Genomic DNA, 62,360 nt, shown 5'->3' with positions numbered 1-62,360 from the left:
TGAAAGTCATAAAGTGCATAGTTTATATTTATATTAATTCAATCTCAACCATAAATGTTAGAAAGCCAGCATTCCGATGTAGCCACCTTGAGCTGTAGTGTAGTCTACGCTTGTGTATTTCCGTTTATACAGATGTGTATTTCCGGTTATCGCTAAATTCCTAGAAAATATTATGTCCAATCTATAGGTAATCTGTCTTTCCCTCAACACCTCATGGGATGGTATGTTAATTTATCTCGCTGTATACAGATCTAAATGTTTTTAGCCAATCACAGACTGTGTTGTTACCAGTTCCCAGTAAGTAGCCTACTTCAGACAACCAATAAGAGTTGTGTCCGTGGTTTTCAGTTGAATAGAGGAGTTAATAAGCATTCCCAGAGGGTCCATGCTATTTGGAATTCTTGGGATGTCAGTACCTCAATCAAGTAGAAATGTAAAATGGTTAAGGTAAGGGTTGAGTTTAGTGTTAGCTAAAGGTTATAGTTTAGGTTTCAGGGTAGGGACGTCCCAAGGAATCTGGATAGCAGTGACTGTTCATAGAGGGAGAGATGGGCACGGTTTTTTGAGAGCTCGGCAGCAACACAGACTTTCATTTGTTTGTTTTTTACAAGCGGCAGACAAACTTGGGTGCGTGCGTGTATGGATGGAGTTTCAAGAAAATACATGCGTGTGATGTGCCCCTCTGTGTCAATGTTGAAATGTTCTGCTAGTCCATGGTGAGTAATCGCAGTCCTGATGTCTAGAAGTTATTTTCGGTCATTAGAGATGGTAGCGGCAACATTATGTACAAAAATAGTAAAAAAATAAGTTACAAACAACGCAGATAAACAAACAAAAAAACACAATCGGTTGGGTGCACGTAAAACATCTGCATTCTGCTCCGGAGCCATCTCCAGCCACTCTACTCATAGACTGTTTTCTCTGCTACCACACGGCAAGCGGTACCAGAGCGCCAAGTCTTGGTCCAAGAGGCTTCTAAACAGCTTCTACTCCCAAGCCATAAGACTCCTGAACATCTAGTCAAATGGCTACCCAGACTATTTGCATTGCCCCCCTCCCCCCCATTCCTCCCCACTCCACAACACTGCCACTCTCTGTTGTCGTCTATGCATAGTCACTTTAATTAACTCTACCTACATGTACATACTACCTCAACTAACTGGTGCCCCCGCACATTAACTATGTACGGGCACCCCCCTGTAGATATTGTTATTTTTTTTTATTGCTGCTCTTTAATTACTTGTTACTTTTATCTCTTATTCTTATCCGTATTTTTTTAAACTGCACTGTCGATTAGGGGCTCGTAAGTAAGCATTTCACTGTAAGGTCTACCTGCACCTGTTGTATTCGGGCGCATGTGACTAATACAATTTGATTTGATTTGGAATGTCATAAATGGAAGATGTCAAAGGAGATAGTGATGGGAGTGAGAGCGTGCAGTATGAAAATAAAGACTCCTGGGGATTTAAAATTAGTATGGGGTGCCCTCTTGTGTCTCATTTTTATTAGTTTTAGGATACTACAGTCTACAGTCACCCCTGGTGGAGGTTCTTGGAACACTGCTAGTCTGAGAAGAGGTTGACAAAAACCTTCATAGAATGTGGTGCTATGTTGCGTGTTATCTTGAATAACAGGAAGATGATTGAGTACAGAATGAAATGGTGTAAACTTAACAGGTTGAACTTGTTGAGTACACTCTTTGAAAAAGGGGTACCAATGGGTTTCTTTGGCTGTCACCAGGTAGAAGTTCCAGGTAAAAATATTTTTGGTTCCATGTAGAACCCGCTGTGGAATGGAGCCCAAAAGGGTTCTACCTACTGTAGACACAGAAGGGGCTATACCTGTAACCAAATAGGGTTCTCCTATGGTTGCAGCAGAAGAATCCTTTTAGGTTTTAGTCACCACTTTTTCGCGAGTTTAGGCCTATATTGCAGTGGTGGCTCCATGGTTCTCTGTAAAAAAAAAAAAAAAAGTGGTTAATTGGTGGTGGGTAGATAACATAATCAGAAATACTATGAAACATCCCCACTTTTAGCACACATTTGCAAGCAGGCAAAGTAACCTTCTATGCGTACTGAGGCATTTGTGATCACTCAACATTGGCAGGACAGACAAAAAAAGACATGCTCACATGCAAACAAAATATAACGTGTCGAACTTGCACCGTTATGCAATTATTAAGAGACTAAATACAAATATCTAACAATGTGTGGAAGCGTTAATGAGATCGTGAGGTCTGGCAGGTTTCTTCTTCAATCTTGGAGAATGAATACTGAAAACGACTAACTTTTCTCTGTTTCGTCATTTTACCCTATTAATTCAGGTATGTAATGTGCAAAAGTGCAATTAAGCTGGTGCCGCTCCGGGCTGCAATAGGGACAGAGCCCCAAATAGGGTTATCTTCTGTATACCACCCTACCTTGTCACAACACAACTAATTGACTAAAACGCATTAAGAGGGAAAGAAATTCCACAAATTAACTTTTAACAAGACACACCACTTAATTGAGATGCATTTCAGGTGACTATCTCACGAAGCTGGTTGAGAGAATGCGAAGAGTGTGCAAAGCTGTCATCAAGGCAAAGGGTGGCTACTTTGAAGAATCTAAAATCTAAAATATATTTTGATTTGTTTGACACTTTTTGCGTTACTACATGATACCATATGTGTTATTTCATAGTTTTCATGTCTTCACTATTATTCTACAATGTAGAAAAGAGTACAAATAAAGAAAAACCCTGGAACTACAATGTGGCTATTCTTGACCTAAAACCCCACAATCCCACATAGGACCAAGTTGGGAAATCAAATTTCAGCAGTTGAAGGACTAATCAATATTTTTCATATAAATGCCATGTTATAGATGGGTGAAGACACTTAAAAATGTACATATATATCACTAGGTTGAGTAACTGACCTGAAGCAGCATTCATCTTCCTGAGCATCTTCTGGAAATTTGGTGCAAGTTGGCAACATGAGCAAGGTTAAAAAACTCACACATACAGTATGTCCTTTAACAAGCTGCAAAGATCTCATTATCATGGTACAGGTCTGTAGATGTTGTTGAAACAAAAATTGTGTCATTTGAAACTTCGCACGTTCATGCGCAAACATGGAAGTTTGGTCATGTATGTCAGATATTGTCTAAAGACGGCAAAACTTACCACCACAGATCAAATCAAAGTTTATTTGTTACGTGCCGAATACAACAACTGTAGACCTTACAGTGAAATGCTTACTTGCAAGCCCTTAACCAACAATGTAGTTAAGTAAAAAAAATACATAAGTAAAAAATCTAAAATGAAAGTAACAAATAATTAAAGAGCAGCAGTAAAATAACAATAGCGAGGCTATGTACAGGGGTACCGGTACAGAGTCAATGTGCGGGGGCACTGGTTGGTTGAGGTAATATGTACTGTAGGTAGAGTTAAAGTGACTATGCGTAGATAACAACAGAGAGTAGCAGCGGAGATAAAAAGAGGGGGGGGGGGGGCAATGAAAATAGTCTGGGTAGTCATTTGATTAGGTGTTCAGGAATCTTCTGGTTTGGGGGTAGAAGCTGTTTAGAAGCCTGTTGGACCTAGACTTGGCGCTCCGTTAATGCTTGCCGTGCGGTAGCAGAGAGAACAGTCTATGACTAGGGTGGCTGGAGTGTTTGACAATGTTTAGGGCCTTCCTCTGACATATGCCTGGTATAGAGGTCCGGGATGGCAGGAAGCTTGGCCCCAGTGATGTATGTACTGGGCCGTTCGCACTACCCTCTGTAGTGCCTTGTGTGTCGGAGGCCGAGCAGTTGCCATACCAGGCAGTGATGCAACCAGTCAGGATGATCTCAATCATGCAGCTGTAAAACCTTTGGAGGATCTGAGGACCCATGCCAAATCTTTTCAGTCTCCTTAGGGGGAATAGATTTTGTCGTGCCCTCTTCACGACTGTGTTTGTGTGCTTGGACCATGTTAGTTTGTTGGTGATGTGGACACCAAGGAACTTGAAGCTCTCAACCTGCTCCACTACAGCCCTGTCGATGAGAATGGGGGAGTGCTCGGTCCTCTTTTTTCTGTAGTCCACAATCATCTCCTTTGTCTTGTTCATGTTGAGGGAGAGGTTGTTATCCTGGCCAGGTCTCTGACCTCCTCCTTATAGGCTGTCTCTTCATTGTATGTGATCCGGCCTACCGGATCACATACAATGTCATCGGAGGCGTTCCAGACCTTGGCGGAACGCCATGAGCATGCATCGAACACATTGCTGGAGCAATTCCGCGGCTTGTCTAAAAGGCAGTACCCCGGCGGTAACCTCCCAGCCTCTTAGAAACTTGGCTATTAGCAGCACCGCCTCCCCGTCACCCCAGTGTCCCGAGAAACCTGCTTACCTCCTCCGGAGCGCTACAATGGAGTTTTCGTAAACTGCTGGGCTTTGCTCTCCCAGTTCTCCCTCATTTTTGAGCTGCAGCCTTCTTCGTTCCCCTCGGACCGCTCAAGGATAGCGTACATCATTACGCTGATGTCCGGGAGGGCACTCGCCTGGGCCACGGCGGTGTGGGAGCAACAATCCGCCACCTGACTCAGTCTGGAGTAGCTCGTGGAGGAAGTTTGGAAGGTGTTTGATTCTCCGTTGTCTGGGAGAGAGGCTGCTCGTAAGCTGCTCCAGGTACGCCAAGACTCCCATAGTGTGGCAGACTACACGGTGGATTTCTGTACATTGGCAGCTGAGAGTGCTTGGAACCCGGAAGCGCTATTCGACACATTTCTACACGTTCCTACACGGAGTACCGGAGAAAGTTAAGGACGAGCTTGCAGCCCGGGAACTACCGATGGATCTCGACTCGCTCATCGCCTTGACCATTCGAATCGATGGATGACTACGGAAATGAAGGAAGGAGAGGAGAGTTGATTCCACTTCACCTCTGAGATATCCCGGAAGTCCCAGACGGCTCTGTTGCCGAGAAAACCCGAGGCTACTAACTGAGTTCTCATGAGAGACTCCGAAGACTGGCGATTCACCTCTTCCTGAGCCCAATCAACTTGGCAGAGCTAGGCTTTCTCCAGCTGAATGGCTATACAGGCTTCACACTAAGAGTTGATATCGAGAACTTTCCTCTCCCCTTACTCGCATTCTTTTTCATGCCATGTTGCTGTGGGGAAACCAGTCAAAATCTCTCCTGGTACTCATCAACTCTGGGGCAGATGAGAGCTTTATGGACGCTACCCTGACTTCCGAGCTGGATATCCCCACTCAGCCCCTCTCCATTCCCATGGATGTTAGAGCACTTGACAGGCGCTCTATTGGCTGGGCCACCCACAATACCATCTCCATCAACCTACATGTGTCAGGAAACAAAGCGAGACAATCCAGTTCCTGCTCATTAAGTCTCCTGGCTCCAGCGACACAATCCCCTCACTGACTGGTCTGCCGGTGCGATCATGGGCTGGAGCCTATTCTGCCACGCCCATTGCCTGAAATCAGCTCAGCCTGCCCCGGGACATCTTCCTGGATGCTCGGAAGCTGCCCCGGACATCTCCACCATTCCAGCGGAGTACAGCTGGAACACCTCTGGGAGGTGTTCTGTAAGGCCCGGGACACGTCGTTGCCGCCGCACCGACCATATGACCGCGGGATTGATCTTCTCGCAGGCATCACTCTGCCCCGGGACGACTGTACTCTCTGTCGGGTCCGGAGACCAAGGCTATGGAGACCTACATTGAGGACTCCCTAGCTGCTGTGTTCATCCTTCCTTCTGCCTCCCCCGCCGGCACAGGGTTCTTCTTTGTGGAGAAGAAGGACAAAGGTCTCAACGACAAGGACGAGGACGAGGTCTCAACGACATCATGGTGAAGAACTGCTACCCTCTACCTGTCTTCTCCTCGGCCTTCAAGCCGCTTCAGGGGATAAACCGTGTTCTCCAAGCTGAACCTACGGAACACCTACCACCTGGTGCGGATACGGGACGGGGACGAGTGGAAAACTATCTTCAACACAGCCAGCGGTCACTACGAGTATCTGGTCATGCCTTTTGGCCTCACCAACGCCCCTGCTGTTTTCCAGGCTATAAAAATAAAATATGCTCACATGCACCCATAAACTAAGTTAGTAGCAACATAATTTTTCTGGGCTAAAGTAGGTATACTTACAAATAATATTACAGGGAATCGTCAGGGGGTTGAATCAAGTTCCAGTCCTAGGACTGAGTGCAAAGGAGGATAAACCACATGTCCGTTATATGGTGGCAACCGCACATATTTCTTCAGATGTTTTACCTGAAAGCAGTGAATTCTTGAGGACAGGTTAGAACCCACATAGATTTCTAACTCCCTGGAGTCAAGAGGATACTCAAAAAATGGTGCTTTCAGTCTGTATTCTTTACCCACAATATACTCTTTGCCTTCTGTAGAAATTACATGCAGAACAGAAACAACTTTGTTATCAATTATGATACAGCCTTCTCTCTCTGAGGTTCTGACAGCTAATCCATCAATCAACAGCTCCTTGAACTGATGCACTACTCCAACAAAACACTGTGGCACAGGCCCCATCCAGAAAGTGGACAAGGTTTTCTGGCAAACTCCATAGGGATGTACTCCCTTAAAGTTACAAGCCTTTCCGAGATAGAGGAAGCTTGACGGGAAGAAATATGACAACGCAGTGGACCACTACTTCCCATCCACACATCCAACGGGTGTTTCATGAGCACCAAACAAACTAAATGTATGTAGTCATGACGGAAGACTGTTACCATGTTAGAATCCAAAAGAGGAGACTGGTTATGGAAGTGTTCTTCGTCCACTGACTGTTTGAAGCACTCGTTGATTCTAGGCCTGGCATTAACCTCAGGAAATGCCACACGGTTGCCTGTGTAGACACCGCTTTGGTAGAACTTGTCACAGCTACTATATCCAGTGTGGGACTTCACTTTTTATATATGCTCTAGCTGGGGCATCATATATTACAGAAGACATATTTAAGAAATAAAAAAAACACATAAAAAGAAAACCCCCACTTATGCTTTTTAACTCAGTGACCAGATTATAAGTGAAATAATCTGTCTGTAAACAATTGTTGGAAAATGACTTGTGTCATGCACAAAGTACATGTCCTAACTGACTTGCCAAAACTATAGTTTATTAACAAGAAATTTGTGGAGTGATTGAAAAACGAGCTTTAATGACTCCAACCTCAGTGTATGTCAACTTCCGACTTCAACTGTAAGCAACGCATGTGTTAGATTTGACATGCTCATTTTAATGTGTATAAGAAAAGAGACACTGTTGACTCTTCTTTGGATGCTGATTTTACCATACATGAGATGCGGATATACAGCCCCAGGTCATGATCAGTTGTGCTATGTAATGTTTAAGCATCTACCTGATGAGGTCATATATGTTCTTCTGGGATTATTTAATAAGGTTTGGAGTGAGGGGGTTATATCTTCTGGATTGAAAAGTGCAGTAATATGACCTTTTTTTTAATAAAGCCTGGTAAAGATCCGTCATGTGCTGATAGTTACAGACCAATAGCAATGACCTCTAAATTGTGTAAACGGATGGAAAAGATGATAGTCAACAGACTCCTATTTCCTGGAACATAGAGGTTTATTGAGTCAATGTGGCTTCCGTAAAGGTAGCTCTACATTGGACTTATTTTACCTTTATTTAACTAGGCAAGTCAGTTAAGAACAAATTCTTATTTTCAATGATGGCCTAGGAACAGTGGATTAACAGCCTTGTTCAATGGCAGAACAACAGATTTTACCTTGCCAGCTCAGGGATTTGATCTTGCAAACTTTCGGTTACTAGTCCAACGTTCTAACCACAAGGTTACCTGCCGGTACCTGCTGCCCCTGCCGCCTCAGATGCATTAGTAAAGGTGAGCAATGAAGTTGAAAAAACTCTGGTTTGAAATAAGTAATGTCTACTGTCTTTTTTGACATTGAAAAGGCATTTGACACTACAGTACGTGACGAGAAGGCCTCCCGATTAAGATGGAAAGATTTGATATTGGTGGGACGTTATATAACCGGCTTTTGGCCTTCTTCTTTAATCACTCTTTTCTAGTTAAAATAGGATCCATTTTATCTGATGCCTATGGAGTTGACAATGGTATTCCTCAAGGTAGTGCTATCAGTCATATTTTGTTCAATGTTATGATTAAAATGTGTTTTCGAATGTGGGTAGGGGCATTGGGGCTTCCCTATAAGCTGATGATGGAGCTATTTGGTAGCAGGTAAGGAAATCTATTCAACAATCTATAGTGGATGTTGAAGGATGGTCAATTGACTGGAGGTTTTCATTTTTTAAATTGCTCCACAATGAGATAGGGTGCAGGCCAGGCAGTAGAATGTAAGCCAGCCTGCCAGCCTGCCACTAGCACAGTCAGTGTAGTCAGCTCAGCTATCCCCATTGAGACCGTGTCCGTGCCTCGACCTAGGTTGGGCAAAACTAAGCATGGCAGTGTTCGCCTTAGAAATCTCACTGGAATAAAGACCTCCTCCATTCCTGCCATTATTGAAAGAGATTGTGATACCTCACATCTCAAAAGTGGGTTACTTAATGTTAGATCCCTCACTTCCAAGGCAGATATAGTCAATGAACTAATCACTGATCATAATCTTGATGTCATTGGCCTGACTGAAACATGGCTTAAGCCTGATGAATTTACTGTGTTAAATGAGGCCTCACCTCCTGGTTACACTAGTGACCATATCCCCCACGCATACCGCAAAGGCGGAGGTGTTGCTAACATTATTGATATCAAATTTTAATTTACCAAAAAAAAGATAATTTCATTTTTTGAGCTTCTAGTCATGAAATCTATGCAGCCTACTCAATCACTTTTTATAGCTACTGTTTACAGGCCTCCTGGGCCATATACAGCGTTCCTCACTGAGTTCCCTGAATTCCTATCGGACCTTGTAGTCATGGCAGATAATATTCAAATTTTTGGTGATTTTAATATTCACATGGAAAAGTCCACAGACCCACTCCAAAAGGCTTTCGGAGCCATCATCGACTCAGTGGGTTTTGTCCAACATGTCTCCGGACCTACTCACTGCCACAGTCATACTCTGGAGCTAGTTTTGTCTTGTGGAATAAATGTTGTGGATCTTAATGTTTTTCCTCATAATCCTGGTCTATCGAACCACCATTTTATTACGTTTGCAATCGCAAATAATCTGTTCTGACCCCAACCAAGGATCATCAAAAGTTGTGCTATAAATTCTCGGACAGCCCAAAGATTCCTAGATGCCCTTCCAGACTCCCTCCGCCTACCCAAGGACGTCAGAGTACAAAAATCAGTTGACCACCTGACTGAGGAACTCAATTTAACCTTGATGCAGTCGCACCCCTAAAAACAAAAAACATTTGTCATAAGAAACTAGCTCCCAGGTATACAGAAAATACCCGAGCTCTGAAGCAAGCTTCCAGAAAATTCGAACGGAAATGGCGCCACACCAAACTGGAAGTCTTCCGACTAGCTTGGAAAGACAGTACCGTGCAGTATCGAAGAGCCCTTACTGCTGCTCGATCATCCTATTTTTCCAACTTAATTGAGGAAAAAAGAACAATCCAAAATAAAAAATAAATTATACTGTCGCAAAGCAAACTAAAAAGCAGCATTCCCCAAGATAGGATGGTTTTCACTTCAGCAGTGATAAATTCATGAACTTCTTTGAGGAAAAGATCATGATCATTAGAAAGCAAATTACGGACTCCTCTTTAAATCTGCGTATTCCTCCAAAGCTCAGTTGTCCTGAGTCTGCACAACTCTGCCAGGACCTAGGATCAAGGGAGACACTCAAGCGTTTTAGTACTATATCTCTTGACACAATGATGAAAATAATCATGGCCTCTAAACCTTCAAGCTGCATACTGGACCCTATTCCAACTAAACTACTGAAATAGCTGCTTCCGGTGCTTGGCCCTCCTATGTTGAACATAATAAACGGCTCTCTATCCACCGGATGTGTACCAAACTCACTAAAAGTGGCAGTAATAAAGCCTCTCTTGAAAAAGCCAAACCTTGAGCCAGAAAATATAAAAAACTATTGGCCTATATCGAATCTCCCATTCTTTTCAAAAAATTTAGAAAAAGCTGTTGCGCAGCAACTCCATGCCTTCCTGAAGACAAACAATGTATACGAAACACTTCAGTCTGGTTTTAGACCCCATCATAGCACTGAGACTGCAGTTGTAAAGGTGGTAAATTACCTTTTAATGGCGTTAGACCGAGGCTCTGCATCTGTCCTTGTGCTCCTAGACCTTAGTGCTGCTTTTGATGCCATAGATCACCACATTCTTTTGGAGAGATTGGAAACCCAAATTGGTCAACACGGACAAGTTCTGGCCTGGTTAAGATCTTAGCTGTCGAAAAGATATCAGTTTGTCTCTGTGGATGGTTGTCCTCTGACAAATCAACTGTACATTTCGGTGTTCCTCAAGGTTCTGTTTTAGGACCACTAATGTTTTCACTATATATTTTACCTCTTGGTGATGTCATTCGGAAACATAATGTTAACTGTCACTGCTATGCGGATGACACACAGCTGTACATTTCGATGAAACATGGTGAAGGCCCAAAATTGCCCTCACAGAAAGCCTGTGTTTCAGACATAAGGAAGTGGATGGCTGCAAATGTTCTACTTTTAAACTCGGACAAAACAGAGATGCTTGTTCTAGGTCCCAAAAAACAAAGAGATCTTCTGTTGAATCTGACAATTAATCTTGATGACAATTAATCTACAGTCGTCTCAAATAAAACTGTGGACCTGGACCCTGATCTCTCTTTTGACGAACATATCAAGACTGTTTCATGGACAGCTTTTTTCCATCTACGTAACATTGCAAAATCAGATATTTTCTGTCCAAAAATGATGCAGAAAAGTTAATCCATGCTTTTGTCACTTCTAGGTTAGACTACAGCAATGCTATACATTCCAGCTACCTGGATAAAGCACTAAATAAACTTCAGCTAGTGCTAAACACGACTGCTAGAATCTTGACTAGAATCAAAACATTTGATCATATTACTCCAGTGCTAGCCTCTCTACACTGGTTTCTTGTTAACGCAAGGGCTGATTTCAAGGTGTTACTGCTAACCTACAAAGCATTACATGGGCTTGGTCCTACCTATCTTTCCGATTTGGTCCTGCCATACATACCTACACGTACGCTACGGTCACAAGACGCAGGCCTCCTAACTGTGCCTGGAATTTCTAAGCAAACAGCTGGAGGCAGGGCTTTCTCCTATAGAGCTCCATTGTTTTGGAATGGTCTGCCTACCCATGTGAGAGACACAGACTCGGTCTCAACCTATACGTCTTTATTGAAGACTCATCTCTTCAGTAGGTCCTATGATTGAGTGTAGTCTGGCCCAGGAGTGTGAAGGTGAACGGAAAGGCACTGGAGCAACGAACCGCCCTTGTTGTCTCTGCCTGGCCAGTTCCCCTCTCTCCACTGGGATTCTCTGCCTCTAACCATATTACAGGGGCTGAGTTACTGGTGCTCTTCCATGCCGTCCCTGGGAGGGGTGCGTCACTTGAGTGGGTTGAGTCACTGACGTGATCTTCCTGTCTGGGTTGGCGCCCCCCTTGGGTTGTGCCGTGGTGGGGATCTTTGTGGGCTATACTCGGCCTTGTCTCAGGATGGTAAGTTGGTGGTTGAAAGATATCCCTCTAGTGGTGTGGGGGCTGTGCTTTGGCAAAGTGGGTGGGGTTATATCCTGCCTGTTTGCCGATGCCCGGGGATATCGTCGGATGGGGCCACAGTGTCTCCCGACCCCTCCTGTCTTAGCCTCCAGTAATTATGCTGCAGTAGTTTATGTGTCAGGGGGGCTACGGTCAGTCTGTTATATCTGGAGTATTTCTCCTGTCTTATCCGGTGTCCTGTGTGAATTTAAGTATGCTCTCTCTAATTCTCTCTCTCTTTCTCTCTTTCTTAATTTTTTTCTTTCTCTCAGAGGACCTGAGCCCTAGGACCATGCCTCAGGACTACCTGGCCTGATGACTCCTTGCTGTCCCCAGTCCACCTGACCTTGTTGCTGATCCAGTTTCAACTGTTCTGCCTGCGGCTATGGTCCCTGACCTGCTCAGCGGACGTGCTACCTGTCCGGACCTGCTGTTTTAAACTCTCTAGAGACAGCAGGAGCGGTAGAGATACTCTGAATGATCGGCCATGAAAAGCCAACTGACATTTACTCCTGAGGTGCTGACCTGTTGCACCCCCGACAATCACTGTGATTATTATTATTTGACCCTGCTGGTCATCTATGAACATTTGAACAACTTGGCCATGTTCTGTTATAATCTCCACCCGGCACAGCCAGAAGAGGACTGGCCACCCCTCATAGCCTGGTTCCTCTCTAGGTTTCTCCCTTGGTTCTGGCTTTTCTAGGGAGTTTTTCCTAGCCACCGTGCTTCTACACCTGCATTGCTTGCTGTTTGGGGTTTTAGGCTGGGTTTCTGTACATCACTTTGAGATATCAGCTGAAAAATATATAAATAATTTATAAAATGTATAAATAAATGTGATTTGAGCTGTCAGTGGCAAAGTCTTGCTGTATGTTCTTCTCGAAGAAGAAAGTTGCTGATTAATGTACTGTTGTTTCTGTATGGACAGCCTATGGGGAAGGTTTGTTAGGTCAAATATTTGGTTTAATGAGCGATTTGCATGGAAGATCATGTCATACATTTTGAAACAAAGTGTAAGAAGATGGTGAATCTTATGCCCTCGGTCTCTGGTTATGAATTGGGTGCTGACAGACAATCGTTGATGGATATTTATAGAGCTCTGATCAGGATGGCAATCAGGGCCGGCTGAGTTGCGGCTGTCAGTGAAAAGCATCTAAAATAAGTGTGACGATAACATGTCTTGAGTATAATATAAAATGTTGCAACAAGAAGAAGGGGAGGAGTGTGTGGCGAAGATATGTTGTGTCTCTCTCCATAATGCAGGCACTAAGTTTTGGTTTATTTCATAACCATTAAGAGTTTTGTCAATCTTTTAATTGTATTTTGTTTGGAGTGCTCTATGAGCATGTGTCTGGTTTCTCTGTCCTGATAACTTAGAGGTAGCACGCGCGCCTGAGCTCGCATAGAAGTAGACCTACCTGGCCTGCTGCATGCAAATGTAGGAAAGTGTCCATTTGGCAATGTCTAATTTCTGACTGTCTTAACTCACTATGTCCACCACTAATACGCTTCTCAGTAATTTTTTCCTTAACTCACACATTGCAAGCAAAATCTGTTTTTTTACATCCATTGCAAATGATAGTTCCTCAGTATTTGACAAATACTGTCTATCCCGAGCTCACTTGCCCGGGTCACTCTGAGGGCCCGGAATAGGCTAGTTTATACAATGTTGCAAGTTCGCTAGCCACAGCTTAGGGCTAGCTCATGATTTGATGCAATGTTGCACTTCATTAGCAATAGCTCAAGTCAAGACATAGAAAGGGAGGCAGACAGGCGGAGTAGAGAGATGCATTTCATTGAAAGAACCAGAATTTTCATCAGGATATTTTCTGCTGTTTTTATTTGTTGACTTTTGTTGACCTATGTATTTTACTTAGTTGACGGTGGAAGTTATAGGCTTACTGCTGCATTGGCCTATAAACTCTCGGTCATTTCTTTAGTCCCCGATGGACCATAGTGTATCAATGTGTTCATCACAGGAGCCTGCTGAGGGGAGAACGGCTCATAATAATGGCCTTTAATAATAATAATGTCTCATAATAATGTGATTGATGTATTTAATACCATTCCACTAATTCCGCTCCAGTCATTAACATGAGCCCGTTCTCCCCATTTAAGCTGCCACCAACCTCCTGTGGTGTCCATATGGCAAAGGCTGGTGCTCCAGCCTTAGTTGAATTTCAACCTTTTGATTTTAATCATTTTAATTAAGATTGATGATTAACCATGTGACAATGATTTTGAGAAACCAAAATGTTATTATTGAAATGAAACTGTTCCATGAAAATGTGCACATAAAAATAATCATAGCTTTCACGCAGATCAGTTGAAATGGTAGGATAAATTGTAAGCTTCCCCAAACTTGAAGCTCAAGAGCTTCCTGTGGTCTTTACTATAACACCCTTTGGAAAACATTGTGAACGTGCAAGAGTATCCCCCTATGGATATCAAAGGCATGTCCGACTGATTTGTTCTAGTACCGGCCCTGCAGGACATTGCCCATTAACAGTGACAGCGCCCTGCACAGTTTGTAAATATGCACTCAGGCCTGCATGCGCTCAACTTAACACTAAAGAAAATCCAGATTTTTTTTGTTACCATAAGCAGATGTCCATATCTGAGGTGTCACACATTTATACATCTGTATACATTACCATCTGTATTATGAAACAATGTATAGCTTTGATCCCAGTCCACATCTGGGATTGGGACAAATTGGTTTGCCTACTGAGAAGTGCTGTGATGGCTGGTTGACTTCTCAATTTTACGTTCCACTTTAGGGAAAGGGGGATAACTAGCCAGTTGTACAACTGAATGCCTCAGAATGAGTTATGTACAATTGATGTTGATGCAATGCTTTGTGGATCCTCCAGAAGCTTTAGATTTTTGAGATAGCAGTTGTTGAGAGCTCCCTAGCCAGTCTTCTCTGTATGTGTGTATTGACCAGTACTGTATTGAGCCTATCTGTGTATTGACCAGTACTGTATTGAGCCTATCTGTGTTTGGTATATACACTGAGCATACCAAACATTTGGAAGAACTTCCTAATATTGAGTTGCACCTCCCCCTTTTGCCATCAGAACAGCCTCAATTCGTGTGACATGGACTCAAGGTGTCGAAAGCATTCCACAGGGATGCTGGCCCATGTTCACTCCACTGCTTCCCACAATTGTGTAAAGTTGGCTGGATGTCCTTTGGGTGGTGGACCATTCTTGATATAAACGGGAAACTGTTGAACGTGAAAAACCCAGCAGCGCTGCTGTTTTGACACAAACCGGTGCGCCTGACACCTACTACCATACCCCATTTAAATGCACTTAAATATTTTGTTTTAACTATTCTCTGAATGGCACACATACAAAATCCATGTCTCAACTGTCTCAAGGCTTAAAAAACATTATTTAACCTCCTTCTACACTGATTGAAGTAGATTTAACAAGTCACATCAATATCGGATCATAGCTTTCACCTGGTCAGTCTATGTCATGGAAAGAGCAGGTGTTCTTAATGTTTTGTATACTCAGTGTATATCTGTATAAATATAGTTCTATATATTCAGAAGATTATGCCTTATTATGAAGACAAGAGATTTAGGACTTATCAAAATGTAACAAACAGAGATGTGCAAATCCTCCCATAAGTTGTTCACTGTTGGTGGAAGAATATAAGGGCGGCAGGTAGCCTAGCGGTAAGAGCGTTGGGCCATTAACCGGAAGGTCGCTGGTTCTGATCCCTGAGCTGGCAAGGTTGAAAGATATGCTGTTCTACCCTTGAGCAAGGCAGTTAACCCCCGAACAACTGCTCCCTGTGTGCCGATGACTTGGATGTGGATTAAGGCAGCCCCCCGCACCTCTCTGATTCAGAGGGTTTGGGTTAAATGCAGAAGACACATTTTGGTTGAATGTAGTCAGTTCTAGGTATCCCACTTTCCCTATATTGAGGTAATGCAATACCAGATAATTACATGGTATTATTGAAAGCAGCGAAGAAATAAACATATTACTGATATCATCCGTTCCCTTCACCCTATCTGAATTCACAGGCTTTATTGCAAATTGTTATAGGCTGTGAAAATCCCTGCTGGATTAATAAATAAAATGGTGTGCTCAACCAGATTACATGTTATTCAGAAAATTGGTATACGTTGGTATGATTATCATACAGATAAAATATCATGTCCTAACACTACCATATATAGGCCAACACATAAAGAGGAGACTTGTGAAGATCCATCGACATGAGGTATTGAATGTTGCCATCACCCCAAAGGCCTGATTTTAACATGGGGTTTTCATTTTATATTTGTATTTGCTTAATCTTCAGATGTGATTCATAAAAAAATGTATATAGTACATTTCCTTTATGCTTAGGCCATACTCCATGGGTGTCATACAGTATGTAAAAATACTTATTGTTTAAAGACTTCATTGCTGTTTAGTGATCCCAATTCTGGGCACTTATGTTTGATTGATTGAACTATCCGCTATTGATTTAACAAATGCAAGCACTTACATAAAAAAATATATAATTCTCTGTTTTCCCCGTACTTATCCCATTCTCATAGACATATGTTGAACATGATTGAGTCATGGTTAGCCAGACATGTCCATATAACTCTTACACATTTAGCCATTCTACTTATTTGTTCTTAAATGAACCTTCCTAAGCTAAAGAGAGCATAACATTTATTTCACTTTTACAGTCCTTTTAGATCAATGTGCACAAGGATGTTCGAAGGCACTCTAGCGGAAGTTAGGAAGGTTGTTCTGATTCTGTTGTAATGGAATGGCAAGGCTACGTGCTACAGCAGTTTACTTGGTTATCTGGTTTGAATGGGCATTACATTATATTTGCAATTAATTTCCTTTACTAATGACACATTATGGAAATAAATGTTATATCTGCATTTGTTTGGTCTTGTAGTGTATATCTCAACCTACTGATTTGTTTGCCATGCCATTTTTGGACTTTAAAATTATTGAAATTTACCCATTGGTTTTTGAAGAATACAACTTAAAAATGACTCATGAGCTTAGTTCAACTGTCGTACCCCATCAGAAACCCAAATATAAGCTTGTTTTACTTCTTTGTTTGTAAATGATGTAATTGTAAATAAACACTGTATAGACTCAACATGATTAAAGCCTAGATTCAATCCGTACTGTGGAAGATCTGTGTTACAGAGAAATTAATATATCAAGGTCATTTTCGATTGAGCAAAACATATGCTGCATTTACCGTTAATGTGGTCTCTGCAATCGCTGGAACATTGCCTTTAAAACATGCATATAGTGGGCAAAAAGTGATCTGATTGAATCTGGCCCTTAAACGATCATTTTGAGCTCATGGATGGTAGGTCCTTACATCCATAGCTCTGTTTGTAAATTTGAGAGTGGTTACATTTCTCCAGCCCCATTTGAGAATTGCTCAAAGAGCAAAAGGAACATGCAGAAAGAAGCACATGTTGAAGTTGCTGTTGTTTATTAATCACTACAAATGAGAAAAGAGATTCTCCACTACATTTATCATAGAAAATACATTCATTTTACAATGAAGGTATAAGAACATAACACTAAGTGTTGCCGATTGTAGAAATACACTGGCATGACAGATTTAATTAAAACGTAACAAGAAAACAAATTTGGACAAAAACATTCGATGTCATGAGGACAATTGCGATATCAGTGTGCATGTTGTCTCCCTAGACGTTTAGCGCCTTCTCCTGCGCTGTCTCGTCGTCCCCGGGGCGGCGGTCGTGCCTGCATCACAGTCTGTTACATGACATCCACACGACTCAACGTGGATGTAGGAGTGCTTGACCTTTGACCCATCAGGGCACATCAGCTCCACCTCTTTCTGGCTAGTGGTCGCCTCTTGGCAGCAGGAGCAGTAGTGCATCATGGTGTTCGCCTCTGCTGAGTACCTGCACATTCACAGAAACACAAGACAAGTTGAAAAGAGGGCTTGAATTCCCTGGGTTGTCTTGACAAGATGAGCACAGGAGCAATAAATAAGTCAAATTGTCTCCTAGTTCATAAAGGGCACACTAGACAGTGAATAGATGATCACTAACTGGGGCCTGAATGACATTGACTAGTGCTGCATTCAGCATCTGTAGTACTTACATAGAAGAGGTTCCACAGTTTCCTGAGCAGGAATTGATCTCCACAGGCTCTGCGGTCGCACAGCCACTGATGACAATGCTAGTGGTGGTGTACTTCATCTCACAGACATTGCTGCGTTCTGTGCCTGGTCAGGGAAGATGCATCAAGAGTTAGGCTACTGTTTGGTATGACACAGATGAAGCAGAAACAGCCAACATATACATTTTTGGCCAGTATGTAGTCACACAATGTTTCCGGTTGGTCTTGTTTAGATGACATAGCATGCTATTATTAACCAGTAGATAGGTGGTTATTAGGAATGCTTTGGCTGGACGTGTTACTTACAGGTCTTGCAACATCCATTTGCATCTGTCTTTTCTGTGCCCTGGGGTGAAAAATAGGAGAGATGATTTATAAGTGGCAGATTGTATACATTATGTGAGCTCCCTTCCATTCTAAATGTTACTGAAACATCTATTGCTATGACCCAAGAGCGCTAGGAATGATAGTAACATTCTGAGTGAAAATGGGAAACAGTGTAACTGCAGTGTTGATTGTCCCCACGATGGAGGTGAGATAGGACAGAAACTCACTGAAACACAGATCTCTGGGCTGAATGCAGGGCACACAGTCTTCACCTCCACTGGTATATATTGGCCACCAGTTTCCTCACATGTGTACTTCACACATTTGTCACCAGGTGGTGACCACGTTTCGTTCACCTATCGCAAAAGGAGAAGAGGATGTTTCAGATCATGCAGACAGATTATGTATCCTCATACACACGCTTGTCGTACTCACCTGAATAGTCTGTTTGGTCTTATCTGGCATAGTAACCACACAGCTTGTCTGCACACACTTCCCACAACACTGACCAGGTATGGCCTGATACTGGAAGCCCTAAGACGAGGATGGAGAGCCATCATTGAATCATTGTTCACTTATTTTATAAGCATGCAGTAGCTTCCAGAGTAGGCTACTGCAAGTTTCTTATAAATATGTAAATTAATTGATCATCTTTGTAAGAGAGACATGACTACCTGTGAACATGTAGTGTCGCAGGAGATATTTGTGCACACAATGTTGTTGAGCTTGGTGCTAGGATCCATGATCGAGCTGCAGGTACAATTCTCACAAGTTCCTTTAGGAACTTCAGCACCAGGCTGGAGTGAAAGAGAGAGACAAAAGTTATCATCCACTATAACAGACTGTTTAAATAGAGGAGGGTCAGAGTGCAAAGGGAGCAGTTCTATAGTAGAATGTGACCAATTATGAGGGCAGCAAACAAGCTATGTGTGTGTGAATCTTTCAGAAGCTTGTTGATTTTCATTTAATTTCTTTGAAATGACTTATTCTTACCTGGTACTCAATGTTATTGTAGACACATACACTCTTAGGAACTGAACAGACACACATTGAGAAGGAATCAGTCAGTGATACCAGTGACTCATGTCAGAGTTAATACAAATGCAACCAGTGATACATGGGAATTACAAAGTCAATGAACTAACTAAACCGCTGATGAAGTAAATCAAGGGGACTTACCACAGGTATACTCTGGACAGCAGCTTGAGATGGACGTGCTTATAATTGCCTCCCACCCTGGCTGGCAGTCCATCATGACTTTGGGGCAAAGCAGTGCATCACACTCTGTTACAGAGGTAACCAATGAGAAGTGATTAAAAGACAAGCCGATAGAGGGTCAAATAACCCCTATGACCCTACAGAACACTTCAGATAATCTTGGTCTAGTACTGTGTAAATAAGAGTTGGCTTTCTAATGATTTACTTGAAGGGTCTGCTCCATCACTCACCACATGTATATTTCTGGCAGCAGCCTTCTGTCTTGTTCACCAATCTGTATCCAGTCTCATTGCAGATGGGTATGGCTGGTGTGGGGCAAGTGATAGGCTGACACTGGACAATCATGGAGTCCATGTCACATGTGCACTGCTGGCAACCACTCTCCCATGTATCACCAGGCTTAAGAAAAAAACAGGGTAATGTCAGGTCAATACAGACACAGAAAAGAGTAACTCAACTGTTTTTGTTCTGCAGTGAACTGGATTTAACCATGGCAGTTAATATGAACCATCATTAGGTGAGAAGAAATGGGTTGGAGGTAGTTATTCCGAGATTTAAAGTTTTCTTCTGGTCAGTTCATTGGAAGGAAGAAAGAGGCCAAGACCTATACTAAGTCAATGAAAAGTATCCATCCAAGTAGGTAAGTTTCCCTGACTCACGTGAAATGCATCTCATGATATGTCTATGTGAGAATGAATATCTGGAGAATATTTAGATGGAGGAAATTCTTACCATTTTGGGGTTGCCATCAGGTCCTGTACAGCCTGAAAAATAAATAGAGGGTGTGTTTAAAAGTTTTGTCTCACATGGTTGGCGTCAAATTATTCTCACCTCCACATCAACACATTTTGTTAACCATTCCATTACAAATAAAGCCTGCAAACCATTATTTATGATTAATTTAATGTTTCAAAGTACAGAAAGGTCTAATTTTCATATTGATAGGTACCTGCAAAATGACCCATAACCCATTCTTACCACAGGAGACCACACAAGTATCAGAGTAGGTGCTGAACAAGACGGTTTTAGATGGACAGAAGCAACCCTCCTTTGTCTTATTGGTCATTTGGGTTTGATTGTTCAAATACTTCTCATTATATCTGCATACAAAAGAGGTTTGGGATTATGCAGGAGATCGTTTATTTAAAAGAAGGCTTATATGAATGAAATTTATATGACATCCAATCAGACTGAAGATTACCTGGTATTACATGTTGGTTCAACTGCTGGACCACATGGCATGTACAACTTAGTGGCTGGGCATGTATGCTCTGCAGGACAAAAACAGGTCACAGATATGCTGAACACAATCAAAAAAATAATAATTAAGTAGCTGCCTAAGACAAAAGTAGCTTCCTATGAATTTGTGGCATGACTACTATGCTTGGATTCATAGCTCACCACATTCTCCATCGGTGGACTTCCTCCAGTCAACGCAGATCCCTTTATTTGCACATTCAGATGCATACGCCTCCAGACTAGAGCAGCTAGAATTAGCATTGTTGCAGACATCTGATCTACAGGCCTGAATGAAGGCATCAGGAGAAATCGCTTTATGGCAGTCCTCAAAGACCCTTTGAAATAAAATAACATAGAGAGTGATTTAAAGAGATGCATGGAGTGCAACCTTTAACTAGAAATGCCAATGGAACCGTACCTGTATTATGATAAAAAACAGGTGCAAATACAAGAAAATGAACATGACAGAAAATGTACATTACAATTAGGAAGTGAATTCTTATTCTGTTCTTGTTCCCTTTTTCAAACTTAGTTTGATATGTTCCTTACTTGCTGTTCATGATTTCACAAATGACTGTCTTGCAGGGGGTAGGGGATGTGCTTGGGGTTGCCGTGGCAGTAGTGGGTGGTGCTGTTGGAGGAGTTGGACAGTCCTGGTTTGGAATCAGCCACTGGCTAGCTGCGACTGAGCAGCTCTGTATCTGACCATTAGGTGACTGGCAGTCATTCTTCTGGGAATTATCACAGGTACCTTGAAAATATGGATATTAAGTAGGGTAAAACCTAGTTAGCAAGGACAAGTCATAGTTGTCGTAAGCAATTTCTATAGGTTGGTCTAGATAGGAGCATCTACTGAAAGTTTGAAACTGTGAAATGTTTATTGACCCTCTTTAATAATACTCACCACACTGGCCCTCTGTGATGCTTTGGAAGAGGGAGTAAGGAAGGTTGATGCTAAATGATGACCCCTTGTAAGACACCTGAACCTTAAGATCAGTGATCTCCAGCACGACCTCCACACCAGTACTTGTTAGAGCAATGTCACCCATTCTGTAAGCTGGGTAGATCCGTTTACTGTTGACATATACCTGCATTTGTGTAGAAATGAATACACATTTAGATGGTTGAGTCATGTGTTATCTTGAAAGTAGTAACATGACAATGTTAACCCTATAATTGGTTTTCATTTAAAGTTATGGGATTTAAATAAAGCATGATAATGCAGCAGCATCATAAAACAATTATGGATATTAATAAAAAGCAAAAAAAATAAAAAGCATATTTTTTAAATAGTTACCACGTTTTCTGTTGTTTCACCAGATCTCTGCTGGGTTAGAATCACTTCATAGGATTTGTAATGAATGATAAGGGACTGAGGACAGAATCCACTGTCAGCGTTTCCACAGTAGTGGTTATCAACAATAATGGTAAGGTTGTATTTGAAGTTGATTTCTTTCACTAAGGTGTAGGAGCAGTTCTCCTGGAAATTGTAATATACTCCATCAAATGTCATGTAGTGAGATCCACCCCATCCACTGCATACACCTGCAACATGATAAAATATGAGTTGATAATAATCTAAGCTATTGACAGAGGACACTAAAAACTAATGAGCAATAATGTCTTATTTTCATTCAGATTGTTGGGTTGTATGTTGTCACTTACATTCACATTCATATGTAAAGCAGCATCCAGTTGAATCATAGACCTTGACAGATGGACGGCCATTCTCACACTGTAGTGGCTCCACTGGCTTGCATTTTACTGGTAGCTGGACAACAATGCCGTCCTGGCATATTGCTGTGGTACAGCTATTCAGCTGCCAAGATTCTCCATTCTGTCATTGATTTGATAGGGGAAAGCAATTACTCAAACATGCACAAGAATTGTTAAACATACTCTAAGTGTATGTCGGGGCATGAACTCTACAAGGTGTCGAAAGCTTTCCACAGGGATGCTGGCCCATGTTGACTCCAGTGCTTCCCACTATTGTGTCTTGTTGGCTGGATGTCCTTTGGGTGGTGGACAATTCTTAATGCATAAAGGAAACGGTTTGAAAAACTCAGCAGTGTTGTAGTTCTTGACACAAACCTGTGCGCCAGGCACCTACTACCATACTCCGTTCAACGACACTTCAATCTTTTGTCTTGCCCATTCAACCTCTGAATTGCACACATACACAATCCAAGTCTCAAGCATTAAAATACCATTTCACCCATTTTATTATTACCCCCCAAAAAAGATTTTTAGGGAAAAAATGACCTTTCTTGGTGGCTGAACGCTAGTGCAGTCTGGGGAGGATTGAGTTGTTGGTGGTGTGGTCGTGGTCTCTTCGGACGTTGTGGGAGAAACAGTGGGTGGTGTAGAGGAAGGACATGGATTTGATTCCACTTCAACTTGGCACGTTGCTTTGCAGTAGGCCGTGAAGCACCACCCTGAACCATCGGTCACATTATACACTAGGTTCCCTGATTGTTGAAAAAGGCAAGTGTTAGAACATTTCATTTTGCAAATGAAAGTTAATTGAAAGATTAGTGAAATGTAAGTTATTTTGATTGTCTGAATGACATTTATAACATGTTACCTGGTAGATACTGTGTCCCATTAACATTGCAAATGCACTGGCTGGTGGTGACTGCTTGTGATGTTGGTGTAATAATCACTTGTGGCGATGCTGAAGGATTTCTTGTTGTTGCTAATGGGCCTGTGATGACAACTGGCTCTGTTGTTTCTGTACTTGTTGTTGAAGGCTGTGATGTTGAAGTTGAAGTTACAACGACAGCAGTTGTAGAATATGTAATTGGGCCAGTGGTGACTTCTTTGGGTGGCTTTGTGGATGTAGATGGACTTGTCTCAGTTGTGGTTTCTTCAACTGTTGTTGTTCCACCTGTGGTAGGTGTAGTTGTTGTGGGTGAAATTATAGTTGTTGTTAAAGTAGTGGGATTCGAAGTTATGACAATTGGCCCTGTTGTTTCTTCACCTGTTGCTGTGGGCTGTGATGTTGAGGTTGAGATTTCAACAATTACAGTGGTGGAAGTGGTTGTTGGGCCGGTGGTGACTTCTTTGGGTGGCTTTGTGGATGTAGATGAAATTGTCTCAGTTGTGGTTTCTTCAACTGTTGTTGATCCACCTGTGGTAGGTGTAGTTGTTGTGGGTGTAAGTGTAGTTGTTGTTAAAGTAGTGGGATTGGAAGTTATCACTACTGGACCTGTTGTTTCTTCACCTGTTGTTATAGGATTAGATGTTGGCGTAGAGGTTTCAACAATTACAGTGGTGGAAGTGGTTGTTGGGCCGGTGGTGACTTCTTTAGGTAGCGTTGTGGATGTATATGGAATCGTCTCAGTTGTTGTTTCTTCAATTCTTGTAGTTCCACCTGTAGTAGGTGTAGTTGTTGTGGGTACAATTGTAGTTGTTGTTAAAGTAGTGGGATTGGATGTTATCACTACTGGACCTGTTGTTTCTTCACCTGTTGTTAGGGGCTGAGATGTTGATGTAGAGGTTTCAACAACTACAGTGGTGGAAGTGGTTGTTGGGCCGGTGGTGACTTCTTTGGGTGGCTTTGTGGATGTAAATGGACTTGTCTCAGTTGTGGTTTCTTCAACTGTTGTTGTTCCACCTGTGGTAGGTGTAGTTGTTGTGGGTGAAATTATAGTTGTTGTTAAAGTAGTGGGATTCGAAGTTATGACAATTGGCCCTGTTGTTTCTTCACCTGTTGCTGTGGGCTGTGATGTTGAGGTTGAGGTTTCAACAATTACAGTGGTGGAAGTGGTTGTTGGGCCGGTGGTGACTTCTTTGGGTGGCTTTGTGGATGTAGATGAAATTGTCTCAGTTGTTGTTTCTTCAACTGTTGTTGATCCACCTGTGGTAGGTGTAGTTGTTGTGGGTGTAAGTGTAGTTGTTGTTAAAGTAGTGGGATTGGAAGTTATCACTACTGGACCTGTTGTTTCTTCACCTGTTGTTATAGGATTAGATGTTGGCGTAGAGGTTTCAACAATTACAGTGGTGGAAGTGGTTGTTGGGCCGGTGGTGACTTCTTTAGGTAGCGTTGTGGATGTATATGGAATCGTCTCAGTTGTTGTTTCTTCAATTCTTGTAGTTCCACCTGTAGTAGGTGTAGTTGTTGTGGGTACAATTGTAGTTGTTGTTAAAGTAGTGGGATTGGATGTTATCACTACTGGACCTGTTGTTTCTTCACCTGTTGTTAGGGGCTGAGATGTTGATGTAGAGGTTTCAACAATTACAGTGGTGGAAGTGGTTGTTGGGCCGGTGGTGACTTCTTTGGGTGGCTTTGTGGATGTAAATGGACTTGTCTCAGTTGTGGTTTCTTCAACTGTTGTTGTTCCACCTGTGGTAGGTGTAGTTGTTGTGGGTGAAATTATAGTTGTTGTTAAAGTAGTGGGATTCGAAGTTATGACAATTGGCCCTGTTGTTTCTTCACCTGTTGCTGTGGGCTGTGATGTTGAGGTTGAGGTTTCAACAATTACAGTGGTGGAAGTGGTTGTTGGGCCGGTGGTGACTTCTTTGGGTGGCTTTGTGGATGTAGATGAAATTGTCTCAGTTGTGGTTTCTTCAACTGTTGTTGTTCCACCTGTGGTAGGTGTAGTTGTTGTGGGTGAAATTGTAGTTGTTGTTAAAGTAGTGGGATTGGAAGTTATGACAATTGGCCCTGTTGTTTCTTCACCTGTTGCTGTGGGCTGTGATGTTGAGGTTGAGGTTTCATCAATTACAGTGGTGGAAGTGGTTGTTGGGCCGGTGGTGACTTCTTTGGGTGGCTTTGTGGATGTAGATGAAATTGTCTCAGTTGTTGTGTCTTCAACTGTTGTTGATCCACCTGTGGTAGGTGTAGTTGTTGTGGGTGTAAGTGTAGTTGTTGTTAAAGTAGTGGGATTGGAAGTTATCACTACTGGACCTGTTGTTTCTTCACCTGTTGTTATAGGATTAGATGTTGGCGTAGAGGTTTCAACAATTACAGTGGTGGAAGTGGTTGTTGGGCCGGTGGTGACTTCTTTAGGTAGCGTTGTGGATGTATATGGAATCGTCTCAGTTGTTGTTTCTTCAATTCTTGTAGTTCCACCTGTAGTAGGTGTAGTTGTTGTGGGTACAATTGTAGTTGTTGTTAAAGTAGTGGGATTGGATGTTATCACTACTGGACCTGTTGTTTCTTCACCTGTTGTTAGGGGCTGAGATGTTGATGTAGAGGTTTCAACAATTACAGTGGTGGAAGTGGTTGTTGGGCCGGTGGTGACTTCTTTGGGTGGCTTTGTGGATGTAAATGGACTTGTCTCAGTTGTGGTTTCTTCAACTGTTGTTGTTCCACCTGTGGTAGGTGTAGTTGTTGTGGGTGAAATTATAGTTGTTGTTAAAGTAGTGGGATTCGAAGTTATGACAATTGGCCCTGTTGTTTCTTCGCCTGTTGCTGTGGGCTGTGATGTTGAGGTTGAGGTTTCAACAATTACAGTGGTGGAAGTGGTTGTTGGGCCGGTGGTGACTTCTTTGGGTGGCTTTGTGGATGTAGATGAAATTGTCTCAGTTGTGGTTTCTTCAACTGTTGTTGTTCCACCTGTGGTAGGTGTAGTTGTTGTGGGTGAAATTGTAGTTGTTGTTAAAGTAGTGGGATTGGAAGTTATGACAATTGGCCCTGTTGTTTCTTCACCTGTTGCTGTGGGCTGTGATGTTGAGGTTGAGGTTTCAACAATTACAGTGGTGGAAGTGGTTGTTGGGCCGGTGGTGACTTCTTTGGGTGGCTTTGTGGATGTAGATGAAATTGTCTCAGTTGTTGTTTCTTCAACTGTTGTTGATCCACCTGTGGTAGGTGTAGTTGTTGTGGGTGTAAGTGTAGTTGTTGTTAAAGTAGTGGGATTGGAAGTTATCACTACTGGACCTGTTGTTTCTTCACCTGTTGTTATAGGATTAGATGTTGGCGTAGAGGTTTCAACAATTACAGTGGTGGAAGTGGTTGTTGGGCCGGTGGTGACTTCTTTAGGTAGCGTTGTGGATGTATATGGAATCGTCTCAGTTGTTGTTTCTTCAATTCTTGTAGTTCCACCTGTAGTAGGTGTAGTTGTTGTGGGTACAATTGTAGTTGTTGTTAAAGTAGTGGGATTGGATGTTATCACTACTGGACCTGTTGTTTCTTCACCTGTTGTTATGGGCTGAGATGTTGATGTAGAGGTTTCAACAATTACAGTGGTGGAAGTGGTTGTTGGGCCGGTGGTGACTTCTTTGGGTGGCTTTGTGGATGTAAATGGACTTGTCTCAGTTGTGGTTTCTTCAACTGTTGTTTTTCCACCTGTGGTAGGTGTAGTTGTTGTGGGTGAAATTGTAGTTGTTGTTAAAGTAGTGGGATTGGAAGTTATGACAATTGGCCCTGTTGTTTCTTCACCTGTTGCTGTGGGCTGTGATGTTGAGGTTGATGTTTCAACAATTACAGTGGTGGAAGCGGTTGTTGGGCCGGTGGTGACTTCTTTAGGTAGCGTTGTGGATGTAGATGAAATTGTCTCAGTTGTTGTTTCTTCAATTCTTGTAGTTCCACCTGTAGTAGGTGTAGTTGTTGTGGGTACAATTGTAGTTGTTGTTAAAGTAGTGGGATTGGAAGTTATCACTACTGGACCTGTTGTTTCTTCACCTGTTGTTAGGGGCTGAGATGTTGATGTAGAGGTTTCAACAACTACAGTGGTGGAAGTGGTTGTTGGGCCGGTGGTGACTTCTTTGGGTGGCTTTGTGGATGTAGATGAAATTGTCTCAGTTGTGGTTTCTTCAACTGTTGTTGTTCCACCTGTGGTAGGTGTAGTTGTTGTGGGTGAAATTGTAGTTGTTGTTGAAGTAGTGGGATTGGAAGTTATGACAATTGGCCCTGTTGTTTCTTCACCTGTTGCTGTGGGCTGTGATGTTGAGGTAGAGGTTTCAACAATTACAGTGGTGGAAGTGGTTGTTGGGCCGGTGGTGACTTCTTTGGGTGGCTTTGTGGATGTAGATGAAATTGTCTCAGTTGTTGTTTCTTCAACTGTTGTTGATCCACCTGTGGTAGGTGTAGTTGTTGTGGGTGTAAGTGTAGTTGTTGTTAAAGTAGTGGGATTGGAAGTTATCACTACTGGACCTGTTGTTTCTTCACCTGTTGTTATAGGATTAGATGTTGGCGAAGAGGTTTCAACAATTACAGTGGTGGAAGTGGTTGTTGGGCCGGTGGTGACTTCTTTAGGTAGCGTTGTGGATGTATATGGAATCGTCTCAGTTGTGGTTTCTTCAACTGTTGTTGTTCCACCTGTGGTAGGTGTGGTTGTTGTGGGTGAAATCATAGTTGTTGTTAAAGTAGTGGGATTCGAAGTTATGACAATTGGCCCTGTTGTTTCTTCACCTGTTGATGTGGGCTTTGTTGTTGAGGTAGAGATTTCAACAATTACAGTGGTGGAAGTGGTTGTTGGGCCGGTGGTGACTTCTTTAGGGGGCGTTGTAGATGTAGATGAAATTGTCTCAGTTGTTGTTTCTTCAACTGTTGTTGTTCCACCTGTGGTAGGTGTAGTTGTTGTGGGTACAATTGTAGTTGTTGTTAAAGTAGTGGGATTGAAAGTTATCACTACTGGACCTGTTGTTTCTTCAACTGTTGTTATGTGATGAGATGTTGAGGTAGAGGTTTCAACAATCACAGTGGTGGAAGCGGTTGTTGGGCCAGTGGTGACTTCTTTGGGTGGCGTTGTGGATGTAGATGGACTTGTCTCAGTAGTGGTTTCTTCAACTGTTGTTGTTCCACCTGTGGTAGGTGTAGTTGTTGTGGGTGTAATTGTAGTTGTTGTTAAAGTAGTGGGATTGGAAGTTATAACAACTGGCCCTGTTGTTTCTTCACCTGTTGCTGTGGGCTGTGATGTTGAGGTAGAGGTTTCAACAACTACAGTGGTGGAAGTGGTTGTTGGGCCGGTGGTGACTTCTTTAGGTAGCGTTGTGGATGTAGATGAAATCGTCTCAGTTGTTGTTTCTTCAATTCTTGTAGTTCCACCTGTAGTAGGTGTAGTTGTTGTGGGTGCAATTGTAGTTGTTGTTAAAGTAGTGGGATTGGAAGTTATCACTACTGGACCTGTTGTTTCTTCACCTGTTGTTATAGGATTAGATGTTGATGTAGAGGTTTCAACAACTACAGTGGTGGAAGTGGTTGTTGGGCCGGTGGTGACTTCTTTGGGTGGCTTTGTGGATGTAGATGAAATTGTCTCAGTTGTGGTTTCTTCAACTGTTGTTGTTCCACCTGTGGTAGGTGTAGTTGTTGTGGGTGAAATTGTAGTTGTTGTTGAAGTAGTGGGATTGGAAGTTATGACAATTGGCCCTGTTGTTTCTTCACCTGTTGCTGTGGGCTGTGATGTTGAGGTAGAGGTTTCAACAATTACAGTGGTGGAAGTGGTTGTTGGGCCGGTGGTGACTTCTTTGGGTGGCTTTGTGGATGTAGATGAAATTGTCTCAGTTGTTGTTTCTTCAACTGTTGTTGATCCACCTGTGGTAGGTGTAGTTGTTGTGGGTGTAAGTGTAGTTGTTGTTAAAGTAGTGGGATTGGAAGTTATCACTACTGGACTTGTTGTTTCTTCACCTGTTGTTATAGGATTAGATTTTGGCGTAGAGGTTTCAACAATTACAGTGGTGGAAGTGGTTGTTGGGCCGGTGGTGACTTCTTTAGGTAGCGTTGTGGATGTATATGGAATCGTCTCAGTTGTGGTTTCTTCAACTGTTGTTGTTCCACCTGTGGTAGGTGTGGTTGTTGTGGGTGAAATCATAGTTGTTGTTAAAGTAGTGGGATTCGAAGTTATGACAATTGGCCCTGTTGTTTCTTCACCTGTTGATGTGGGCTGTGTTGTTGAGGTAGAGATTTCAACAATTACAGTGGTGGAAGTGGTTGTTGGGCCGGTGGTGACTTCTTTAGGGGGCGTTGTAGATGTAGATGAAATTGTCTCAGTTGTTGTTTCTTCAACTGTTGTTGTTCCACCTGTGGTAGGTGTAGTTGTTGTGGGTACAATTGTAGTTGTTGTTAAAGTAGTGGGATTGAAAGTTATCACTACTGGACCTGTTGTTTCTTCAACTGTTGTTATGTGATGAGATGTTGAGGTAGAGGTTTCAACAATCACAGTGGTGGAAGCGGTTGTTGGGCCAGTGGTGACTTCTTTGGGTGGCGTTGTGGATGTAGATGGACTTGTCTCAGTAGTGGTTTCTTCAACTGTTGTTGTTCCACCTGTGGTAGGTGTAGTTGTTGTGGGTGTAATTGTAGTTGTTGTTAAAGTAGTGGGATTGGAAGTTATAACAACTGGCCCTGTTGTTTCTTCACCTGTTGCTGTGGGCTGTGATGTTGAGGTAGAGGTTTCAACAATTACAGTGGTGGAAGTGGTTGTTGGGCCAGTGGTGACTTCTTTAGGTGGCTTTGTGGATGTAGATGAAATCGTCTCAGTTGTTGTTTCTTCAATTCTTGTAGTTCCACCTGTAGTAGGTGTAGTTGTTGTGGGTGCAATTGTAGTTGTTGTTAAAGTAGTGGGATTGGAAGTTATCACTACTGGACCTGTTGTTTCTTCACCTGTTGTTATAGGATTAGATGTTGATGTAGAGGTTTCAACAATTACAGTGGTGGAAGTGGTTGTTGGGCCGGTGGTGACTTCTTTAGGGGGCGTTGTAGATGTAGATGAAATTGTCTCAGTTGTTGTTTCTTCAACTGTTGTTGTTCCACCTGTGGTAGGTGTAGTTGTTGTGGGTACAATTGTAGTTGTTGTTAAAGTAGTGGGATTGAAAGTTATCACTACTGGACCTGTTGTTTCTTCAACTGTTGTTATGTGATGAGATGTTGAGGTAGAGGTTTCAACAATCACAGTGGTGGAAGCGGTTGTTGGGCCAGTGGTGACTTCTTTGGGTGACGTTGTGGATGTAGATGGACTTCTCTCAGTAGTGGTTTCTTCAACTGTTGTTGTTCCACCTGTGGTAGGTGTAGTTGTTGTGGGTGTAATTGTAGTTGTTGTTAAAGTAGTGGGATTGGAAGTTATAACAACTGGCCCTGTTGTTTCTTCACCTGTTGCTGTGGGCTGTGATGTTGAGGTAGAGGTTTCAACAATTACAGTGGTGGAAGTGGTTGTTGGGCCAGTGGTGACTTCTTTAGGTAGCGTTGTGGATGTATATGGAATCGTCTCAGTTGTTGTTTCTTCAATTCTTGTAGTTCCACCTGTAGTAGGTGTAGTTGTTGTGGGTGCAATTGTAGTTGTTGTTAAAGTAGTGGGATTGGAAGTTATCACTACTGGACCTGTTGTTTCTTCACCTGTTGTTATAGGATTAGATGTTGAGGTAGAGGTTTCAACAATTACAGTGGTGGAAGTGGTTGTTGGGCCGGTGGTGACTTCTTTAGGTGGCTTTGTGGATGTAGATGAAATTGTCTCAGTTGTTGTTTCTTCAACTGTTGTTGATCCACCTGTGGTAGGTGTAGTTGTTGTGGGTGTAAGTGTAAGTGTAGTTGTTGTTAAAGTAGTGGGATTCGAAGTTATGACAATTGGCCCTGTTGTTTCTCCACCTGTTGATGTGGGCTGTGTTGTTGAGGTAGAGGTTTCAACAATTACAGTGGTGGAAGTGGTTGTTGGGCCGGTGGTGACTTCTTTGGGTGGCTTTGTGGATGTAAATTGAATCGTCTCAATTGTTGTTTCTTCAATTCTTGTAGTTCCACCTGTAGTAGGTGTAGTTGTTGTGGGTACAATTGTAGTTGTTGTTAAAGTAGTGGGATTGAAAGTTATCACTACTGGACCTGTTGTTTCTTCACCTGTTGTTATAGGATGAGATGTTGAGGTAGAGGTTTCAACAATCACAGTGGTGGAAGCGGTTGTTGGGCCGGTGGTGACTTCTTTAGGTAGCGTTGTGGATGTAGATGACATTGTCTCAGTTGTGGTTTCTTCAAATGTTGTTGTTCCACCTGTGGTAGGTGTAGTTGTTGTGGGTGAAATTGTAGTTGTTGTTGAAGTAGTGGGATTGGAAGATATGACAATTGGCCCTGTTGTTTCTTCACCTGTTGCTGTGGGCTGTGATGTTGAGGTTGAGGTTTCAACAATTACAGTGGTGGAAGTGGTTGTTGGGCCGGTGGTGACTTCTTTGGGTGGCTTTGTGGATGTAGATGAAATTGTCTCAGTTGTTGTTTCTTCAACTGTTGTTGATCCACCTGTGGTAGGTGTAGTTGTTGTGGGTGTAAGTGTAGTTGTTGTTAAAGTAGTGGGATTGGAAGTTATCACTACTGGACCTGTTGTTTCTTCACCTGTTGTTATAGGATTAGATGTTGGCGTAGAGGTTTCAACAATTACAGTGGTGGAAGTGGTTGTTGGGCCGGTGGTGACTTCTTTAGGTAGCGTTGTGGATGTATATGGAATCGTCTCAGTTGTTGTTTCTTCAATTCTTGTAGTTCCACCTGTAGTAGGTGTAGTTGTTGTGGGTACAATTGTAGTTGTTGTTAAAGTAGTGGGATTGGATGTTATCACTACTGGACCTGTTGTTTCTTCACCTGTTGTTAGGGGCTGAGATGTTGATGTAGAGGTTTCAACAATTACAGTGGTGGAAGTGGTTGTTGGGCCGGTGGTGACTTCTTTGGGTGGCTTTGTGGAAGTAGATGGACTTGTCTCAGTTGTGGTTTCTTCAACTGTTGTTGTTCCACCTGTGGTAGGTGTAGTTGTTGTGGGTGAAATTATAGTTGTTGTTAAAGTAGTGGGATTCGAAGTTATGACAATTGGCCCTGTTGTTTCTTCACCTGTTGATGTGGGCTGTGTTGTTGAGGTAGAGATTTCAACAATTACAGTGGTGGAAGTGGTTGTTGGGCCGGTGGTGACTTCTTTACGTGGCTTTGTGGATGTAAATGAAATTGTCTCAGTTGTTGTTTCTTCAACTGTTGTTGATCCACCTGTGGTAGGTGTAGTTGTTGTGGGTGTAAGTGTAGTTGTTGTTAAAGTAGTGGGATTGGAAGTTATAACAACTGGCCCTGTTGTTTCTTCACCTGTTGCTGTGGGCTGTGATGTTGATGTAGAGGTTTCAACAATCACAGTGGTGGAAGTGGTTGTTGGGCCTGTGGTGACTTCTTTGGGTGGCGTTGTAGATGTATATGGAATCGTCTCAGTTGTTGTTTCTTCAGTTCTTGTAGTTCCACCTGTGGTAGGTGTAGTTGTTGTGGGTGTACTTGTAGTTGTTGTTAAAGTAGTGGGATTGGAAGTTATCAATACTGGCCCTGTTGTTTCTTCACCTGTTGCTGTGGGCTGTGATGTTGAGGTAGACGTTTCAACTACAGTGGTGGAAGTGGTTGTTGGGCCGGTGGTGACTTCTTTAGGTAGCGTTGTGGATGTATATGGAATCGTCTCAGTTGTTGTTTCTTCAATTCTTGTAGTTCCACCTGTAGAAGGTGTAGTTGTTGTGGGTACAATTGTAGTTGTTGTTAAAGTAGTGGGATTGGATGTTATCACTACTGGACCTGTTGTTTCTTCACCTGTTGTTAGGTGAAGAGATGTTGATGTAGAGGTTTCAACAATTACAGTGGTGGAAGTGGTTGTTGGGCCAGTGGTGACTTCTTTGGGTGGCTTTGTGGATGTAGATGGGCTTGTCTCAGTTGTGGTTTCTTCAACTGTTGTTGTTCCACCTGTGGTAGGTGTAGTTGTTGTGAGTGTAAGTGTAGTTGTTGTTAAAGTAGTGGGATTGGAAGTTATCACTACTGGACCTGTTGTTTCTTCACCTGTTGTTAGGGGCTGAGATGTTGATGTAAAGGTTTCAACAATTACAGTGGCGGAAGTGGTTGTTGGGCCGGTGGTGACTTCTTTGGGTGGCTTTGTGGATGTAGATGGACTTGTCTCAGTTGTGGTTTCTTCAACTGTTGTTGTTCCACCTGTGGTAGGTGTAGTTGTTGTGGGTGTAAGTGTAGTTGTTGTTAAAGTAGTGGGACTGGAAGTTATCACTAGTGGACCTGTTGTTTCTTCACCTGTTGCTGTGGGCTGTGATGTTGAGGTAGAGGTTTCAACACTTACGGTTGTGGAAGTGGTTGTTGGGCCGGTGGTGACTTCTTTAGGGGGCGTTGTAGATGTATATGGAATCGTCTCAGTTGTTGTTTCTTCAATTCTTGTAGTTCCACCTGTAGTAGGTGTAGTTGTTGTGGGTACAATTGTAGTTGTTGTTAAAATAGTGGGATTGGATGTTATCACTACTGGACGTGTTGTTTCCTCACTTGTTGTTTTGGGCTGTGATGATGAGGTAGAGGTTTCAATAATTACAGTTTTGGAAGTGGTTGTTGGGCCGGTGGTGACTTCTTTCGGTGGATTTGTGGATGTGATATTCTCAGTTGTGGTTTCTTCCTTTGTTGAAGTCTCAGCTGTGGTCGATGTAGCTACTTTTCCACTTGTTGAGGGTACCATAGTTGTTGTAGTTACAGTTGTCGGTTTTGGAATTGTGACTGTACTTGCTCCTGATGTTGTAGTTGAAGGATTTAATGATGAACTTGTGCTGATTTTAGGGGTCATCTCCATTGTTGTGGAAGACCAAGTTGAAGTAGATGTTGGTTCTGTTTTTGAAAAATATATATCTTTAGTTTACTAGGCCTGAAAATAACAATTTATCTTACCAAATAGCTCACATTTACAATTCTTAAGTTTAACATTTGAATTAAACGTATCTCATCATTACCACCGTAAGGTCTTCACAGGTCCACCCAAACCCAAATACTCAAGACCCCACCCGTGACCCTAGCTGCTGGGGTCGATTGCTGTTTTATTGTCATCAGGTCCCATGTCTTTATAAGTACAGCTGATAAACATGAGTGGACCCGAAATGACCCAATCAAAGCTCTGCATAGCCTATAGCATATAGTTTAATTTACGCAAATAAGGTTTATTTTCATACTTATAGAAGGCAAAATATAAAGTCATTTTTGTTAATCAGTGTAGAAACTTGGCTGATAAATGTAATTTGTCTGACACTCGGGTCTAATCGGGTTTGACCGAGACCCAGGTCTGGTTGTCGTCAGGTTTGTGTATAATTGTTCTTGGGTCCGTTCGTGTCCGAGTTTGATTGTCCTCGGGTCCATTCGGGTCCGGGTCCAACTTTTTGGACTCGAGAATATATTTACTAACACCTTACATACCAATTGCTATTAATTGCCATCAAGATTGCCATTTATAACTATGGTATTTAGAGAACATGTGGCTGCACTTTAATCATTCAAGAGTTTCTCTGCTTACCAGGTGTTGAAAAGTGGAAGACAGTTGTGGGCTTTAGCGTTGTCGTAGAGGCCTGTGTTGTTGTTGTGGTCAGAGGGGAAGTTGTGGTTGGTACTGGAGTTGTGTTCACTTGACAATGGGAAATGTTCCTGGTAATGGTTCCGTTCGCGGCGCAAACAGCAACTATGCAGTTACCAATCCCATCTGTTGTATTGTAGAGGATTGCTCCATATGGCTGTTGTTTACCATTATGCAAGCATGTACAAACTACAGGGGGGAAAGTATTTTACAATTAGATTCAATCAATGCTGCTTTGGTCAGTGCTAAATATGTTACTTTAATTTGATGATGTCATCCTTACCATTGACATCATAACTGCAGCTCACTCCAGTCATTGTGCAGTTGCTTAAAAAGAAGAACAATTTGTTAAACATTGAAATTATTCACAGGTTCAAATTAAATAGATATAAAGGTTTTGTTTAAAATACTAGTAAAGAGGTAAGACTAGTCAGGACTTGGTAACAAAGTAAGTTGTGAAATCCATGGGGAGCAGGGCACGTTTTCATATTGTCATACAACCATAATTGGCATCACTATGGAAAAACTAGCATGACCCTTCCAATCTTTGCCAAACCCCTGACCTCTTCCCCAGAATTAATATAAAGCAGAATACCTGGTACTTTCACAGTTAGAACATTCAGAATATGCTCTGAAATAGCACAGGTACTGTGAATTGAATGATTTCAACATACCATGTTTCACAGTTTTGTGCCGGAAGATTCTGTCCAGTGGTGTACTGGTTTCCTTCATAGTCAAAGCAGCCACATTGTTCCCTCTCCACACACTTCATTGTCTCCTCATTGAAGTAAGGTTGTGCCACAGGACAGTTAGGATAGCAGCCTGTAATAAGCACAATAGCCAAGAGGTTACAAAAGGTCAAGTCTTGTTAAGGATAACAGTAGTCAGTGTAAATGTAGCCTGAGGCTGCTCAGACACACAGCATGTATATGTATAACCATTGTTGGGGTCAGTTTCAATTACAATTGATATTCAGAAGTCATATCCATGTGAGACAAAATATGAGTTAGATGATCATATCCCTACCTTCCAATGCTGGAATTAAACTAGAACAGTCTCCGGAAGGGTTTCTGCAGGTCTTCATACACTGAGCTCCACATGCCTTGTAGTGCCACTCACATTCTCCAGTGGGGTTGTAGTAATCACAGAACAGTGCTGTTTGTGGTGGACAAAATATGGTGAACAAAAAGTTTTCATTATTTGAACTAGAATAATGATCCTTTTCCATGATCAACTGTCCTATATGATAATGTGTCAACCTAGTCCAGTATTGAATTGACAAGCGCCTTAATGTAGTTGAAAATCACGTTTCAGACCAGAACCAAACATTTTTCAATTCAACCTTGATTTTACTCAGCTCAGACTTCACTGTTGATTGTGAAGAAACTTACGGCAAATTCGAGGGGTTCTCCAGGCTACGCATGCTCCAGCTTCATTGCAGGCCTTTGCATAAGCTGCCACTGCGGTACAGAAGCACTCACAGTCTCCACCACTGTCACAAGCACATGAGTCTCTCACACAAGCATCGTAGTAAGGAGAGGGGTCCACCTTGAAAGCACAGCAATGTGTTGTAAGATATACAGAAGTTGCATGGTAAAGTACATTTCTTTGTCCACAAAAGACAATCCACATATCTTACTAGTATTCAAATCAAATCAAATTTTATTGGTCACATACACATGGTTAGCAGATGTTAATGCGAGTGTAGCGAAATGCTTGTGCATCTAGTTCCGACTATGCAGTAATATCTAACAAGTAATCTAACAATTATTCAATCCTATTTTAATATATCCATACCTGGTTCTGGCAGGCTGCGAAGACATCACTCTTAATGATGCTGCACTGTTTCTGGGCCCAAGACGCTCTGTACGGGTTGGAGGCACATGGGTGCACTACAGCAGATACACTTGGGCAGCTTGATGAAACTTTCCAGCTGTTTCCAAATTCCACCGGATCAACAACTGTCGCCTGGGCTCTAGTGGTGAAGTCATTGTTTGCGTTGCCATCATAGTTTCCACACAGACCACACACTTGCCCCTGAAGAAAAGAGATCATGAATGAAAATGATTGATTTGGCAGGGTTCTACAAAAGTCTTGGTAATATCAGTTTTGACTGAATACTGAATTAATTTCTTCATCAGACTATCTTAATGTACCTGGTATTGTGGGCTAAGCTTGATAAAGAGACTGGTCTTCTTGTCCCACATGAGGATTAGACCACTTTTGACTTCAATAACCAGATAATTCCCCAGAAGGCTGATCTGTTTAGGAAACTGCTCTTGTGGAGTACTCCTGACAATTTGAGCGGTCCCATCTGCCAATATGAGCTCACTGGTCTGTAATAGAGAAATATGTATTCATACATAACTTGGTCTAAAATCAGATCTCAACTTGATGTTTGGTTGATGATTTGTTGATTGTTCTTTACACGAGGGATGGAATGTACAGTATTGTGTGAATTCAAGTTGCTCATTACCCCCAGGAAGAGCTTGATGGTCTTGGAGCAGGTGGTGCCTTTAGTTCCACAAGGAACATTCTCAGTGAGAACTCTGAAGCTGCCACTGCCATTAGTATTGCCACAGTAGTCCTGTGCGAAAGGAACATATTTGTAATATGTTTAAAATTCACACTTTCAATGCTGATACAATTCTACCAAATAAAGAGACACAAACCTGAATGAGAGTGTATTCACAGTTTCCATTAAAGTTGAACCTTTTCTCATCAAAGGTGATATAGTGACCCTCTCCGTAGATTGCACAAACTCCATCACAAAGATGTGTGGTACACTGCCATTGACTGTCCTTGCAAGTACTGTGAACAACACACACATAATGTCATAAAAATTGCCTGACATTTTTTTCATTATTTGTAAGTCTGTGTTCTTTATGTTTTCTCCCCCTGAGGTGTAAGACACAAAACAGGCATACCATGTATTGCAGTCAACCTTAAGAGTCTCTCCAGCTTGGTAAGTAGCTCCATTGTGAGAACAAGGACAAAGTTCCTCCTTGATGCAGTCTCCGTTCCCATCAGACACCAGTCCAGTGGGGCACATACAACCTGATGTGCACTCTGTGCTGATCTAAAGGGATTGAACAAAGTGCACACATAAGTAATGGCAAATTAAAGAGATATGGACGATTTGACATAATTGAGATTCTCAAAAGTTTTTGTTCAGTCAACACAAAACTCAGTATAATAGTGACAATATGTGACAATCCCATTTAGAGTGAATGGGGGACTCACACAGGTCATGTCCAGAGTTTTGCAGCTCTTCTGACACTCTGAACCTGAAGCTCCTGGAGGTGCAGTTGAGCAGTTGAAGAAAACCATTGGCAGTGTGCATACTGGGGATATATGAGAATACAAGTAAAAAAAACTATTTTCAATTCTCAAACAAGCAGAATATAATTATCATATATCCAGACATATCCACATTCATCATCATCATTAATCACATTGTTTTACATGAATTGCTTGAATCCTCTTGGTTAATTTCAAATGTACCTGTTTTGTGAAGGATGCATGTAAAGGGTTAAATCATATTAGCCATATTTTTTATAAATTAATTGATCAATTAAATTAATAAATTGAAAGCAAAGATCATAAACTTACTAAATAGTCTTGCTCCCCCAGTGCAACTCAGTGTCCCTTGTCTGCAAGTACTGTAATATAGTTACAGTATTAATAGTTATAGATAGTAAGATAATCAAATGAACAGCAAATATCATTATGACATGATTTAATACACAGTTTTGAATATAGGTTTCATTTGTATTTATTTTGGTCTCCTAGCTTTATATGTATGAGGCAGGTTCTTACCAGGTGGCACCGTCTCTGCTGATAGTCTCTCCTGCAGGGACCACCGAGCCCTTGTCATAGCAGGGACAGTTGGTCGGGGCAACACACTGGCCAGCCTCGTCCATGTAGGTGCCCTCTGCACAGCCACAGCCGTCCACCAGAACAAACTTCACCTGGCAAGATTGGTCTGTCATGCTCAGTGAGCGGCAGGTGCGTCCACAGCTGGTCATGTTGTAGGTATAAACTGTTTGACTGGGACAGGTGGCGAATTTATCTGAGAAAAGTCATTAGATATGAGTAGTATTAGCAATATATTGATTTCCATATATCTTTTTGTATTTGTGCAGTTTTCAGGTTATTTGTATTTAGTAACTACTGTTGTTGTTTCAGTAAAATCATTATATTCTAATCAATTTTCAGCACTCATTATAATGACACATTGCGAGAGGTCTCCATGGTGCCGTGCTGTCTACTCACTGCAGATAGTGTCTCTCCAGCCACTGAGCTGGATACCCTCGGCAGCACAAGCGTGGACATAAGAGGAGACGGCAGCACACATGCAGTCCTCACTTTTCTCACAGTTACAGCTGTCATACATGCAGTTCTGTTGGAAAAAGAGTCAAAGTGTGTCAAGACTATAACCTCATCACATAAGAGTTTAATGATTTTACTTTATGATTGTATCCTTCTTAACTAACTTACGGTTTTGTAGGTGTCTGGTCTTATTTCAGAATGGCAAGGGGAAAACACTCCTTTAGGATCCGATAACATGGAACACCAGTGCTGGGCATATTTCTCTGTGAAAAAGACAATCATAATATCAACATAAGCATATACTATCTTATATAACTTTGTTATAATCATTCAAATAGTGATTAATCTGTAGGCTTAATAAATATGTACCATTTTCGATGCTCAAACTGCAGGGGTTTTCAAAGCTAGTCTTGACATCAGGGCAGCTGGCCATGGTTTTCCATGTGTTGGCAAAAGCTACAGCTGTGCCCTCCACCAATCCACTGATGACTCTGAACTCATCTGCCTGAACATCATTGTAGTTTCCGCAAAGGCCTGTGGAAAATAATTGAAGGCATATGATGTTATTAGATGTTTATGAATAGAGATACCGAAGAAAAAGGTATGAAACTGATGGATGAATCTGAAGCATACCACAGGTTGTTCCTTTGTAGGATGAGATGGCAGTTATGTAGATCTGCATAACTGGTGAAAGCTGGATCTGAAGTTGAACTCCAAGAGTTGTCTGGATAACAATGTAGAATGAGGAGGGCTTGAAGACGGTCACTTCAGCTGCAATACATTAAATAAATAGATGGACATCATTAAGGCTTCATCTAGTGAATATAAATGATATGGAGTTCATACACTGATCCACACTACAATTTAATTTGGCATTACAATGGATAGTCTCACCTGTATTGAGTGGGAGCTGAGAAAGAATCTGATTTACAAAAACACTTCCACATGACTGGACTCGGATCACCTGTGAATTAGATAAGATAATATATTTTATTAAATTCAAATTTGTTTCTATACATAAGCATTTTATGAGATTGCAAATATCCCAGGAATATTTGCCAAATCAGGGCAATTTTAAGAAGGTTATTGTGTGTGTAGTCAAAAGGTTTTAGGGACATTTATTTGCAAGCCAGTATAATTATCTTCAAGAAGTGATTTGGTTTGGAAATAGGTTGACAGGTCATTCTGTTATTTTCTCTGAAACATATTTGGAGAGTTGCCTTACAGTGGATCTGCTGGAGAGGGCTAGGGTAACAGCCCTCATACAGGTCTCAGTGTCAGTCAACCCACACTTCACAATGTCTCCCAGCACGGTGAATTCAGTTCCATTGCATTGCTGAAAAAAAACAAGCATGAGTTTGAAGGCAAAAACATGAAATGAGAGTGACTCACTTAAAGAATGACCCCTTTGGACACGTCTACTTCAACATATGGCAGGAAAAGCTATTTACCTAACCTTTGCACTGAAAAGTTATGAATATTTTATACTAGTTTATATTGCTTTGCTATGCTGCACCAGTTGCACTGACCTTGGTCAGAATGTAAGAGCAGTCCCCATGGAAGGTGTAGGCTTTCCCATCATAGGTGGTGATGTGGGTTCCTCCCTCCACAGAGCAGGTCCCAGGACAGTCCTTGTCTGTACAGGCCCACTGACCACCAGCACAGGTGCTAAAGGGAACATTTACAGGCTCATCTCACAACTGCATTCATATGGTATTTTAGAAATATTTACATGCATTCAGTTTTAATAATCACACTGTAGAGTTTGGCATGATTCATGAAAATGAGGCATGGGATATGTCATGTTTAAATCAGATGATGTACTTGGCATACCATTCTTTACAGTTGCTGGTGTAAGATTCTCCAGATTTGTATAATTGTCCATTGTGGACACAAAGGCATTCGCTCACTGGAATACAGCCACTGTTGTTGACATCATCGAAAACAGTACCTATTTGGTGAGAGATCAGGCAGAATTTTAAGACAATATTCAGAAAGATTTTAGTTCCTGACAGAAAATTATTCCTTTTCACTGTTTAAGAGATTGCTATAACTGCATTCAGTAAGGAGTGTTACTCTAATGTTTACTTTACACAGAGAACTGCAATGACTCCAGGAAGTAACTGAGAAAAACATTCATTATTTACTCCTTCCTTTGTCACCTTATTTAGATACTTTGCACACATTGACATAATTGGTAAAGGTGTGGTGTTTTCATGATGTGCTTTAGGTTAACTTGTACAACAGAGTTGTAGTGGTGTGGGGGCTGTGCTTTGGCAAAGTGGGTGGGGTTATATCCTGCCTGTTTGGCCCTGTCCGGAGGTATCGTCGGATGGGGCCACAGTGTCTCCCGACCTCTCCTGTCTCAGCCTCCAATATTTATGCTGCAGTAGTTTATGTGTCGGGGGGCTACGGTCAGACTGTTATATCTGGAGAATTTCACCTGTCTTATCCAGTGTCCTGTGTGAATTTAAGTATGCTCTCTAATTCTATCTTTCTTTCTCTCTTTCATTATTTCTTTATTTCTCTGTCTCGGAGGACCTGAGCCCTAGTACCATGCCTCAGGACTACCTGGCTTGATGACTCCTTGCTGTCCTCAGTCCACCTGGCCGTGCTGCTGCTTCAGTTTCAACTGTTCTGCCTGCGGCTATGGAACCCTGACCTGTTCACCGGACGTGCTACCTGTCCCATACCTGCTGTTTTCAACTCTCTAGAGACAGCAGGAGCGGTAGAGATACTCTGAATGATCGGCCATGAAAAGCCAACTGACATTTACTCCTGAGGTGCTGACCTGTTGCACCCTCGACAACCACTGTGATTATTATTATTTGACCCTGCTGGTCATCTATGAACATTTGAACATCTTGGCCATGTTCTGTTGTAATCTCCACCCGGCACAGCCAGAAGAGGACTGGCAACCCCTCATAGCCTGGTTCCTCTCTAGGTTTCTTCCTAGGTTTTGGCCTTTCTAGGGAGTTTTTCCTAGCCACCGTGCTTCTACACCTGCATTGCTTGCTGTTTGGGGTTTAAGGCTGGATTTCTGGTCATCACTTTGAGATATCAGCTGATGTAAGACAGGCTTTATAAATACGTTTGATTTGATTTGAACCTATGTGGTACCTAGAGGACAGAAGCAGCCGTCTGTACAGTGGTCTTCACACAACTGGCTGGCCTCTGGGTTGGAGCAGGTGTCAACACAGGGGCTTCCACACTCCTGGTACTCCATGTTGTAGGGGCATGTCTTATCTGAGAAAATAAAGATTGTGATTAACTGTTTCCTTAAAATAGATTGTGAACATGATCATTTAGTGTTTGCTGGTCATGTTGAAGAGTATATGCATGCTTACAGCAGAACTGTTCAGTCCTCCATTGCTGGGGCTTCCCCCCTGCGTGAACACACTGACGGGAGTACTCTGAGATGGTGTTGCACAGGCAGAAGGAGTTGGTGCTGTTATCACAGTGGCACAGGTCTGCAAGGCAGGTCTTGATGAAGGAGTCCATGTCCAAATAATTAGCGCAGCTACTGAAAGCTGCACTGGAGAGTAGCTGCTGACAAAATTCCTACAAATAGAGACAAACCACAAAAGGTTACCATATAGAAAACATTTGTTGGATCACATGGATTAATTGCTATTTCTAACTTCTATTAACATTGTTTTGTATTCTTCTTCTGTGGTTTGAATTGGAATACCTCATCTCCACAACTCTCCGCGGAAGTTAGCATAGGCTCCTCACAGACTTCCAGAGGGCCATCCAGTTTCCAGAGGTTTCCATAGTCAGAGCTAGAGAGTTTCCCACCTGCAACAACACAGACATTGACAATTAGTTTTTCCACCTGCAGTATGTAATGTAGGTACATTTCAGTTTTGGCATTTTCAGAAATTATTTTACCATTGATGATGAACTCGTTGTATGTTTGGACTTCATTGAAGTCACCACAGAGTCCGCAGGTCTGGTTTCTGTACTTCTCGTTCATTTCAATCTGTAGAATGACAGGTGTTGAGTAAAAAAAATCTCATCCTGTTCAGCACCATTCACGTGTTCAGTCTTGGCTATCCTCCATGTTTATAACCTATCTTTTTGTTAGTCTTATATTAGGGAGTGACAGAAAATGTAATTCAAATCTACAAATATTTGCAAACACTTCATCAAATAAACATTGGAACATTAGCCTGTGTGTGTATAGCGTATACATCTTCACATATCCTGTTTAATTCATCCTCGTTCTTCAGGTAATTCTGCCTTTCAATGTTAATATTTTAGGAGGGGAGTAGACAGTGCTTCAGCCAACAAGGTGCAGCCAAAAACAGGTGTCTCCCCCATCACGATCAACTACTGATCATTGCCATTGAAGGCAAAGATGCTATGCTTTTAATATAAAGAAACATTTAACATTATTAACTTATCAACCATTGTAGAGGAAAATTAGAGAAGCAGGTATTTTACCATTAGGGAGTCATCCTTGTTCCAAACAGCAACCAGCCCCAGTTTAGCTACGACCTTCACATTGGATGTAGTCTTCACGATGCTGACTCCAGACAAGCTGAACGGCAGGGTCACCCTTCAGGAGGAAGAAGATGTTTAAAGGTCATCCAATACATTATGATTATAATTATTATTAAATTCCAGAATGTAGCACATAAAATCCCCAAGAGAGGTGCTTGCAGAATGGCGAATCAGTCAAATGACAGGGAAACTCACGTCTGCCCATTGACCACAACAACACCCTTGGATAGCTCCACCACTACACCATCCAGCTTCATGGTGATCTTGCTAATGGTGGGCTGGTTGTCCACCACCTGCCGCCTCATCTGGATGTTGAAAGCCTCAAAGCTGCTCTTACACAGTGAGGTCACAACATGGTTGCAGGTGGAGGGGAGCTGGAAAAAGTCCCCGTCAAAAGTCTTGAAATGGTAGTTACCCCATGTGCTGCAGACCTGGTCATTGTGTGAGGCATTCACTCCTGAGGGACAAGAAAAACAAATGTCAGTTCCTTCTTAGCTTATTGATGGATACCCAGTCATTTATTCATTGTGCATTCTGTCAGTCATTTACCTGAAAGTGTGGGTATCGTTGTGATCATTGTCGGGATGATTGTTACACTTGTGGTAGGGTTCACTGAAATAAAAGCAATTCATGAGTATTTTACAATATTATATGTACATTCCGGATGGAATTCAATCATTGCAGATTTAGATTGTTGCACTGCGCTTTTAGAAGTGTATTTGATTTGCACAGCAGTATGTCCAGACGAAGGGACATTTGAGGCATGATGTGACCCATTCAATATTTATGGCGAACCTAAGGCTCCATTAAATCCGTATCGCCGAAGTTCAGTGCTATCGTGCAATTTAATTTTAAAGGGAATGTTCCTGCGTTCGCAGAGTCTTCTGTGCCTGAACTACAGTACTTTGATGTTCTTTGAATCGCATAGGTGTGGTCAAAGCTTTTGGAAAGCTCAGCCCTGCAGGTCCTCCGACAAATAAAACGAACATGAAGATTTCTTAATCAAGTGTCATCTGCTTTGTAAACTAAACACATTGAATTCCGATGACTGTTCAGTTCCTATTTTACATATTTAGGCATCAGATGTTCCCTGTCAGTATTATTTGAGCAATATCAGACATTTGACATACTTACCAAAACTGTTATTTTAAAGATATGCACTTGAGTTTTGTCTGTATTCTGTTCTTGTTTTTGTTCCTGATCAAAAACAAATTCTAAAGTACCAACACACACCCAGTGGGGGGGGTGCTTTATGTATTTATAACACTATAAACTATGTTACAACCACTCATGATAACAATCATTAATGATAACGATTTCTAAAAGGTTATAGATTTTTCACCATAAATGTGTAACATTTTCACATTTAGACGGAAACAATCTAAAAGAAAAAGGTCTCATGCACTGAGGCTAGGAAACACTGTCACCACCGATAAATCTGCGATAATTGAGAATTTCAAAAAGCATTTTTCTACAGCTGGCCATGCTTTCCACCTGGCTACCACTACCCCGGTCAACAGCCCTGCACCCCTCACTGCAACTTGCCCAAGCCCATTTCTCCTTCACCCAAATCCAGATAGCTGATGTTCTGAAAGAGCTGCAAAATCTGAACCCCTACAAATCAGCAGGGCTAGACAATCTGGACCCTCTCTTCCTAAAATTATAAGCCAAAATTGTTGCAACCCCTATTACTAGCTCGTTCAACCTGTCTTTCGTATCGTCTGAGGTCCCCAAAGATTGGAAAACTGTCGCGGTCATCCCCCTCTTCAAAGGGGGAGACTCTAGACCCAAACTGCTACCGACCTATTTCTATCCTACCCTACCTTTCTAAGGTCTTCGAAAGCCAAGTTAACAAACAGATCACCAACCATTTCGAATCCCACCGTACCTTCTCCGCAATGCAATCTGGTTTCAGAGCTGGTCATGGGTGCACCACAGCCACGCTCAAGGTCCTAAACGATATCATAACTGCCATCAATAAGAGACAATACTGTGCAGCTGTAGTCATCGACCTGGTCAATCCTTTCGGCTCTGTCAATCACTGCATTCTTATCGACAGATTCAACAGCCTTGATTTCTCAAATGACTGCCTCAACAGGGCCTGTTGTCCGGACCTCTGGCAGTCTCTATGGGGGTGTCACAGGGTTCAATCCTCGGGCCGACTCTTTTCTCTGTATACATCAATGATGTCGCTCTTGCTGCTGGTGATTCTCTGATCCACCTCTATGCAGACGACACCATTCGGTATACTTCTGGCCCTTCCTTGGACACTGTGTTAACTAACCTCCAGACGAGCTTCAATGCTATACAACTCTCCTTCCGTGGCCTCCAACTGCTCTTAAATGCAAGCAAAACTAAATGCATGCTCTTCAACCGATCGCTGCCCACACCTGCCCACCCGTCCAGCATCACTACTCTGGACGGTTCTGACTTAGAATATGTGGACAACTACAAATACCTAGGTGTCTGACTAGACTGTAAACTCTCCTTCCAGACTCACATTAAGCATCTCCAATCCAAAATGTTATCTAGAATCGGCTTCCTATTTCGCAACAAAGCATCCTTCACTCATGCTGCCAAACATACCCTCGTAAAACTGACCATCCTACCGATCCTTGACTTCGGCGATGTCATTTACAAAATCGCCTCCAACACTCTACTCAGCAAACTGGATGCAGTCTATCACAGTGCCATCCATTTTGTCACCAAAGCCCCATATTCTACCCACCACTGCGACCTGTATGCTCTTGTTGGCTGGCCCTCACTTCATATCCATCGCCAAACCCACTGGCTCCAGGTCATCTATAAGTCGTTGCTAGGTAAAGTCCTGCCTTATCTCAGCTCACTGGTCATCATAGCAGCACCCACCCGCAGCACGCGCTCCAGCAGGTATATTTCACTGATCACCCCCTAAGCCAATTCCTCCTTCGGCCGCCTTTCCCTCCAGTTCTCTGCTGCCAATGACTGGAACAAACTGCAAAAATCACTGAAGCTGGAGACTCATATCTCCATTACTAGCTGAAATCACCAACTGTCAGAGCAGCTCACAGATCACTGCACCTGTACATAGCCAATCTGTAAATAGCCCATCCAACTACCTCATCACCATATTGTTATTTATTTTATATATTTTGCTCCTTTGCACCCCAGTACCGCTACTTGCACACTCATCTTCTGCACATCTATCACCCCAGTGTTTAATTTGCCTTACTGTAAGAATTTTGCCACTATGGCTTATTTATTGCCTCACCCCCATTACCCTACCTCATTTGCACACACTGTATATAGACTTTCTCTTTTGTATTATTGACTGTATGTAAGTTTTTTCCCTGTGTAACTCTGTGTTGTTGTTTGTGTCGCACTGCTTTGCTTTATCTTGGCCAGGTCGCAGTTATAAATGAGAACTTGTTCTCAACTAGCCTACCTAGTTAAATAAAGGTGAAAATATATATTTTTTTTTTAATAAACAAATGTGTATAAGTAACAGAACTAGGATGAAAACTTCAATGAATAATGTAATCATACGATCGTAGGAAATGTGTGTGCTGCCCTAAAGCAGAAAACAGGGAAACCGTTATTACTGATTGAGTAAAAACTGCTACTGTATGCCTACTGTTGAATTCTTCAAAATGCATGTATAATACATGTAATCACTTTTCTGTGTGTTTGTACATTTCTGAATAGCTAACACATAAATATTTTTGATAATGAGATGTTACATTAAATATATATATATATATATATATATATATATATATATATATATATATATATATAGAGAGAGAGAGAGAGAGAGAGAGAGAGAGAGAGAGAGATATTATCAAATCTGAAAGTCACCTTCCCTTCTGATTTAGGCTAATGAATGAATATTCTACCAACCTGTTTGTGTTGATTTGATCAGTAGTGCCAGGCATATCAGCCTCCATATCGGTGTATCCTTGGTTGTCCCCATGGTGATCCTGTGGGTAGTGAACAGGTCCTACACAGGTGATATGAGAGAGGTGCTTAAGATGGATCTGGTTTTTATAACCACCTGTATTTGAGGAGGGACCTTAAAGGTTAACACAAAGGTGGGGCCACCGGTTAAACATGACTCAATGACGACTTTAAAACTTGAATGTTCTGTCTTATGAGGTTTTTTAGTACATTAAGCATGAGCATTTACATACAGATTTAGCTATTTTTATTAAGTATTCGATTATTGGGATTAGTTGTGTACCCCTATTGTTATTATAAACTCAGGGGGTTCATAATGTCCTTTATTATAGACCTACACATCTATATTGCACAAGAGAAGTTACTTAATAGTCTTATGTGATTCCATTTTTACAAGGAGAGGTGTCTTCCTTCCTCATCCAGTATCTATCTCAGGCAGCAGCTCCACTCCAGTGGTTTAAGCATTTGGTATTGTATTAGGATCCCCATTATCCCAAAAGCAGCAGATACTCCTCCTGGGGTCCACAATTCAATACATGCTTTTTCTTTACGTAATGTATATTTTAATGTATAATTACAGATACATTCATTATAAGTAGTGAGATTTGATAGAAAAAGGTGCATCTCCATGGCCATCCCAAACTCTGGCAATGTATAACGGATTAATAATACATTAATCCACTTTATTGGCTCAGTATCTTGAGCACACATTGTCCAAATGCAAACATTTGTCTCTCTGCTGTTGCTCAAAGGAGTCATCCTACTAATTGTATTCATAGTTAGTATTCATGGACTAGTGTGACTCACGAAGCTGATACAGGAACTGCATCCTGATAAAAGAATTATCCATTGTTTTCAAAATAATTGACACTGATGTGAAGAAATTCACAACTATTATGTTAATCACTTCAGATTTCTTATATGGCCACTAAGTCTATCAATAGTATCAACCTACTCTTTTTGGTTTAAAAATGTTAATTCAACAGGACTGACTAGTTGGGAATATATGCTACATACCCCCTATGCTGTTGCAAAATTTACTTTTTTAACATATGTGTTGAGTAGCATATCTACATTTTCCAAATGTATGTTTGAAAATGTAACATTCATTTTTTTGTCAAACCATCCCTGTTCAATTGGTGGTTGTCATTTTAGGCTTATGGTTATTAAGTTTAGACACACTAAGCATACATTTAAGTCTCAACATACTGGAAATATGCTCCATTTTCTTTTACTAAACATAAATATCACACTAACCGACCAAAATGTAAACATTTTACTAAAAACCCATTAAAGAAGTTTGCTCTACCTGCATGCCTGTAATGGAGATGCAGGGAGTCGGAAGCAGGTGCAGTTGGTGAGTTTAATAATAACGAACATGGAGAGATACAAAACAAAAGAAGTGTCTGGACAAGAAAACAGAACCAATACATTTACATTACATTTAAGTCATTTAGCAGACGCTCTTATCCAGAGCGACTTACAAATTGGTGCATTCACCTTATGACATCCAGTGGAACAGCCACTTTACAATAGTGCATCTAAATCTTTTAAGGTGGGGGGGGGGGGGGGTGAGAAGGATTACTTTATCCTATCCTAGGTATTCCTTAAAGAGGTGGGGTTTCAGGTGTCTCCGGAAGGTGGTGATTGACTCCGCTGTCCTGGCGTCGTGAGGGAGTTTGTTCCACCATTGGGGGGCCAGAGCAGCGAACAGTTTTGACTGGGCTGAGCGGGAACTGTACTTCCTCAGTGGTAGGGAGGCGAGCAGGCCAGAGGTGGATGAACGCAGTGCCCTTGTTTGGGTGTAGGGCCTGATCAGAGCCTGGAGGTACTGAGGTGCCGTTCCCCTCACAGCTCCGTAGGCAAGCACCATGGTCTTGTAGCGGATGCGAGCTTCAACTGGAAGCCAGTGGAGAGAGCGGAGGAGCGGGGTGACGTGAGAGAACTTGGGAAGGTTGAACACCAGACGGGCTGCGGCGTTCTGGATGAGTTGTAGGGGTTTAATGGCACAGGCAGGGAGCCCAGCCAACAGCGAGTTGCAGTAATCCAGACGGGAGATGACAAGTGCCTGGATTAGGACCTGCGCCGCTTCCTGTGTGAGGCAGGGTCGTACTCTGCGGATGTTGTAGAGCATGAACCTACAGGAACGGGCCACCGCCTTGATGTTAGTTGAGAACGACAGGGTGTTGTCCAGGATCACGCCAAGGTTCTTAGCGCTCTGGGAGGAGGACACAATGGAGTTGTCAACCGTGATGGCGAGATCATGGAACGGGCAGTCCTTCCCCGGGAGGAAGAGCAGCTCCGTCTTGCCGAGGTTCAGCTTGAGGTGGTGATCCGTCATCCACACTGATATGTCTGCCAGACATGCAGAGATGCGATTCGCCACCTGGTCATCAGAAGGGGGAAAGGAGAAGATTAGTTGTGTGTCGTCTGCATAGCAATGATAGGAGAGACCATGTGAGGTTATGACAGAGCCAAGTGACTTGGTGTATAGCGAGAATAGGAGAGGGCCTAGAACTGAGCCCTGGGGGACACCAGTGGCGCGAGCACGGGGTGAGGAGACAGATTCTCGCCACGCCACCTGGTAGGAGCGACCTGTCAGGTAGGACGCAATCCAAGCGTGGGCCGCGCCGGAGATGCCCAACTCGGAGAGGGTGGAGAGGAGGATCTGATGGTTCACAGTATCGAAGGCAGCCGATAGGTCTAGAAGGATGAGAGCAGAGGAGAGAGAGTTAGCTTTAGCAGTGCGGAGCGCCTCCGTGATACAGAGAAGAGCAGTCTCAGTTGAATGACTAGTCTTGAAACCTGACTGATTTGGATCAAGAAGGTCATTCTGAGAGAGATAGCGGGAGAGCTGGCCAAGGACGGCACGTTCAAGAGTTTTGGAGAGAAAAGAAAGAAGGGATACTGGTCTGTAGTTGTTGACATCGGAGGGATCGAGTGTAGGTTTTTTCAGAAGGGGTGCAACTCTCGCTCTCTTGAAGACGGAAGGGACGTAGCCAGCGGTCAGGGATGAGTTGATGAGCGAGGTGAGGTAAGGGAGAAGGTCTCCGGAAATGGTCTGGAGAAGAGAGGAGGGGATAGGGTCAAGCGGGCAGGTTGTTGGGCGGCCGGCCGTCACAAGACGCGAGATTTCATCTGGAGAGAGAGGGGAGAAAGAGGTCAGAGCACAGGGTAGGGCAGTGTGAGCAGAACCAGCGGTGTCGTTTGACTTAGCAAACGAGGATCGGATGTCGTCGACCTTCTTTTCAAAATGGTTGACGAAGTCATCTGCAGAGAGGGAGGAGGGGGGGAGGGGGAGGAGGATTCAGGAGGGAGGAGAAGGTGGCAAAGAGCTTCCTAGGGTTAGAGGCAGATGCTTGGAATTTAGAGTGGTAGAAAGTGGCTTTAGCAGCAGAGACAGAAGAGGAAAATGTAGAGAGGAGGGAGTGAAAGGATGCCAGGTCCGCAGGAAGGCGAGTTTTCCTCCATTTCCGCTCGGCTGCCCGGAGCCCTGTTCTGTGAGCTCGCAATGAGTCGTCGAGCCACGGAGCGGGAGGGGAGGACCGAGCCGGCCTGGAGGATAGGGGACATAGAGAGTCAAAGGATGCAGAAAGGGAGGAGAGGAGGGTTGAGGAGGCAGAATCAGGAGATAGGTTGGAGAAGGTTTGAGCAGAGGGAAGAGATGATAGGATGGAAGAGGAGAGGGTAGCGGGGGAGAGAGAGCGAAGGTTGGGACGGCGCGATACCATCCGAGTAGGGGCAGTGTGGGAAGTGTTGGATGAGAGCGAGAGGGAAAAGGATACAAGGTAGTGGTCGGAGACTTGGAGGGGAGTTGCAATGAGGTTAGTGGAAGAACAGCATCTAGTAAAGATGAGGTCGAGCGTATTGCCTGCCTTGTGAGTAGGGGGGGAAGGTGAGAGGGTGAGGTCAAAAGAGGAGAGGAGTGGAAAGAAGGAGGCAGAGAGGAATGAGTCAAAGGTAGACGTGGGGAGGTTAAAGTCGCCCAGAACTGTGAGAGGTGAGCCGTCCTCAGGAAAGGAGCTTATCAAGGCATCAAGCTCATTGATGAACTCTCCGAGGGAACCTGGAGGGCGATAAATGATAAGGATGTTAAGCTTGAAAGGGCTGGTAACTGTGACAGCATGGAATTCAAAGGAGGCGATAGACAGATGGGTAAGGGGAGAAAGAGAGAATGACCACTTGGGAGAGATGAGGATCCCGGTGCCACCACCCCGCTGACCAGAAGCTCTCGGGGTGTGCGAGAACACGTGGGCGGACGAAGAGAGAGCAGTAGGAGTAGCAGTGTTATCTGTGGTGATCCATGTTTCCGTCAGTGCCAAGAAGTCGAGGGACTGGAGGGAGGCATAGGCTGAGATGAACTCTGCCTTGTTGGCCGCAGATCGGCAGTTCCAGAGGCTACCGGAGACCTGGAACTCCACGTGGGTCGTGCGCGCTGGGACCACCAGATTAGGGTGGCCGCGGCCACGCGGTGTGGAGCGTTTGTATGGTCTGTGCAGAGAGGAGAGAACAGGGATAGACAGACACATAGTTGACAGGCTACAGAAGAGACTACGCTAATGCAAAGGAGATTGGAATGACAAGTGGACTACGCGTCTCGAATGTTCAGAAAGTTAAGCTTACGAAGCAAGAATCTTATTGACTAAAATGATTAAGATGATACAGTACTGCTGAAGTAGGCTAGCTGGCAGTGGCTGCGTTGTTGACTTTGTAGGCTAGCTGGCAGTGGCTGCGTTGTTGACACTACACTAATCAAGTCATTCCGTTGAGTGTAATAGTTTCTACAGTGCTGCTATTCGGGGGCTAGCTGGCTAGCTAGCAGTGTTGATTACGTTACGTTGCGTTAAAAGAACGACAGTAGCTGGCTAGCTGACCTAGAAAATCGCTCTAGACTACACAATTATCTTTGATACAAAGACGGCTATGTAGCTAGCTGTGTAGCTAGCTACGATCAAACAAATCAAACCGTTGTACTGTAATGAAATGAAATGAAAATGTGATACTACCTGTGGAGCGAAGCGGAATGCGACCGGGTTGTTGAGTGCGGAAGTTCTATTCGGTAGACGTTGGCTAGCTGTTGGCTAGCTAGCAGTGTCTCCTACGTTAAGGACGACAAATAGCTGGCTAGCTAACCTCGGTAAATTAAGATAATCACTCTAAAACTACACACTCTAAACTACACAATTATCTTGGATACGAAGACAGCAAAGACAACTATGTAGCTAGCTAACACTACACTAATCAAGTCGTTCAGTTGAGTGTAATAGTTGCTACAGTGCTGCTATTCGGTAGACGGTGGACGTTTGCTAGCTGGCTAGCTGCTGGGCAGATAGCAGTGTAGACTGCGTTAGGACGACGAAATACGATAATTACGCAACTATCTTTGATACAAAGACGGCTATGTAGCTAGCTAAGAAGAAATTGCTAAGATTAGACAAATCAAACCGTTGTACTATAATGAAATGTAATGAAATGTAATGAAAAGTTATACTACCTGCGGACCAAAGCGCGAATGCGACCGCTCGCTCCAACCCGGAAGTACTTGATTGATGAGTGAGGCTACAGAGTGCTAGATAAAGGGGAAGTAGTCAAGATAGTGATGAAGTTCAGGTGTGCATAATGATGAGGCGCAGGTGTGCGTAATGATGGTTGCCAGGACCGGTGGTCCAGGTGGATGCCGGCCAGGGGGGCGGCCCCGAGTGCAAGGAGCAGGCCGATCCCGATGGCGAAGGTGGAAATCTCGGGATCATCCACCAGGACCCAACACCACTCATCTGGACCGTACCCCTCCCAGTCCACCAGGTACTGGAGCCAGCCCCCATGACATCAGGAATCCAGGAGGGATCTGATGGCATAGGCAGGGCTCCCCTCGATGTCCAGGGGAGGTGGAGGGGTGTCATGGGGGACGGCATCAGCCAGGACACCAGAAACCAACGGCCTGAGGGAAACATGAAAAAGGGTGAGATCCGGTAGTTAGTGGGGAGCTGTAACCTATATATGTTACCTTGTTGACCCTCCGGAGAACCTTAAACACCACAAACTGGGGGCTCAGCTTCATACAGGGCAGGCGGAGTGGGAGGTTCCTGGTGGAGAGCCAGACGCGAACACGGGAGCCTCACTGCAATGGTGATCCGCCTGCTCCTTTTGGCGGAGGTTGGCATGCTGGAGCCTCACCTGGGCATCGTTCCAAACCTCAGTGCTTCTGAACCACTCATCTACCGCAGGAGCTTCGATCTGGCTCGGGGTCCACAGAGCCAGGGCTGGCTGGTATCCCAGAACACATTGGAAGGCAGTCAGCCCGGTGGAGGAGTGACGCAATGAATTGTGGGCGTACTCTGCCCAGGAAAGGAATTGGGCCCACTCCCCCTGCCAGTGACTCCTCAGGAACCTCCCTAGCTCTTGGTTCATCCTCTCCACCTGCCTGTTAGACTAAGAAGTCAGGCTGACCATGACCCCCAGCTTCTCCGGAAGATCAGTGCTAGAAGACCTCCTGGAACAGTGCCTCAGCAACCTGGAGAGTGGCAGGGAGACCAGAGAGAGGGATAAAACAGCAGGATTTAGAGAATCTGTACACAACCACCAAAATGGTGGTGAAACAGAGGGGATATCAGTGACAAATCAATATACAGATGAGACCAGGTACGCTGAGGCACAGGAAGGGGAAGGAGTTTCCCTGCTGGAGCGTGCCAAGGAGATTTAGTTTGGGCACATACGGAACAGGAGTTGACATAGCGAGTGATGTCCTGTGCCAAGGTGGGCCACCAGTAGTTTCCAGCGATTGAATAGTGCAGGTGATACCAGATGTCCAGCGACGACAGCTGTGCATGCCCAGGTCCACAGCCAATCCATTATCCCTGTGGGAACATACAGTGGGGAGAACAAGTATTTGATACACTGACGATTTTGCAGGTTTTCCTACTTACAAAGCATGTAGAGGTCTGTAATTTTTATCATAGGTACACTTCAACTATGAGAGACGGAATCTAAAACAAAAATCCAGAAAATCACATTGTATGATTTTTAAGTAATTAATTTGCATTTTATTGCATGACATAAGTATTTGATACATCAGAAAAGCAGAACTTAATATTTGGTACAGAAACCTTTGTTTGCAATTACAGAGATCATACGTTTCCTGTAGTTCTTGACTAGGTTTGCACACACTGCAGCAGGGATTTTGGCCCACTCCTCCCTACAGATCTTCTCCAGATCCTTCAGGTTTCGGGGCTGTCGCTGGGCAATACGGACTTTCAGCTCCCTCCAAAGATTTTCTATTGGGTTCAGGTCTGGAGACTGGCTAGGCCACTCCAGGACCTTGAGATGCTTCTTACGGAGCCACTCCTTAGTTGCCATGGCTGTGTGCTTCGTGTCGTTGTCATGCTGGAAGACCCAGCCACGACCCATCTTCAATGCTCTTACTGAGGGAAGGAGGTTGTTGGCCAAGATCTCGCGATACATGGCCCCATCCATCCTCCCCTCAATACGGTGCAGTCGTCCTGTCCCCTTTGCAGAAAAGCATCCCCAAAGAATGATGTTTCCACCTCCATGCTTCACGGTTGGGATGGTGTTCTTGGGGTTGTACTCATCCTTCTATTCCTCCAAACACGGCGAGTGGAGTTTAGAGCAAAAAGCTCTATTTTTGTCTCATCAGACCACATGACCTTCTCCCATTCCTCCTCTGGATCATCCAGATGGTCATTGGCAAACTTCAGACGGGCCTGGACATGCGCTGGCTTGAGCAGGGGGACCTTGCGTGCGCTGCAGGATTTTAATCCATGACGGCGTAGTGTGTTACTAATGGTTTTCTTTGAGACTGTGGTCCCAGCTCTCTTCAGGTCATTGACCAGGTCCTGCCGTGTAGTTCTGGGCTGATCCCTCACATTCCTCATGATCATTGATGCCCCACGAGGTGAGATCTTGCATGGAGCCCCAGACCGAGGGTGATTGACCGTCATCTTGAACTTCTTCCATTTTCTAATAATTGTGCCAACAGTTGTTGCCTTCTCACCAAGCTGCTTGCCTATTGTCCTGTAGCCCATCCCAGCCTTGTACAGGTCTACAATTTATCCCTGATGTCCTTACACAGCTCTCTGGTCTTGGCCATTGTGGAGAGGTTGGAGTCTGTTTGATTGAGTGTGTGGACAGGTGTCTTTTATACAGGTAACGAGTTCAAACAGGTGCAGTTAATACAGGTAATGAGTGGAGAACAGGAGGGCTTCTTAAAGAAAAACTAACAGGTCTGTGAGAGCCGGAATTCTTACTGGTTGGTAGGTGATCAAATACTTATGTCATGCAATAAAATGCAAATTAATTACTTAAAAATCATACAATGTGATTTTCTGGATTTTTGTTTTAGATTCCGTCTCTCACAGTTGAAGTGTACCTATGATAAAAATGACAGACCTCTACATGCTTTGTAAGTAGGAAAACCTGCAAAATCGGCAGTGTATCAAATACTTGTTCTCCCCACTGTAGGTGCGTAGCAGGTGCGGGTTCCCTTTCCAGGGCCTGGCGAATGTCCACATCTATGTCTGAGAGCATGAGGCCTACGACTCAAGTGGGTGGAATTATGGGTGCACTCAGGACAGGAACCTCTCCCGAATCAAAGAGAAGGGACAGGGCATTGATGTTCTTTGAAGCTGGGCAATATGTCAGAGTGAAGTTGACTCTAGTGAAGGGCCTACCTTGCTTGGCATGGGTTCAGCCGCCTCCCTGTCCGTATGTACTCCAGGTTCTGATGGTCAGTGAGGATGAGAAATCCTTGGCGCCCTCCAGCCAGTGTCTCCACGCCTCTAATGCCAACTTCACCGCCATGTGGTCCCGATCTCCAACATTATAGTTTCTCTTTGCAAGAGGCAGTTTCTTTGAGTAAAATGCACATGGATACAATTTCTGTGGATTACCTTGTCATTGGGACAGGAGAGCCCCCACATCCACTTCTGAAGCATCCACTTCCACCACGAAGGTAAGGGAAGACCCCCATGAAAGGGACAAAAACGAATGGCAACTTATTGGCATTGGACGAACCATATACACAATCGCAAATACCACTCAAATGGACGGCAGTTCATCAAAACCATATTGCAAGCGGAACATGGCAAATGCCAAGTGTCATCCGGGGGGCCGAGGCTGTTTCAATGCACCTAGTCTTGTGATTCTGGGACTTTTCTAAATGTAATTTTCATGACGTTCAAAATGAATTGAAGTTATTGCAAATGGACGAGGCGGTTTCTCTGCTTGAGAACCTTCTAGAGCCACATAACTCACCGTGCACTACCGATTTAAGCTCTAGAACAGGTTTCTAAAGTTTCAGAGCTCTTGGTCCGACAGATCTTTGATGTTGCGTTTGCTGGTATCTATTGCAGCAGGCTCAGTGGGTCTGTAAGCCCCACACTGTGTTACTCCATCCTGGCTGTGTGTGTGTGTGTGTGTGTGTGTGTGTGTGTGTGTGTGTGTGTGTGTGTGTGTGTGTGTGTGTGTGTGTGTGTGTGTGTGTGTGTGTGTGTGTGTGTGTGTGTGTGTGTGTTTTTTCTTTTCTTGGACATCTGATGGGAGAAATAACTGATTTACAGTTCATGATGGTTGCCTAATCACACATATGAAATTTTGGAAATATGTGAACTTTTTAACCCTTCGAAACAGCCCCTATGACCCCAATTTAAGGCACTGCCGGTTGTCACAGGAATATGGAAGTAAACACATATCCTCATTGGGGTAGGCTTTTATAGAATGCTGAGTTTCAAGTCTTTACGTTAAGAACTGACTGGTTTATAGAAGGTTGAATGCAGTCTTTTCCCTAACTGCAGATTGTGACATCAAAACATATTTTAAGGTGAATTTAACCACTTCCAGGTTGCTCCAGGAAGCTTAGAATCAACACAGGTAATCCTCATAGTGGCCTGATGGATTGTCATCGAAGACAGTTTGATATGGCAATCATAACCCACATAGGCTTCAGGTTGAAGTTAAGGGAGCAGGCAATGTATTCCTATGGGGAGAGATGTCATTGTAAACTGTTAGATGAAAACACCCTGTTTTCACTGTTACGGGTTAATTCCATACGGTCAAGGTTTGCACAGATCGGGAGGACTTATGGCACGTTCCTGTGGTTGAATTGTGTTTCTAAACTAAATGGTTCTGCCACTGTCACCCAAAAGCACCTCAAAATTAGGCCAGGCTTCATTTTGGGCTTACTTTTTTGCACAGTCGCTGCGGTCAAACCGAGCGAGCTATGGTCAAGTGGGGCATCTCGTTGAACTCGACACAGCCTAGAGACTACGGTGATGCCATTGTAGGCTCTGTGTGTCTTTAAGTCCCACACTATGTCACTCCAGTGGTGCAGAGCCTGCATGCAGATCATTGGCACAGTCCCAGGGGCTATGAGGAGGGAGACAGATGGCAAGGGTCTAGTAGAAAACCTCCCCCAGGTCTTGATATACCTACGGGATGTTGAGCTGAAGGGCCGATGCTCCCAAAGGAGGTTATCCAGACGGATGGCCATCGCGATGCGTGCATCCAAGGAGAGGGTGTCGTCTTGGCATGCCAACTCCGTCTGAACCTCTTCGCGCAGTCCCCCCCCCCCACCCTCTACCCTCCAGTGGATGATCGAAGAAACTTCTGAACAGAGCCATGAACCTCTCGTAGGAACCCAGCTCCTCCTCTCCCAGACGGCTGTAGCCCACACCAATGCCCGTCCGGTCAGCAGGGAAATAACCGTGGCAACCTTGGACCTCTCGGTGTATCGGTGTATCAGTCACCAGATCTCAACCCAATTGAACACTTGTGGGAGATTCTAGAGTGGAGCCTGAGACAGTGCTTTCCACCACCATCAACAAAACACCAAATTATGGAATTTGTCATGGAAGAATGTTGTTGCATCCCTCCAATAAAGTTCCAGACACTTGTAGAATCTATGCCAAGGTGCATTGAAGCGGTTCTGGCAGCTCATGGTGGCCCAACGCCCTATTAGGACACTTTATGTTGGTGTTTCCTTCACTTTAGCAGTTCTGTGTTCAAACCAAGCAAAATACTGCTTGGTTTTCCTGTGATGAATGTAACACATGACACTAAATATTGTACCATCAGTTGATCAACATTTGTTGAAGAATTGCCTTTTTTTATTAAGTCAATCATCCAACTTGCCTAGGGATTTTATGATATATTGCTAACAGAGCCGACCTATGTGTGAAATTATCATATCTGCATATGATTATGTCTACATTAATCTGCTATAGGGTTGAATCTGTTGCATGTTTGCAGGTTAATACTTTTCGTATTTGACCTATCTTTACATTGGACAATGGGATATTCATAGTGGTCAATCTGGAATTCAGACAGACCTCAAATCTCATTAACCTAAATTGTATTACAATGTACTGATTTATGACTGATAATTGGCCCAGCCTTTAAATGTCTTTCACACTGCCTAGGCTATGGCATATGCCCTTGTGTCTACACCCCAGGTGGTTTCTTTCCTAACAAAGCCTTCACTGAATAGCCTATCCATCCTTCCCCACGCATCCCCACCTAGGTCTTGCCAAAGGCTGTGTGCGGCTCCACCTTACCCAAAGGCTTCAACAATGTTTGATGATTTTAGCAGCTCTGGGTTGCGTATTTGGCTGCTCTATCGTCATAGCTATACTTGGTGTTTGTATAGAACCATTATTACACAAGCTCTGGGTAAATAGATTGAGGTTGAGAGTGAACTCAATTCAGCATACAGAAGTAATATTATACAGAGCAAGTTGATGAGCACTCTGAATAACTCAAACAAACTGTGATGATTTATGGGTGACAGCTTAATGTTAAGTGTAACTAAAGGTTAGATTGAGGTAGGTTGATACAGGAACCTTTATGTAAAAGTAAGTGTAATATTAAAACATGTTGAATAAGGTGGGAGAAATGACTCAGGATTAACTATCCAGGGTGGAGCACACAGTTGAGCAACATATGTTTACTGTTTATTGGCTATATAGGCTAGTAAAGAGAAGTTCTCTACAACACTATGTTTGAGAAATGTTTACATAAAAAAATATATATATATTGCTTAATTATTTGACCATTATATTATTTCATGGGTATTTTACTGTGCCTGGTCTAATTATGTTATATGTATGACCCACTTCCTGTGAGCTCAGAGTTCCTTTTTGATGACTTGGCAGCAAGTATACAGTGCCTGGAGCTGGGTAAAACTAATAAACAGTCCTAGTATTATGGCCTTTGGGCAATGGGGTCCCTATTAAGTTGACCCTACCTGTTCTACTGCATACTTTTAATCTCACAGAAATGTTGTTAACCTCCTTAGGTGGGACTTTCAATGTTGATTCAGCGTCAATACAATTATTGATCTAATTACAAATTAAACGTATATCTAATCCACAGTGACACCATGGCACCTCAAGGCATAACCTTCGAAATATCTGTCATGTCCTGTCCATGACTTTGATTGAAATCAATGTTATGTTTGTCAAATGCCTTGACTGGGATGGTCTATTGAAGGGCCCATTATTCCATAATCCATCATTCTGTTTCAGGTAAGGCGTTTCAAGAAACTGTAGAGAGTATTTCTCATTTTAAAGAGCCTCAACTAACCAAAATCTGTCAGCAAAATGACCTTTTGGACACCAACACTTGTTATGCCAGTTGTAGACAAGTCAGTACAACATGATCATGTTATAAAGCAAGTAGAGTGCTCTTTTCTGCAATATTAGTTTTGATTTGAATCAAGTCTATTTCACATTTTAAGATAAGTCATCTGTAACAGTGGACTGGTTATAATAGCAAAAGAGGTCTATAATTTCCTCCAACTAAGGTGGGAACCTTCCCATTTCTGTTCACGCAGTTTGACAAACACTATCAAAAACATTTGAAAGAAATCGTTTGAGTGCATAATAATACTGTGTTTGTTTTATGTAATCACGCATACCCCATGTATTTCCCTTAGTTTTATGTAATCACGCATACCCCATGTATTTCCCTTAGTTTTATGTAATCACGCATACCCCATGTATTTCCCTTTGCATTTGTAATATGAGAGGACATTTTGTACTTTATACACTTGGTACAGTTAAAATGAAATGATCTGGTTTTTATTTTTGGTGAAACCAAAGGACTATTATTGCCCAGACAATATAGTTTCTATTTTGTATACTTTATTTAATATGGGAGATGAGTTAGGACAAATACTTTATTAGTCCATCAAAGATGAAAATGTGTCTTTAGTACTGTATAGGGAGGAGCACAGGGTCAGCCACAGTGCTGAGTCTAGACAGTCTAGAGGTTAGCTAAGTAAGTTGCTCAAGGACAACAGTAGGAGGTGGTGCCAGGGATCTGAAACCAGCGACCTTTAGATTTCTGATCCGTTTCTCTAAACTAACACCATCTCAAATTGAAATAAGTGTTTGACACTTTGAATTGTGGTTGTTTATCTGGAAGAGGATAAGTCATTGTTGAACTGGGTGTCTGCAATCAAATATTTCCCAACTTAATTTCAAAAGTAATGAAAACAAGAATGTGGTATATATGCATAGCCTATTGCCAACTTTATTTATGTGTTTTGAATGGCTAAAATAAAATAAACTGAATAAGAAGCTGAAACTATTTCTCTTACGTTTAGCAGATTACTTTGCAGGAAAGTGAACAAGTTGAACGTAAATAGAGAACTAATCTAAGCAGTAAAGGGATGGTAGTGGAGAGTCATTCATCTTCTCCTGCGTCGTGACCTTGTGACCTGGGTCGCCTCTGGGGTCACGCACTCTGTCCTCTGGCAGCCACATTTATTGATGTGGATGTAGGAGTGGTTGAACTTTGACCCGTCTGGGCAGATCATCTCCACTTCCTTCTTGGTGGTGGATACTTCCCGACAGCAGGTACAAGAGCGCTCCATCATGTTGGCCTCAAGAGAATACCTGAAAACAGAAAGGAGAGGCGATGTCATTATGTGGAAGTAATGATGGTAGCAGTTGTAATTATATAACATTGGCTGTGTTTACACAGGCAGCCTAATTCCGATCTTTTGACCAATCAGATGAGCTCTTTTGACAGTAATTGGGAAGAATATCAGAATTGGGCTGCCTTTGTAAACACAGCCATTGTAACATAACATATTAGTGAAAATATATGTTGTAGTTTGCATTTAGACAGGCAGCCCAATTCTGTTTTATTTGGAGGATTAATGTGTTAGTGTTCCTGAAATATTTCAGTAATGATCAAAATACTCACATGGCGTAGGTGCCACAGGATCCACCGCATGTTGTCACTTCCACCTCGTTTGCAGACTTGCAGCCATTGCTGTCCAGGTACACTTTTCCCTTTGTCACGTTGCATGCCTTAGTTATTGGAATACCTGCACACAAAACTGACATTTTCAAATTAATTAACGTTAATCATCCTGAGGACCATGGCAATTGCTAAAACAAGTATACACTTACCACGCTGCACATTGGTCCGAAATTTCATACTCTTCAGACGAGGACGAAACCCGTTACAGTGGTATTATCTGGCAGCATAACCACACAGCTTGTCTGTACACACTTCCCACAACACTGCCCAGGAACGGCTTGATGATCATAGCCCTGAAAGGAAGAAGACAGACCAGAGAGGAGAAAACCTTTATGATCTCTCTTATACCAATGTGTGATCCTGGTAACTCACAAGTAATTACACTTATCCAGTAGTAGCCCAATAGTGGACACATAGGAATCAGGGTTATTATAATATTT

The 62,360-nt window shown here is 43.0% G+C and overlaps 2 protein-coding genes across 2 annotated transcripts; both read right to left on the bottom strand.

Moving 5' to 3' along the window:
- Nucleotides 1-17,148: 17,148 nt before the first annotated feature.
- On the bottom strand, nt 17,149-47,672 carry LOC139575929 (mucin-5B-like). Its single transcript, XM_071401401.1, has 48 exons — nt 47,584-47,672; nt 44,254-44,316; nt 43,900-44,161; nt 43,645-43,759; nt 43,090-43,180; nt 42,890-42,996; nt 42,546-42,759; nt 42,319-42,444; nt 41,032-41,149; nt 40,728-40,866; nt 40,424-40,534; nt 40,093-40,162; nt 39,832-39,969; nt 39,568-39,732; nt 39,367-39,461; nt 39,142-39,268; nt 38,686-38,938; nt 38,479-38,528; nt 38,110-38,210; nt 37,794-37,945; nt 37,539-37,677; nt 37,343-37,453; nt 37,023-37,202; nt 36,664-36,903; nt 36,258-36,414; nt 35,893-36,021; nt 35,541-35,688; nt 35,150-35,193; nt 34,810-35,055; nt 23,196-34,133; nt 22,874-23,079; nt 22,277-22,448; nt 21,909-22,156; nt 21,516-21,699; nt 21,161-21,362; nt 20,774-20,946; nt 20,574-20,643; nt 20,351-20,472; nt 20,105-20,136; nt 19,603-19,771; nt 19,334-19,438; nt 19,148-19,188; nt 18,829-18,951; nt 18,590-18,688; nt 18,382-18,510; nt 18,134-18,173; nt 17,810-17,933; nt 17,149-17,607 (listed from the first exon to the last, which is right to left on the bottom strand). The coding sequence occupies exons 1-48, from the start codon at nt 47,654-47,656 to the stop codon at nt 17,394-17,396; spliced, it is 17,355 nt and encodes a 5,784-aa protein (XP_071257502.1). The 5' UTR covers nt 47,657-47,672; the 3' UTR covers nt 17,149-17,393.
- Nucleotides 47,673-61,219: 13,547 nt separating this feature from the next.
- Nucleotides 61,220-62,004, bottom strand: LOC139575197 (intestinal mucin-like protein). The gene is made up of 2 exons (XM_071400193.1): nt 61,861-62,004; nt 61,220-61,547 (listed from the first exon to the last, which is right to left on the bottom strand). The coding sequence occupies exons 1-2, from the start codon at nt 62,001-62,003 to the stop codon at nt 61,340-61,342; spliced, it is 351 nt and encodes a 116-aa protein (XP_071256294.1). The 5' UTR covers nt 62,004; the 3' UTR covers nt 61,220-61,339.
- Nucleotides 62,005-62,360: the final 356 nt, after the last annotated feature.

The sequence above is a fragment of the Salvelinus alpinus genome, chromosome 5 (genome assembly GCF_045679555.1).
Source record: "Salvelinus alpinus chromosome 5, SLU_Salpinus.1, whole genome shotgun sequence".
Taxonomy (NCBI): domain Eukaryota; kingdom Metazoa; phylum Chordata; class Actinopteri; order Salmoniformes; family Salmonidae; genus Salvelinus; species Salvelinus alpinus.
The sequence above is the reverse complement of the archived record's forward strand: the minus strand, read 5'-3'. Positions and strand labels throughout refer to the sequence as shown.

Excerpts from the sequence above, each read along its gene's own strand:
- LOC139575929 (XM_071401401.1), bottom strand. The coding sequence starts at position 47,656 with ATGGGGACAACCAAGGATACACCGATATGGAGGCTGATATGCCTGGCA. Across the intron at positions 39,269-39,366 it reads GACCAGACACCTACAAAACC|AACTGCATGTATGACAGCTG; the intron begins GTAAGTTAGTTA and ends TTTTTCCAACAG. Across the intron at positions 18,952-19,147 it reads ACAATAACATTGAGTACCAG|CCTGGTGCTGAAGTTCCTAA; the intron begins GTAAGAATAAGT and ends CTTTCACTCCAG.
- LOC139575197 (XM_071400193.1), bottom strand. The coding sequence starts at position 62,003 with ATGTCAGTTTTGTGTGCAGGTATTCCAATAACTAAGGCATGCAACGTG. Across the intron at positions 61,548-61,860 it reads TCCTGTGGCACCTACGCCAT|GTATTCTCTTGAGGCCAACA; the intron begins GTGAGTATTTTG and ends TTCTGTTTTCAG.